Source organism: Danio rerio, chromosome 1 (assembly GCF_049306965.1).
Source record: "Danio rerio strain Tuebingen ecotype United States chromosome 1, GRCz12tu, whole genome shotgun sequence".
NCBI classification, from domain to species: domain Eukaryota; kingdom Metazoa; phylum Chordata; class Actinopteri; order Cypriniformes; family Danionidae; genus Danio; species Danio rerio.
The window spans coordinates 48,313,224-48,385,312 of NC_133176.1; the positions used below are offsets into that span (position 1 = coordinate 48,313,224).

General features: G+C 35.1%; 2 protein-coding genes and 1 long non-coding RNA gene across 3 annotated transcripts; 2 read left to right on the top strand and 1 right to left on the bottom strand.

The window, feature by feature from the left end:
* Positions 1 to 14,753: 14,753 nt before the first annotated feature.
* btr01 (bloodthirsty-related gene family, member 1) lies at positions 14,754 to 36,026 on the top strand. Its single transcript, XM_686415.10, has 8 exons — positions 14,754 to 14,874; positions 22,313 to 22,958; positions 24,193 to 24,288; positions 28,899 to 29,132; positions 31,110 to 31,257; positions 32,185 to 32,229; positions 32,547 to 32,573; positions 34,218 to 36,026. Exons 2-8 carry the CDS (start codon positions 22,320 to 22,322, stop codon positions 34,775 to 34,777), a joined length of 1,749 nt encoding a protein of 582 aa, XP_691507.2. The 5' UTR covers positions 14,754 to 14,874; positions 22,313 to 22,319; the 3' UTR covers positions 34,778 to 36,026.
* Positions 19,888 to 22,317, bottom strand: LOC141386210 (uncharacterized). The gene is made up of 2 exons (XR_012407722.1): positions 21,423 to 22,317; positions 19,888 to 20,888 (listed from the first exon to the last, which is right to left on the bottom strand). It is a non-coding gene; the product is annotated as an uncharacterized lncRNA (long non-coding RNA).
* Positions 36,027 to 39,226: 3,200 nt separating the features above from the next.
* Positions 39,227 to 53,591, top strand: adisspa (adipose secreted signaling protein a). The gene is made up of 6 exons (NM_001386632.1): positions 39,227 to 39,432; positions 43,647 to 43,758; positions 44,728 to 44,861; positions 46,117 to 46,267; positions 49,996 to 50,121; positions 52,112 to 53,591. The coding sequence occupies exons 2-6, from the start codon at positions 43,740 to 43,742 to the stop codon at positions 52,180 to 52,182; spliced, it is 501 nt and encodes a 166-aa protein (NP_001373561.1). The 5' UTR covers positions 39,227 to 39,432; positions 43,647 to 43,739; the 3' UTR covers positions 52,183 to 53,591.
* The last annotated feature ends 18,498 nt before the right edge of the window (positions 53,592 to 72,089 follow it).

Below are 72,089 nucleotides of genomic sequence, written 5' to 3' on the forward strand. Positions count from 1 at the left end.
AGATGGTCCAGGATCAACGATAGTGAATTTTCACTTTAAATTGATGATGATGGTCCAGGATCAACATTAGTGAATTTACACTTTAATTGATGAAGATGGTCCGGGATCAACATTAGTGAATTTACACTTTAATTGATGGTGATGGTCCAGGATCAACATTAGTGAATTTTCACTTTAAATTGATGATGATGGTCTAGGATCAACATTAGTGAATTTTCACTTTAAATGATGATGATGGTCCAGGATCAACATTAGTGAATTTTCACTTTAAATGATGATGATGGTCCAGGATCAACATTAGTGAATTTTCACTTATGATGAAGATGGTCCAGGATCAACATTAGTGAATTTACACTGTATTAAATTGATGATGATGGTCCAGGATCAACATTAGTGAATTTACACTGTATTAAATTGATGATGATGGTCCAGGATCAACATTAGTGAATTTACACTTTAAATGATGAAGATGGTCCAGGATCAACATTAGTGAATTTACACTTTAATTGATGATGATGGTCCAGGATCAACATTAGTGAATTTACACTGTATTAAATTGATAATGATGGTCCAGGATCAACATTAGTGAATTTTCACTTTAAATGATGAAGATGGTCCAGGATCAACATTAGTGAATTTACACTTTAATTGATGATGATTGTCCAGGATCAACATTAGTGAATTTACACTGTATTAAATTGATGATGATGGTCCAGGATCAACATTAGTGAATTTACACTTTAAATGATGAAGATGGTCCAGGATCAACATTAGTGAATTTTCACTTTAAATGATGAAGATGGTCCAGGATCAACGATAGTGAATTTTCACTTTAAATTGATGATGATGGTCCAGGATCAACATTAGTGAATTTACACTTTAATTGATGGTGATGGTCCAGGATCAACATTAGTGAATTTTCACTTTAAATTGATGATGATGGTCCGGGATCAACATTAGTGAATTTACACTTTAATTGATGGTGATGGTCCAGGATCAACATTAGTGAATTTTCACTTTAAATTGATGATGATGGTCTAGGATCAACATTAGTGAATTTTCACTTTAAATGATGATGATGGTCCAGGATCAACATTAGTGAATTTTCACTTTAAATGATGAAGATGGTCCAGGATCAACATTAGTGAATTTTCACTTATGATGAAGATGGTCCAGGATCAACATTAGTGGATTTACACTTTAATTGATGATGATGGTCCAGGATCAACATCAGTGAATTTACACTTTAAATTGATGATGATGGTCCAGGATCAACATTAGTGAATTTTCACTTTAATTGATGATGATGGTCCAGGATCAACATTAGTGAATTTACACTGTATTAAATTGATGATGATGGTCCAGGATCAACATTAGTGAATTTACACTGTATTAAATTGATGATGATGGTCCAGGATCAACATTAGTGAATTTTCACTTTAAATTGATGATGATGGTCCAGGATCAAAATTAGTGAATTTACACTGTATTAAATTGATGATGATGCTCAAGGATCAACATTATTGAATTTACACTTTAAATTGATGATGATGGTCCAGGATCAACATTAGTGAATGTACACTTTAAATTGATGATGATGATCCAGGATCAACATTAGTGAATTTACACTTTAATTGATGTTGATGGTCCAGGATCAACATTAGTGAATTTACACTGTATTAAATTGATGATGATGGTCCAGGATCAACATCAGTGAATTTACACTTTAAATGATGATGATGGTCCAGGATCAACATTAGTGAATTTACACTGTATTAAATTGATGATGATGGTCCAGGATCAACATCAGTGAATTTACACTTTAAATGATGATGATGGTCCAGGATCAACATTAGTGAATTTACACTGTATTAAATTGATGATGATGGTCCAGGATCAACATTAGTGAATTTTCACTTTAAATGATGATGATGGTCCAGGATCAACATTAGTGAATTTACACTGTATTAAATTGATGATGATGGTCCAGGATCAACAATAGTGAATTTACACTGTATTAAATTGATGATGATGGTCCAGGATCAACATTAGTGAATTTACACTGTATTAAATTGATGATGATGGTCCAGGATCAACATTAGTGAATTTTCACTTTAAATGATGATGATGGTCCAGGATCAACATCAGTGAATTTACACTGTATCAATTTGATGATGATGGTCCAGGATCAACAATAGTGAATTTACACTGTATTAAATTGATGATGATGGTCCAGGATCAACATTAGTGAATTTTCACTTTAAATGATGATGATGGTCCAGGATCAACATTAGTGAATTTTCACTTTAAATTGATGATGATGGTCCAGGATCAACATTAGTGAATTTTCACTTTAAATGATGATGATGGTCCAGGATCAACATTAGTGAATTTACACTGTATTAAATTGATGATGATGGTCCAGGATCAACATTAGTGAATTTTCACTTTAAATGATGATGATGGTCTAGGATCAACATTAGTGAATTTTCACTTTAAATTGATGATGATGGTCCAGGATCAACATTAAAGAATTTTCACTTTAAATGATGATGATGGTCCAGGATCAACATTAAAGAATTTTCACTTTAAATTATGAAGATGGTCCAGGATCAACATTAGTGAATTTACACTGTATTAAATTGATGATGATGGTCCAGGATCAACATTAGTGAATTTACACTGTATTAAATTGATGATGATGGTCCAGGATCAACATTAGTGAATTTTCACTTTAAATGATGATGATGGTCCAGGATCAACATTAGTGAATTTTCACTTTAAATGATGAAGATGGTCCAGGATCAACATTAGTGAATTTTCACTTATGATGAAAATGGTCCAGGATCAACATTAGTGAATTTTCACTTATGATGAAAATGGTCCAGGATCAACATTAGTGGCTTTACACTTTAATTGATGATGATGGTCCAGGATCAACATCAGTGAATTTACACTTTAAATGATGAAGATGGTCCAGGATCAACATTAGTGAATTTACACTGTATTAAATTGATGATGATGGTCCAGGATCAACATCAGTGAATTTACACTTTAAATGATGAAGATGGTCCAGGATCAACATTAGTGAATTTTCACTTTAAATTGATGATGATGGTCCAGGATCAAAATTAGTGAATTTACACTGTATTAAATTGATGATGATGCTCAAGGATCAACATTATTGAATTTACACTTTAAATTGATGAAGATGGTCCAGGATCAACATTAGTGAATTTTCTTTTATGATGAAGATGGTCCAGGATCAACATTAGTGAATTTTCACTTATGATGATGATGGTTCAGGATCAACATCAGTGAATTTACACTTTAATTAATGATGATGGTCCAGGATCAACATTAGTGAATTTACACTTTAATTGATGATGATGGTCCAGGATCAACATCAGTAAATTTACACTGTATTAAATTGATGATAATGGTCCAGGATCAACATTAGTGAATTTTCACTTTAAATGATGAAGATGGTCCAGGATCAACATTAGTGAATTTTCACTTATGATAAAGATGGTCCAGGATTACCATTAGTGAATTTTCATTGTTAAATTGATGATGATGGTTCAGGATCAACATCAGTGAATTTTCATTGTTAAATTGATGATGATGGTCCAGGATCAACATTAGTGAATTTTCATTGTTAAATTGATGATGATGGTTCAGGATCAACATTAGTGAATTTTCACTTTAAATTGATGATGATGGTCCAGGATCAACATTAGTGAATTTACACTGTATTAAATTGATGATGATGGTCCAGGATCAACATTAGTGAATTTACACTGTATTAAATTGATGATGATGGTCCAGGATCAACATTAGTGAATTTACACTGTATTAAATTGATGATGATGGTCCAGGATCAACATTAGTGAATTTTCACTTTAAATTGATGATGATGGTCCAGGATCAACATTAGTGAATTTACACTGTATTAAATTGATGAAGATGGTCCAGGATCAACATTAGTGAATTTTCACTTTAATTGATGATGATGGTCCAGGATCAACATCAGTGAATTTACACTTTAAATTGATGAAGATGGTCCAGGATCAACATTAGTGAATTTACACTGTATTAAATTGATGAAGATGGTCCAGGATCAACATTAGTGAATTTTCACTTTAAATTGATGATGATGGTCCAGGATCAACATCAGTGAATTTACACTTTAAATTGATGATGATGGTCCAGGATCAACATTAGTGAATTTTCACTTTAAATTGATGATGATGGTCCAGGATCAACATTAGTGAATTTACACTGTATTAAATTGATGAAGATGGTCCAGGATCAACATTAGTGAATTTTCACTTTAGATTGATGATGATGGTCCAGGATCAACATTAGTGAATTTACACTGTATTAAATTGATGATGATGGTCCAGGATCAACATTAGTGAATTTACACTGTATTAAATTGATGATGATGGTCCAGGATCAACATTAGTGAATTTACACTTTAAATGATGAAGATGGTCCAGGATCAACATTAGTGAATTTACACTTTAATTGATGATGATGGTCCAGGATCAACATTAGTGAATTTACACTGTATTAAATTGATGATGATGGTCCAGGATCAACATTAGTGAATTTACACTTTAAATGATGAAGATGGTCCAGGATCAACATTAGTGAATTTACACTTTAATTGATGATGATGGTCCAGGATCAACATTAGTGAATTTACACTGTATTAAATTGATAATGATGGTCCAGGATCAACATTAGTGAATTTTCACTTTAAATGATGAAGATGGTCCAGGATCAACATTAGTGAATTTTCACTTTAAATTGATGATGATGGTCCAGGATCAACATTAGTGAATTTACACTTTAATTGATGATGATTGTCCAGGATCAACATTAGTGAATTTACACTTTAATTGATGATGATTGTCCAGGATCAACATTAGTGAATTTACACTGTATTAAATTGATGATGATGGTCCAGGATCAACATTAGTGAATTTACACTTTAAATGATGAAGATGGTCCAGGATCAACATTAGTGAATTTTCACTTTAAATGATGAAGATGGTCCAGGATCAACGATAGTGAATTTTCACTTTAAATTGATGATGATGGTCCAGGATCAACATTAGTGAATTTACACTTTAATTGATGAAGATGGTCCGGGATCAACATTAGTGAATTTACACTTTAATTGATGGTGATGGTCCAGGATCAACATTAGTGAATTTTCACTTTAAATTGATGATGATGGTCCGGGATCAACATTAGTGAATTTACACTTTAATTGATGGTGATGGTCCAGGATCAACATTAGTGAATTTTCACTTTAAATTGATGATGATGGTCTAGGATCAACATTAGTGAATTTTCACTTTAAATGATGATGATGGTCCAGGATCAACATTAGTGAATTTTCACTTTAAATGATGAAGATGGTCCAGGATCAACATTAGTGAATTTTCACTTATGATGAAGATGGTCCAGGATCAACATTAGTGAATTTACACTGTATTAAATTGATGATGATGGTCCAGGATCAACATTAGTGAATTTACACTGTATTAAATTGATGATGATGGTCCAGGATCAACATTAGTGAATTTACACTTTAAATGATGAAGATGGTCCAGGATCAACATTAGTGAATTTACACTTTAATTGATGATGATGGTCCAGGATCAACATTAGTGAATTTACACTGTATTAAATTGATAATGATGGTCCAGGATCAACATTAGTGAATTTTCACTTTAAATGATGAAGATGGTCCAGGATCAACATTAGTGAATTTACACTTTAATTGATGATGATTGTCCAGGATCAACATTAGTGAATTTACACTGTATTAAATTGATGATGATGGTCCAGGATCAACATTAGTGAATTTACACTTTAAATGATGAAGATGGTCCAGGATCAACATTAGTGAATTTTCACTTTAAATGATGAAGATGGTCCAGGATCAACGATAGTGAATTTTCACTTTAAATTGATGATGATGGTCCAGGATCAACATTAGTGAATTTACACTTTAATTGATGGTGATGGTCCAGGATCAACATTAGTGAATTTTCACTTTAAATTGATGATGATGGTCCGGGATCAACATTAGTGAATTTACACTTTAATTGATGGTGATGGTCCAGGATCAACATTAGTGAATTTTCACTTTAAATTGATGATGATGGTCTAGGATCAACATTAGTGAATTTTCACTTTAAATGATGATGATGGTCCAGGATCAACATTAGTGAATTTTCACTTTAAATGATGAAGATGGTCCAGGATCAACATTAGTGAATTTTCACTTATGATGAAGATGGTCCAGGATCAACATTAGTGGATTTACACTTTAATTGATGATGATGGTCCAGGATCAACATCAGTGAATTTACACTTTAAATTGATGATGATGGTCCAGGATCAACATTAGTGAATTTTCACTTTAATTGATGATGATGGTCCAGGATCAACATTAGTGAATTTACACTGTATTAAATTGATGATGATGGTCCAGGATCAACATTAGTGAATTTACACTGTATTAAATTGATGATGATGGTCCAGGATCAACATTAGTGAATTTTCACTTTAAATTGATGATGATGGTCCAGGATCAAAATTAGTGAATTTACACTGTATTAAATTGATGATGATGCTCAAGGATCAACATTATTGAATTTACACTTTAAATTGATGATGATGGTCCAGGATCAACATTAGTGAATTTACACTGTATTAAATTGATGATGATGGTCCAGGATCAACATTAGTGAATGTACACTTTAAATTGATGATGATGATCCAGGATCAACATTAGTGAATTTACACTTTAATTGATGTTGATGGTCCAGGATCAACATTAGTGAATTTACACTGTATTAAATTGATGATGATGGTCCAGGATCAACATTAGTGAATTTTCACTTTAAATGATGATGATGGTCCAGGATCAACATTAGTGAATTTACACTGTATTAAATTGATGATGATGGTCCAGGATCAACATCAGTGAATTTACACTTTAAATGATGATGATGGTCCAGGATCAACATTAGTGAATTTACACTGTATTAAATTGATGATGATGGTCCAGGATCAACATTAGTGAATTTTCACTTTAAATGATGATGATGGTCCAGGATCAACATTAGTGAATTTACACTGTATTAAATTGATGATGATGGTCCAGGATCAACAATAGTGAATTTACACTGTATTAAATTGATGATGATGGTCCAGGATCAACATTAGTGAATTTACACTGTATTAAATTGATGATGATGGTCCAGGATCAACATTAGTGAATTTTCACTTTAAATGATGATGATGGTCCAGGATCAACATCAGTGAATTTACACTGTATCAATTTGATGATGATGGTCCAGGATCAACAATAGTGAATTTACACTGTATTAAATTGATGATGATGGTCCAGGATCAACATTAGTGAATTTTCACTTTAAATGATGATGATGGTCCAGGATCAACATTAGTGAATTTTCACTTTAAATTGATGATGATGGTCCAGGATCAACATTAGTGAATTTTCACTTTAAATGATGATGATGGTCCAGGATCAACATTAGTGAATTTACACTGTATTAAATTGATGATGATGGTCCAGGATCAACATTAGTGAATTTTCACTTTAAATGATGATGATGGTCTAGGATCAACATTAGTGAATTTTCACTTTAAATTGATGATGATGGTCCAGGATCAACATTAAAGAATTTTCACTTTAAATGATGATGATGGTCCAGGATCAACATTAAAGAATTTTCACTTTAAATTATGAAGATGGTCCAGGATCAACATTAGTGAATTTACACTGTATTAAATTGATGATGATGGTCCAGGATCAACATTAGTGAATTTACACTGTATTAAATTGATGATGATGGTCCAGGATCAACATTAGTGAATTTTCACTTTAAATGATGATGATGGTCCAGGATCAACATTAGTGAATTTACACTGTATTAAATTGATGATGATGGTCCAGGATCAACATTAGTGAATTTTCACTTTAAATGATGATGATGGTCCAGGATCAACATTAGTGAATTTTCACTTTAAATGATGAAGATGGTCCAGGATCAACATTAGTGAATTTTCACTTATGATGAAAATGGTCCAGGATCAACATTAGTGAATTTTCACTTATGATGAAAATGGTCCAGGATCAACATTAGTGGCTTTACACTTTAATTGATGATGATGGTCCAGGATCAACATCAGTGAATTTACACTTTAAATGATGAAGATGGTCCAGGATCAACATTAGTGAATTTACACTGTATTAAATTGATGATGATGGTCCAGGATCAACATCAGTGAATTTACACTTTAAATGATGAAGATGGTCCAGGATCAACATTAGTGAATTTTCACTTTAAATTGATGATGATGGTCCAGGATCAAAATTAGTGAATTTACACTGTATTAAATTGATGATGATGCTCAAGGATCAACATTATTGAATTTACACTTTAAATTGATGAAGATGGTCCAGGATCAACATTAGTGAATTTTCTTTTATGATGAAGATGGTCCAGGATCCACATTAGTAAATTTTCACTTTAACTGATGAAGATGGTCCAGGGTCAACATTAGTGAATTTACACCGTATTAAATTGATGATGATGGTCCAGGATCAACATTAGTGAATTTTCACTTTAAATGATGAAGATGGTCCAGGATCAACATTAGTGAATTTACACTTTAAATTGATGATGATGGTCCAGGATCAACATTAGTGAATTTACACTTTAAATTGATGATGATGGTCCAGGATCAACATTAATGAATTTACACTGTATTAAATTGATGATGATGGTCCAGGATCAACATTAGTGAATTTTCACTTTAAATGATGAAGATGGTCCAGGATCAACATTAGTGAATTTTCACTTTAAATGATGATGATGGTTTAGGATCAACATTAGTGAATTTTCATTGTTAAATTGATGATGATGGTCCAGGATCAACATTAGTGAATTTTCACTTTAAATGATGATGATGGTCCAGGAATTAACATTAGTGAATTTACACTGTATTAAACTGATGATGATGGTCCAGGATCAACATTAGTGAATTTACACTGTATTAAATTGATGATGATGGTCCTGGATCAACATTAGTGAATTTACACTGTATTAAATTGATGATGATGGTCCAGGATCAACATCAGTGAATTTACACTGTATTAAATTGATGATGATGGTCCAGGATCAACATTAGTGAATTTTCACTTTAATTGATGTTGATGGTCCAGGATCAACATTAGTGAATTTACACTGTATTAAATTGATGATGATGGTCCAGGATCAACATTAATGAATTTACACTTTAAATTGATGATGATGGTCCAGGATCAACATTAGTGAATTTACACTGTATTAAATTGATGATGATGGTCCAGGATCAACATTAGTGAATTTACACTGTATGAAATTGATGATGATGGTCCAGGATCAACATTAGTGAATTTTCACTTTAAATTGATGATGATGGTCCAGGATCAACATTAGTGAATTTACACTGTATTAAATTGATGATGATGGTCCAGGATCAACATTAGTGAATTTACACTATATTAAATTGATGATGATGGTCCAGGATCAACATTAGTGAATTTTCACTTTAAATTGATGATGATGGTCCAGAATCAACATTAGTGAATTTTCACTTTAAATGATGAAGATGGTCCAGGATCAACATTAGTGAATTTACACTTTAAATTGATGATGATGGTCCAGGATCAACATTAGTGAATTTACACTTTAAATTGATGATGATGGTCCAGGATCAACATTAATGAATTTACACCGTATTAAATTGATGATGATGGTCCAGGATCAACATTAGTGAATTTTCACTTTAAATGATGAAGATGGTCCAGGATCAACATTAGTGAATTTTCACTTATGATGAAGATGGTCCAGGATCAACATTAGTGAATTTTCACTTTAAATGATGATGATGGTTCAGGATCAACATCAGTGAATTTTCATTGTTAAATTGATGATGATGGTCCAGGATCAACATTAGTGAATTTACACTGTATTCAATTGATGATGATTGTCCAGGATCAACATTAGTGAATTTTCACTTTAAATGATGAAGATGGTCCAGGAATTAACATTAGTGAATTTACACTGTATTAAACTGATGATGATGGTCCAGGATCAACATTAGTGAATTTACACTGTATTAAATTGATGATGATGGTCCTGGATCAACACTAGTGAATTTACACTGTATTAAATTGATGATGATGGTCCAGGATCAACATTAGTGAATTTACACTGTATTAAATTGATGATGATGGTCCAGGATCAACATTAGTGAATTTACACTTTAAATGATGATGATGGTCCAGGATCAACATTAGCGGACAAATTTTAATTGGATGAACATTTTTGTCTTATACCTTACCCAGAATATAACAATACATATAAACACATTTAGATCGTTTACTTTAATCATCACTATTGAGCTGTGAAGAGACTTTCAACCAGCACAAAAAAAAAATGTTTCTGAAGACAATCACCTACTGCACATTTAAATACTGAGGAATATTTTAAAGTCAATTTAAATTAATTGTGTGAAATCTGACTTGAGATGCATGTGCTACAAATAACCTTGTCAGTTACAACTTGCCCCGCAGCTGGGGTAAATAATAACTTTTTACGTATCAGTTCATAATCATAAGTTATTTTGTTCTCACATAAATGTATCTTGGATGTTTCGATATTTGTATGGTGTGAAAAAGAGAAAAAGTCTGCTCGTAAATATTGCAGCTTTTTTGTGAAGTAAAAAAAAGTTTCAGGACATATTTAGATGATAGTTTGACAACAACATGTAATTAAAATAATACAATTCTTTGCATCTATAATTTCTATTTTATTCACTGAAAAAAGGTGTATAACCAATTTTCACACAGAAATTACTTGCAAATTTCATAAATCTATAAGACAGTTAATTAAATTAATATTTTATTTTGGTCGTTTTACTTTAGTTGTCTTTGTTTTACTTTTACATTCATTCATTTTACTTTGGCTTAGTCTCTGTTTCAGAGTGCGCCACAGGAGAATGAACTGCCAACTATTCTGGCATATGTTTTACACAGCGGATGATCTTCCAGCCACAACCTAGTACTGGGAAACACCTATACACTCTCACATTCACACACACACACACACACACACACACACACACACACACACACACACACACACACACACACACACACACACACACACACACACACACACACACACACACACACACACACACACACACACACACACACACACACACACACACACAGCCAGTTGCAAGCTTATTCAATTCACCTATAACGCATGTCTTTGGACTGGGGGGGAAACTGGAGCATCTGTAGGAAATCCAAGCCAACTGGGGAGAACATGCTTCTCTACACAGAAATTCCAACTGGCCCAACCAGGACTAGAAACAGAGACCTTCTTGCTGTGAGGTGGATGACAGTGCTACTGAGCCACTGTGCCTTTTACAGTATATAATTGATTTTTTGGCACTCATATGTGTTTAATATTCTGAAACCCAGAATCACCTTCTCATTTTTTAATGTCCTGCATTTTCACTAGAGGTTCAGTTTGTTCCTCACATTTCCTTCAGAACTGCTGATTTGTGTCAGGATTCGCAAATGTAAAAGTTGTCTTGAGGCTGCGCCAGACCCATACATGCTCAAGAGTCTGTCAAAGAATCTGAACTAAAGCCTGCGACACACCAACATCCCCATAATTGTGCGTCTTTCAGATAAGATTGACAGTCGCAAAGAAGAAACCAAAAGATGGTTTTCAATAACAGAACAATAACAGGATCACTAGTCCACATCGATGCATCTCAAAGGGTAGACAGCTGACTAAAAGATGAGCAGCACCTTTAATTAAAAAGGTCAGTTTCTCATTGATTTTTCTAATTGAAACGACATGCTCTGTTCAAGGTACAACGTTGGTCTTTATCAGTGATGAAAAAAAGTGACTTGAAGTCATCAGGGCCTGTAAATATCACTGTACGGCCTCAGAGCAGATTTCATAGTAATGCAGCTGACAGTGCTGACAACAGAAATGTGATTTGATGTACATCGTTCACTCGGGCAGATTTAAACAATTAGTGAGGTTAAGCGGCAGATAATTTATCTGGGGGCCCCCAGTAAATATCTAGAAGTATAAATCATACTTATAAACTATATATAACATAATTTATACCATATTTTGTATGGTAAGCGTTTAACAAATACAAATTTAATGTAATTAAATATTATTTAATATACAATCAGATATAATTTTATTATAATAATGTAATGGTATGCAATAATAATATTACAAAATAAAATATCCATTATGAAGCAACCCAGCAGTAAAAAAAAAAGTATACATACATACATATATATATATTATTTTCAGTTAAAAATTCATTTTAAGAAAACTAATAATTTAAAATGTAGAGATTACATTAATTTAAAATGTTGAAAAGACGTTTGAGTGATTTAAAAAACGGCAATATGAATACTTTTTAAATAAAAGTTGAAAGGATGCATTTCAGGACTTGGGCCCTATGGCTGGAATTGCTTAGGGCCCCAAAATAACTAAACTTGCCCCTGCTTTTACTGTAAAAAAAACCCTGGGTTCCACACAATTTCTTCATGTTGTCCCAACACATATAGATTAAATTAACTTAAATGTTTTAACAGGTTTTGGTGGATTGAACATAAAACAATTAAGTTGTTCAAAAGATTATTGATTCAGCTCATTTTAAATAATAGTTTGCAGGAATTTTGTGTTCACTGTTCCACACAATTCCTTCATGTTGTCCCGACACAAATCAATTAGGTTAGCTTAACAAATGTAAGTAGGATTGAACATAAAACAATTAAGTTGGCCCAAAAAATCTTAAGAATTATGTTGTTTTAGCTCATTTTAAATTAAAACAAGCTAAAAAACTGTAAAACAAGCAGCAGAAATAAGTTTTTGACTGTTGTTTTCTTGCATCAAACTGTGTCTTGCATCAAAATGCCTGATTTATGTGTTCTGTTTAAAATCAATCAAGCAAAGCAAAGCAAACAAACAAACAAACAAACAAACAGCCACTTTGTGACATCTTCTGACGATTCTGTCTAATGGATGCACTTCGAGTTGCATAAGTTGCTGCAAAAAAGTATTTATTTGCTAATTACTAACTTCATCATTAAAATTGTGTTTAAATGCAGCTTTTCTCTTCACTTTATTCTGTAAGTAATTTAATGACTATAAATCTCATAAATCGCACAGCTACACAATATATATGAAAAGAAATAAGTTTTATACATACCATAATTGTCATTATTTTTTTTACTTAATTCATTGCTTCCTATAAGCACATTGTAAAAATATTCTTAATTTAGCAGTTTTCTATATTTTGTGATTCGTGTTTTTTATGTTTATTTATGCTTTTGAATTGCATTATGGGACTTTGATCTTCGTTCCAACAACTATTAACCTTGAAAGGTTGAAAAAAGGGACTTTAATTAACCTTTGAATATTTTAAAGTGATATATTGTCAGGGTTGGTGATTTATTGTCTTGTATTAAGCTGCCAGTACATTTTCTGTTATTTTACAGACTTAGTTCTCTATATATTATTTCTTATACATTATATTACAACGTATTTCAAACTACTAAAATATTAATAAAGTCACCCTGTTAAACTGTAGAGTTGAATTTACAACATCAAAAGTAGAGATCAAGGTCCCATAACGTAGTTTACAACCATGAATAAATGGCACTTGTTAATCACAAAATAAACTGTTAATTAACAAATATTTTTACAGTGCATATTGATAAAGTATAAAACTGAATTTATATAACAAACAACAACAACAACAACAACAAAAAGTATATACAAATATTCTGATTTCTGATTTGGTTTGAAGGGTTAGGCTTTTTACAGTGTTTGAGACATACAACAAACTGTAATTAACCGTATCTAAAATGAACAGAAATCCCTTACTTTACTATGTTACAGTGCATAAGTTAGAGTAACTAGCTATTTTGTGATTCATTACCCCATTGACATGCAATGTGACAACACACACATCCTGACATGCTAAAATTCTAAGACTTTAAGCACTTCCTCGAGTGTACTGTAGATATGCAGAAGAAATGGCATCAGGTGTTTTTATGGTGCACACTCAAGAGTACATGAATGGTTACACTAATGTTATTCAAAAGGTTTTCAGAAATGTTCAGTCCCATGTTATTAGTTCTCTCAAAATGTTACATAACACATTTTTAAAACATTCCATTGCACGTGACGTTAATGTTAATGTCTATCAACATTACAGGAATGTTATGAAATATAGTTTTCAGAACGTTACATGCTAACATTTACACAACTTTTAAGAAACATTATGGAAAGTTCTGAGAACATTCCTTGTTGGCTTTTAATTTCTGAAATGCACTTAAAGAAAGATTTATGACCACTTGAATGATTTTGAGTGAATTTATAACTAGTGTTAGCATAGAAACAAACTTTCTTTTTATGTTTTTTTTTTATCTTTATTGAAACACACATTGTGTTTCAACTTTTTCAGACAGTTTGTGGCTTATGTACATGACAGACAATGTCGTAAAATCTTCTGAAATATAAATGTGCACTTGTCTGACTGGTTGGATTGGCAGTGAGGTGTGTAGTTTGAGTGGCTTAACCGTGCGTTGTCTACTGGTATGCAGACACACCTGTTTCCAGAAGGTCGTCACTTCATAGTGAAGCTGTCCTACACGACATACATTGAGAGGAGCTGAACGCAGCCCAAAAACAACATCAGGGAAAAGCAAAGCACAGACAAGAGGTTAGTTTCTAAAGCTGTGTGTGTGTGAGTAAATGTAATCAAAAGTCTTTTAGATTTTATTAAGATCTATTCATCTACTGTGTGTGTGTGTGTGTGTGTGTGTGTGTGTGTGTGTGTGTGTGTGTGTGTGTGTGTGTGTGTGTTTGTGTGTGCATGTAAGTTGTATGAGCTGGAGTTTGAGTGCTATTTTAATTACTTATCTTTATATAATGTGTGAAATACTGACTGATATCACACATTTCCATTTGCTTTGAAACCCTACATTTTTATTATTATATGTGTTTACATGCTCTCCATATAGGGAAGCTGTCAAACATCTGAGTAATTACTCCAAGTTTTGTGGAGTGTGCGACTGTATTTTGCTGTTGATTTGCTGTTAATCTTAGATTAGGCAATTTGACATGATCATAGAGTATGACTCCCTTTTTAGATAGTTTAAACTTTCTGTAAGATAAAGATGGCTGTTCCAAGATCAGTTTTTTGTATCTGTGCAGCTGGTCTGACTTCATTCCAGTGCTTCTTTTTTGGGGGGGTGGAGGGGCGTCCGTTTTTTTATCCCTTAAATTGTTTTTTCTTTAATGGGAAAGTAAACATTCACTTGAAATCCATTCAAGTTTAAAAACTCTGCAGCATGTACACTATACACAAGTTAATAATTGTGAAAAATGTTAATGTTTCACTGCGATTAAAAATAAAAAATATTGTGAAATATTGTTGCAATCTAAAATAACTATTTCTATTTGAATATACACTACCGGTCAGAAGTTTGGGGTCAGTAGGATTTTTAAATGTTTTAAAATAAGCTTCTCCTGCTTACTAAATATTTATTACATCAAAATACAGTACATCTATATACACTTAATATATAATTTATTGCAGTGATTTTAAAAGATGAATTTTCAGTTTTATTAAGCCAGTCTTCAGAGTCACATGATCATTCAGATATCACTCTAATAATAATTCATTAACTCATTCATTTTCTTTTCGGCTTAGTCCCTTTATTAATCAGGGGCCGCCACAGCGGAATTAACCGGCAACTTATCTAGCATATGTTTTATGCAGTGGATGCCCTTCCAGTGGCAACCCATCACTGGGAAATACCCATACACTATCGTTCACACACATACACTATGGACATTTCAGCTTACCCAATTCACCTATAGTGCATGTCTTTGGACTGTGGGTGAAACTGAAGCACCCGGAGGAAACCCACGGGGAGAACATGAAAACTCCTCGCAGATATCCCAACTGACCCAGCCAGGACTCGAACCAACCTTGCTGTGATGTGGCATCACTGCCCACTAATATTAATTATTGTTATTCTTAATGTTATTATTATTCAAGGTAATAGTATTAAAAGCAATAATGACTGGAGTAATAAGTTCATTTGAAGCTACATACAATAAGAAAGCAGTTATTTACATTTTCAATGAATAATTAACAATTTAACAGTTTATTACAAATGCAAATAAATAAATAAATAAATAAAATAAAATCTGATCCCAAACTTTTAAACCGGTAGTGTATATTTATAAAATGTAATTTATTCCTGTGAGTCAGAGCTGCATTTCAGCATAATAATGTCAATTTTCACTCTCACATGGCCCTTCAGAACTCTCTTAATATGCTGATTTTCTGCACAGTAAATATTTATTATTACTTAATATTCTTTGACCAAAATTAGGACTTATCTATTCTGGAACGACATAAAAAGACATTAAAGGCATTCATAATGTTACACAATATTTTAATTTCAATTAAAAGCTGAAAAGACTTACCAAATCCACTTCTGAAAAAATATTTTCTATTAAGTTATAAAATGGTTCTGGTATAAATGGTATGAAATGGTATTTCACAATATCATTCTCTGTAAAAATAAATGCTGGCTTTCACCCAATTCCTTAATTTTGTCCCAATATAAATCGCAGAAGTTGTTTTTGCGAATTTAATTGGATTGAACAAGTTGTTCCCTCCAAAAAACTCAAGAATTGTGTTGATTCAGCTTATTTTAAACTAAGTAGTTTGAACAAGCAGCAAAAATATTTTTTGGAGTATTGCTTTTCATTTATTATTTTCTTTTCGGCTTAGTCCCTTTTTTAATCAGGGGTTGCCACAGCAGAATGAACCGCCAACTTATGTAGCATATGTTTTACACAACGGATGCCCTTCCAGCTGCAACCCAACGCTGGGAAACACCCATACACTCTTGCATTAACACACATACTCTACAGCCAATTTAGTTTATTCAGTTCACCTAAAGCGCATGTCTTGCTGTATGGGAAAACGGAGCACCCAGAGAACATGCAAACTCCACATAGAAATGTCAATTGTCCCAGCCTAGGCTAAAATTAGCAACCTTCTTGCTGTGAGGCGATCATGCTTCCCACTTTGCCACCAGTATTGCTTTTACTATGTTTTTTAAAAAGATATAATAAACATGAAATATAAAATAAATACAGAGATGGTGGTGAACATTAAACAACTTTAAAAACATGAAAAAAGAATCTATATCCAAACTACACAATCTTTAAGACACTTTTAAAGCTATATAATAAGCAAACAAAACCCAGCGTCATTATTTACTCACTGTTATGTTCTTCCAGACCCGTATACAGTTATTTTTGTACAGTGAAACACAAGGGAATTTTTTTGAAGAACTGTGATAACACTTTATCATGAGATTTTATGTGGTACCATTATTAAATGTTATTAATGTAAAATAAAAAAGAAACATGCATCTAAAGTTATGTAAAAAGCATTTACTCAATAGAGTGAGTAAGCTTAGTGCCTTTAAATGACAAGTTGATTTTACTTAAAAAATGTAAGTAATTATGTTGTAACGAAGAAGTGTTAAGATCACTTAACTTAATTTTTATAATTATGCACATAACTCATTTACCTAATAATTTGAGGACAATGGGTTTACTCACTATTTCAGCTAATCGCTTTTTACAGTATAAAACTGCATTAAAATATTAGGTAAAGGATCTATGTTGCTAAATAAAATAAAAAAAGTTGAGTGAACTTAACAGTTCTAAGTTACAACAGAATAACTTAAATGTTTGATGTAAAATCAACTAGATTTTTTAAGCAGATGGATTTACTCACTTTTTTCAAGTAATCACATTTTACAGTGTAGTTAGGTTGTTGCTAGATCACATGTTAAGTTAACAAAGTTAACGAAAATTATTTATATTATTTATTAAATTTCTCATTTATTGCATTTTATTAACGTATACCCCAACGCAACCTAAACCCAACCATCATAGTAATGTAAAAACAGTAGCTGTATCGATTATTATTTATTAAACTACCCAATAAATTATATTTTTAACGCCTACCCCCACCCCAATCCTAAACCCAACCATCACATTACTCTAAAATAATAATTATTGTCATACAGTGTCATAAAAAATGCTGCTATATTGATGTGCATATCGCACTACTGTGCGGCCGCGTATCTGATCTAGTTAACTTAATTGTGTTGATCCTAATTATGTAGATTCAACTTACTTTAAATAAGTACCCTGAACAACCAGCAAAAATAATGTTTTGAGTGTTGCTTTTACTATGTTTTTCAGAAAGATATAAATAAACACATTAAAAAACATGGAAAAATAATCCATATCCAAACAACACAATCTTTAAGAGACTTTTAAAAGAAGATAATAACCAAATAAAACAAAATAAAACCCTGCAATATTAATTACGCACCTTCATGTTGTTCCAAACACATGTGTGGTTATTTTTGTCACGTGGAACACACAAGAGATTTTATATAAAAAAAAAAATACATCTAAAGCATTTACTAAGCAAAAATGAAGTTAATTGTTTTTGCAATGTTAAGTGGATTGAACATAAAACAGTTAAGTTATCCCCCCAAAAAGTTGTGTTGATTCAACTCACTTTAAATAAGTACTTCAAACAACCACCAAAACAATGTTTTGAGTGTTGCGTTTATGTTTTTCAGAAAGATATATATGAAGGTAAATCCGTTGCGAAACTCGAGAGCTTGCAAATGTAAATGTGAGCACTTGTGATAATAATATTTGTATGTGTAGGTTGAAATGTACACTTACAGCTCTGATGTGAACAGCTGAAATCCTCGATTTGCACACACACACAACAACCCACACACTTGTGTTTTAAATTGGAAGTTGCAGATTAATAGTTGTGTATTTGTAAAATGTCATTCACAAATACAAAGTGACAGACACACGTGTGCAAGGCAAATTTGATTGCATCTTTGCTCTACAACCACAGGTCGGCACTCACAACCTCTCAGATTGGTCAGTACAACTACAAATCTCCCGCGCTCTGACTTTTGCAACACATCTCCCGCGATCTCTGTAGCAGAACTCATCTGTGCACTCGCAGATGCAGAGGCGTGAGCAGCGCGGGGCGGGGGAGGGGCGGGGCAGGTGTAAAGCTGTTTGATTGGCTGAAGCCTGACCAATGAACAATGCCAGCAGCCAACAGGACTGAGGTGCAAAATAATAATTTCCCACGATTATGTCATTAGTTAGGGTTTATTTAAACTCTTTTCTGAAGAGATTCTTGTTAAAAATCATAAATTCTACTGTAATGTACATACCAGTAAAAGAGCAGCAAAGCCAGTTTATTGGCTACAGCCAGCCAATGAGATGGGGTGTTTCTGTTTGTCAGCACACAGGGCAGCTCACGTTGTTGGAGGCCTCGAGCAATCAGAGGGTAAGTTATGATTTTTTAATAATTATCTATATGTTCAATACTGTTAGCTAAGCTAAGGACTGTGCTGGGTGCTTCTCTTGTTTGTTTCTTATATAAGAAAACAGTTATGAGTTATGTAGGAGTTGCTTTCTATCATGTTATATGGTTCTAAAGATACGATTCAACCCACATGAAATAAGAAGTTGTAATAGCATTTATAGTAAACAATATTACGTTTTTGAACCATACTAACTATAATAAACTGTATTATACTGTATATTTTGCAGTATCTACAACTTTGTTAATGAATGCAACAGCACACTGTAGTATTAACTAGCATGAACTTTAATGAATTGAAGTATACTTTATATGTAAAACCTAATACATTTTAAAGCAGTTTCATTTCTTTCTAATTTATACATCTACATGCATTACATCTGATTTAGGTCCACAACTTGCATCCTTCAACATGATATGTGTGTTCAAAGGAAGAGCAACTAGGTGAGGGAGACAGTGTCCATCGCTCAGCAGAGGGTCCACTTTGAGCATCTCATCTGCAGGGTTAAGCAACATAAGCTGAACAGTCATCATCTCTCTCTATTACAGCGAGCATCAACCAGCTTTACACAATGGCTTGCTTTCTGACCATTAGTATAGGCTTGAGCAAAGGATTAAAGAGGAGATAACATTTGATGGGTAATGATGAAGTTGGATTTACCACCTCCATCTCATTACGAACAAGGAAAAACCCTGAAATATTTCAATACAAGTAACTAGACATTTGCACTGCACTTATTTGGACTGTAAATTTTATTTGACAAATTACATTTCACTTACAGAACAGGTGTCAAACTCAGTTCCTGGAGGGCTGCAGCTTTGCAAAGTTTAGTTCTAACCCTAATTAAACACACCTGATCAAACTAATTGAGTCCTTCAGGTTTGTTTGAAACTTTCACTTAAGTGTTTTGAAGCAGGGTTGCAACTAAAAACGTGCAGGGTTACGGCCCTTCAGGAACTGAGTTTGACACCCCTGCCTTACAGTAAAGTGTAAAAATACTACATTAAACAATTATCAAAATAAAAGTTGTGTGTGGGTGAGTGTGTGTTTTGTTCAAATCTGTAGTCATCTTGGCAGGTAAAAAGAGAAAATAAATGGTCGGCTTCCTCTTGAATGATCTGAATTATTTTGAAGTGTTTGTAGATGAGCTGGATCATCATGTCATCTTTAGCATAAATAACATCCTTTTCAAGCTATGCAGCTTCTCTGAGTTCCTCATCGACTTGAAACATCCTGATCTCTCCTGTCACTCCATCCTTACAGGAAACTGAGAAATAAAGGTAGTAACTTTCATAATTAAAAAAGTGACATAAAGGACACACTGTACACAAACATGTAAACAGATAGATGGATAGATAGATATGATGCAGGTTATAATAACAAAAACCGGTATGATCTGTAAGAAACTGAAACGCCTAGTGTTATTTTTAATTGCTATTAATGTGTGCGTGTGTGTAAATATACTTCAATTCATTAAAGTTCATGCTAGTTAATACTACAGTGTGCTGTTGCATTCATTAACAAAGTTGTAGATACTGCAAAATATACAGTATAATACAGTTTATTATAGTTAGTATGGTTCAAAAACGTAATATTGTTTACTATAAATGCTATTACAACTTCTTATTTCATGTGGGTTGAATCGTATCTTTAGAACCATATAACATGATTGAAAGCAGCTCCTAGATAACTCATAACTGTTTTCTTATATAAGAAACAAACAAGAGAAGCACCCAGCACAGTCCTTAGCTTAGCTAACAGTATTGAACATATAGATAATTATTAAAAAATCTTAACTTACCCTCTGATTGCTCGAGGCCTCCAACAACGTGAGCTGCCCTGTGTCCTGACAAACAGAAACACCCCATCTCATTGGCTGGCTGTAGCCAATAAACTGGCTTTGCTGCTCTTTTACTGGTATGTACATTACAGTAGAATTTATGATTTTTAACAAGAATCTCTTCAGAAAAGAGTTTAAATAAACCCTAACTAATGAAATAATCGTGGGAAATTATTATTTTGCACCTCAGTCATGTTGGCTGCTGGCATTGTTCATTGGTCAGGCTTCAGCCAATCAAACAGCTTTACACCTGCCCCGCCCCTCCCCCGCCCCGCGCTGCTCACGCCTCTGCATCTGCGAGTGCACAGATGAGTTCTGCTACAGAGATCGCGGGAGATGTGTTGCAAAAGTCAGAGCGCGGGAGATTTGTAGTTGTACTGACCAATCTGAGAGGTTGTGAGTGCCGACCTGTGGTTGTAGAGCAAAGATGCAATCAAATTTGCCTTGCACACGTGTGTCTGTCACTTTGTATTTGTGAATGACATTTTACAAATACACAACTATTAATCTGCAACTTCCAATTTAAAACACAAGTGTGTGGGTTGTTGTGTGTGTGTGCAAATCGAGGATTTCAGCTGTTCACATCAGAGCTGTAAGTGTACATTTCAACCTACACATACAAATATTATTATCACAAGTGCTCACATTTACATTTGCAAGCTCTCGAGTTTCGCAACGGATTTACCTTCATAGATATAGCCTAAATAAACACATTAAAAAACATGAAAAAATGATCAATATTCAAATTTCACAATCTTAAAGAGACATTCTAAAAACAAACATCTCTGGTCTGACATGCTGGAGACGATGTGTCTGAATTTCTGTGTGTTTTTCCGTCTTCACGCACTCAGGTGTACGATGTCATTTCCTGGTGAATTCCTGTCAGAGGAGCAGTTCACCTGTTCCATATGTCTCGACATCTTCACCAATCCCGTCTCCACGCCCTGCGGCCACAGCTTCTGCTCCTCGTGCATTTCCTCCTACTGGGAGGGCCAAGGAAAGACTTGCTTCTGCCCTCTGTGCAAAGAAAGCTTCCGTAAGCGCCCCGAGCTCCACGTCAATCACACGCTCAAGGAGATCACGGAGCAGTTCAAGCGGATGGCCGAGACCACAGTGAGCGTGCCTAAAACTGCAACAACAGATTCACCTCCAAACCCATTCTCTGCCCAGAAGCCTGGAGTGCAGCAAAGACCGGTTGAGCTGCCTAAAGGCCTGTTCCAGGAGATGAAGACCCGCATGCAGAGATCTTCATCAACATCCTCATCCAATGAGCCTTTAGCATCCGGCGATCCTCAGTCCCTCCCCAATGTCAAAATGCCGAGACGAAACTTTAGCGTGACCGCAGCGGGATCCAACGGGCCGCAGTGTCCCAATCACGGCTACAGTTTGGAGCTGCTCTGCAAGACTGACCTGATGTGTATTTGCGCAGTGTGTGCAGAGAGCGAACATTACGGCCATACTGTGACGGAGGCCAAGAGAGAGATGAATATTCGGAAGGTAAGCACATTTATACGGTTGAAGTCAAAATTATTATTTTCATTTTTTTCAGATATTGCCCAAATTATGTTAAACAGAGCATTTTTTTACAGTATTTCATGTAGTATTTTTTCTTCTGAAGAAATTCTTATTTGTTTTATTTTGGCTAGAATAAAAGCAGCTTTAAATAATAATAATAATAAAAAAAAACAATTATGGTCAATATTATTAGTTCTCTTAAGCAATGTTTTTTATTTCGATAGTATGTAAACCATCATTATACAATGACTTGTCTAATTACACAAACTTACCTAAATAACAATGTTAAGCCTTTAAATGTCCCTTTAGGCTGAATACTAGTACAGGGTTTCTGCAGGGTCTTAAATGTCTTAAATCTCAAAATCCAAATTTTAGGCCTCAAATTGTATTAAATTTACTAAACTATTGTGTTGTAGGTCTTTACTCTTTTTTTAAACAGGTCTTAATTTTCTTTTGTTCATGTATTGCTACCAAATCTGGCCAAAACCCATACAATCATCAACAGTCATCTCAATAAAACCTTAAACTTTTATTTTAAAAGGTAATTTTTAACTTTATTTATCATAATGGTTTAATTATTTTCTTCACAATTACAATTGTTTAAAAGTTCTCCATGTATTTACTGCTGAGGACATCGACCTGGACCAATTGTTGTGCATAAATTTAGTTTATTATAGTTTTTAAAACTTTTAAAATACTTGTTCTTTTTTCTTTTATTTTAAAGAAAGTTTATGTTGTAAAAAATGTGTATGGATACAACTAGAGCTTGCTTGTTTTTACAATATTTTCTGAAAAATAAAAATTCAAATATTTACATTTTTATATTAATTTATTATTGTATTATTAAATTCTAAAAAAATTTTGCTAGGGCAAATAAAAATCTTTTACATCTGGGCCATTTAAAAAATTTGTTGGCCCTTTTTGTGTCTAAAGTTTCCTTTATAATGGTCTTAAAAATGTCTTAAAGTCTTCAGTTTAATTCATTGAAACCTGCAGAAACCCTGTAGTGTCTTGAAAAATATCTAGTAAAACATTATGTACTGTCATTATGGCAAAGATAAAAGAATCAGTTATAAGAGATGAGTTATTAAACCAATTATGTTTAAATATGTTTAAACATGTAAAAATATTCTAAAATAAATCTGACTTTATGTTGGATTTGCTCAGTATTGTCAGTATTTATTTATGTACAGCTTCATTTTGTATCTCTGCTTAGTCTCAGTTGCGGATCCTGGAGGTGGAGCTTCAAGGATTGATAACAGTCAGAGAGAGAAAAATAGAGGAGATCCAGACATCACTTGCTGAAATTCAAGTATGTGTGTTTATGCCATCATAAAGATTTAAAGTCCGTGTGGAATCAAAACTTACAATATTTATTTTGGTAGCACACATTGAGTATGTTTACATCGCCAGCAATAATCCGATTTTAATACGATTAAGACAATAATCTGATTAAGAGTCTACTATGTAAACAGCTATTTTTTAAAATTAATTTAATTCGATTAAGGTCAAAATCGAACTAAACAGAAATGGAATTAAGACGTGGAGTATGCCGATTTTAGTTACATTATAGAAGCGCTGTACAGATATGTAAACATATTCTATACACACACTGCTGTTTGACACTATTTACTGCACCTACCGAGTCAGTGAAGGACCACAGACACCAGCATTGTGAAATGCGGAGAGTTTTTTTCCCATACGGCGTGCAGTATCAAGTTTATTTAAAACTACACTCTTCCAGAAAGTCATACTCGCATCCAATATCTGGTTTGTCATGGGGGCATGCATGAAATGTTCCTGAATGAAAGTGAAAGCGCCAAACTGCAGTTAATATCAAACAAATTAAAAACGAAACGGCCGAAATTACATGAAATGGATAACGTGGTGATGCAACGAAGTTAATCAATTTATGTGCTAATGTAACATGTAAAACTGGATCATGAAAGGAACATTCAAAAAGGAATTCATCTAAACCCCTTAATCATATTATTTTCTTATTCAGATTAAGGCAAATAATACCGATGTCCATGTAAACGTGGTCATTGTTATTCTGTAGGTAAACAATTAATTGTGCAAGTTGATCCACAAAAAAAACTATTTTTTTTGATGATCTTTAATCAAATTTTGACCTTTTGCCTCTATGTTTAAAGTGTCGGTCCTCTCTGATGATGTCAGTTTGACAACAATAGTCATAACCACGCCCCTCTTACCATAAGTTTGCTATGAGGGAATGATGCACAAAAAAAACCCTGCCCCTACTCAATATCCTGTTATATACTAAGTATATTAACAACATGCTGAAATAAAAGTCTTAGGAGCCTCTGGTTCACACAGACTTTAAAGCATAGGTCTCAAACTTAATTCCTGGAGGCAGGGCCGGAGTGGGACTCCTTTTCAGCCCTGGAGTTTCAAGCCTCAGACCGGCCCACCTCAGTTCACGACTGACTATATTAAAATAAGGTCATTTACAATTCAGTTTCTAATTACACTATCACGTCTTTTTTTGAGAAAACAGCTGCTTTAGAACTTCAAATGTTCAACAACCCTAACAGTATTGTATGTCTTAACATTAAATATGAAAAAATAAGTTACTCATAAGAGGATCAAACCCGGGTTGGTGGCGTCGTAACCTAACGTGCTAACCACTAGACCACAACAGCTGTACATTGAATGGTAACTCATCTGAGTTAGATCATCATTAACCTGCAGGCTGCATCTTGCTCACGAGGCTGCGAGAAAATAGATGAAAAGAGCAGAGCTGCGGTAAAATAAAATAAATGAATTAAATAAGGTAAAATAATGAATAAGAAGACTGTGGTCAAGTAAATAAATAAATAAATTTAAAAAGTGTGACTGCTGAGAGCAACAGATTCTCGAGCTAGGGACACGGTATTCTCCCGGTCCTCCCGATTAGCTAATCCGGGCCTGCCTGGAGGGCTGCAGCACTGCACAGTTTTGCTCCTACCCTAATTAAGCACAGCTGATGCAACTAGCAAAGATGTTTGTGACTCTTTGGAACACCTCAATTAGTTGTTTTGAGGTTTTGAGTTTGAGGTCTATGCTTTAAAGGAATAACCAAAACAAAAAAGAAACATGTCATTATTTGCTCATTTTCATGTTGTTCCAAACCCATATGCTGTTATTTTTGTCCCATGAAACACAAAAGAGGATGTTTTGAAGAACTGTGATAACACTTTATAATGAGATTTCATTTGTTACCATTAACCATGAAATGTTATTAATGTTGACTAACAATGAAAAATGCATCTTAATCTTAATTTGTACTAAATATTTGTGTTGTGTTAAATAAATGCTAAAAGATTAAGTAATAGTGTAATATACATACTGTTCATTGTTAATGTTAATGTTGCATTGTATTGTGTTATTGCTGTTTTGCATTGTAAAGTGTTATTGCTAAGTCTTTTAAGACTTCTACAAATACAAAAATGGCATAAACGTTGTGCAGTACAGTCTAAAGAGGAGGTTATGGTAGTGAAATTTCACAGACAAAAAAGCCAATTGTCTGTTGTCAATAGTGTATTGTAGAATGAAGCGCAGCTCACACGGAGGTCACTTTCAAACCAAGCAGATTTCTGACCGTCTACATAATGAATAATAAACCTGTTACTTGGTTAAAACTCTTCATCCTCATGTGCAAATTATATGTTGTCTGGATACCAATTAAAAAAACAAAAACTCTACGAACAACAGTGAAATTCATCTGCAGTCTTCTGAAGCCACACAAGTTTTGTGACCCAAACAGAAAGCCATAGGTCATATAAACGTGTGTAGTGGCACACCTTTCGTGCAAATCCTTATGTACCACCTTTTGCAGCTTCAATTCCAACAACCAGTATTTGCAAAAACACGAGTAAAACCAAATCTTCTTTTAAAAAAGGTTTACTGAAGAAATGCAAACAAAAATACAAAGTTACAATAGACTCGATCAGCTCGGTCAAAAAACTGTGTTGCTTCCAACATCCATAACTGCAATCTGACTTAAACGTATGAACTAATGACCTCATGAAGTATTGCTGTCGGACGCCACAATACCAAAGTAAAGGTTTTTAAATTATATCATTTATTAAATTATGCATTTTAAATAATACAATCACAATGAATTCTTATTCTAATTAAATATCAATTTTTATAATGTTTTAAGCTTTTTAACTAAATTATTATCACAAATTAATTATGCATAATTGGCTCTTACAATGTGTACAGTATATTTATTAGAATATTTATTATATTTGATTGTGCATAATACTAATTCACATACTGGGAATTTAACCATTGAACATTTCTATATGTAAATGGTAGTTTTTGCAATATTTTGAAATATACACTCGCCGGCCAATTTATTAGGTACACCTGTCCAACTTCTTTTTAACGCAAACTTCTAATCAGCCAATCACATGGCAGCAACTCAAATTATTTAGGCATGTAAACATGGTTAAGGCGATCTGCTGCAGTTCAAACTGAGCATCAGAAAGGGAAAGAAATGTGATTTAAGTGACTTTAAACGTGGCATGGTTGTTGGTGCCAGACAGGCTGGTCTGAGTGTTTCTGACACTTCTGATCTACTGGGATTTTCACATACAACCATCTCTAGGGTTTACAGAGAATGGTCTGAAAAAGAGAAAATATCCAGTGAGCGTGCAAATGCCTTGTTGATGCCAGAGGTCAGTGGAGAATGGCCAGACTGATTTGAGCTGATAGAAAGGCAACAGTAACTCAAATAACCACTCATTACAACTGAGGTGTGCAGAAGAGCATCTCTGAAAGCACAACACGACCAACCTTAAGGTGGATAGGCTACAGGAGCAGAAGACCACACCGGGTGCCACTCCTGCTACAATTCACACAGGCTCACCAAGATTGCACAATAGAAGATTGGAACAACGTTGCCTGGTCTGATGAGTCTTGATTTCTACTGCGACATTCGAATAGTAGGATCAGAATTTGCCATCAATAACATGAAAGCACGGATCCATCGTGCCTTGTATCAACGGTTTAGGCTGGTGAGGGTGGTGTAATGGTGTGGAGGATATTTTCTTGGCACACTTTGGGCCCATTAGCACCAATTTAGCATAGTGTCAACGTCACAGCCTACCTGAGTATTGTTGCTGAGCATGTCCATCCCTTTATGACCACAGTGTACCCATCTTCTGATGACTACTTCCAGCAGGATAACGTGCCATGTCATAAAGCGTGAATCATCTCAGACTGGTTTCTTGAACATGGTAATGAGTTCAATGTACTCTAATGGCCACCACAGTCACCAGAACTCAATCCAATAGAGCACCTTTGAGATGTGGTGGAATGAGAGATTCGCATCATGGATGTGCAGCCGACAAATCTGCAGCAACTGTGTGATGCTGTCATGTCAATAAGGACCAAAGTCTCTGAGGAACATTTCCAGCACCTTTTTGAATCTATGCCACAAATGAGTAGGGCAGTTCTGAAGGTAAAAGGGGGTCCAAAACAATAGTAATAAGGTGTACCTAATAAAGTGGCTGGTGAGGGTATGTTGTATAAATGTACATATATGACACATATTATGTCGGTGAAATCCAAACATAAACTTTTATTTGCATATATTGTCAAATATATCAGATTTCTATATCCTGACAGACACTGACAAAATGTTATTGTTGATTCACACACGTTTTTCAGCAGTTCACTTTTACACAAAGTCTGACAAAGGTTTTAGGTTAAACAAGATGTGTGTGAATTTCTTTTCAGATTTTGGTTCTACAAAAAAAAGCCATATGGGTTTAAAAAACATGATGGTGACTTAATGATGCTATTTTTCTGTTTTTGATGATGGGTGATTCATAAAGAGAAATAAAACACATTTTACAGTTTCCTCATTCTCTTAATTCTTATAGCTGTTTTATGTCTTTCGCTTGCTGTAAGGTGAATGCGGAACGAGAGAAAGCAGGCACCATCAGTATGTTTGCTGAATTAATGAAATCGGTTGAGAAGTCGCAGGCTGAACTGCTGGAGGTGGTGGAGATGGGACAGCGGGCCGCCGAACTGCGGTCTCAGGCCTTCATTCGTGAGGTGCAGACAGAGATCTCAGACCTGAAAAACAGATGCAGCACCATAAATCAGCTGACCCAATCCCAAGACCATCTTACTTTCTTCAAGGTAAACTGCTTTACACTTTTAAAAGGGATAAGTTGACTTTACATAGAAAAAGAGAGTGAACTCGCTGCTTTATAATTATTAAGTAAACAAACTATTTGCATAAAGTTAGATCAGTGAGTTTACTGCCTTTTTTTAAGAGTAAAATCAACATGTGGCTTTCATGGCAAGGTGTTTACTCACTTTTTGGAATGTACTGTAACTAATTGCCTTTTACAGTGTAGTTACTGATATAATCAGAGCCAGACAGAATCTGCAAACAGTTTTTAGCTATTTCTGCAAAGAAATGTGTAAAAAAATAAAATAAATCAAACTAACTTTATTAGAAACTTTATAAACTAGAGCTACTAGTTGGTAAACAAAGCTACAGCAGGTATCTCACTGTGTAATACATTCACTAAAAGACAGAAAATATTGATTTAGTAATTGTATAGCACATATATCATCTAAACAATTGCGTATTATTCAGTAATTTTACTGAAATTAATATAAACACTGAGTAAACATATGTTTACACACATTTTTATAAGTAAATAAATAGACTGAATGAAAATCTGCAGGCGACGCATGTATTTTCTGCTCCGTTTATGTTATTTAACAGGATTACAAACATGATATTTTTAAACAAACGACTGTTGCAACCTTCACAGCGTCCTCTCACATAAAGAGACATAATCTGAGGATTATCCTTGCAAAATTGTCCTGCTTTAAATGTGGCTTGACAGTAAACAGTGAACATGTGGCAAACACTTGAATTTAGCTTACCTGTCAGAAAGAAATGTGTCCTGTTTAACCCTGGTGTCTGTCTCTATATACTTTGAAAGCTTGACTTGCATTGTTTAAGCAGATTTGATTTAGTTTCCCCCAATGTAACACCTCAATCATTATCTTATACTGTTGAAGAAAACATTGCTAGCTCTTTACTGAATATTTATTCTTTTTCAAATATTTTGATGTTTGACAGAAAAAGGCCATTTTCACAGTATTGCCTATTAGATTTTCTTCTGGAGAAACTTTAATTTCCTTTAATTTGGCTAAAATCATAAATAAAATAATGAAATAAAGAGAAAGAAATGCTGCTAAGGTCAATCACTTTTCCTCCATCAGGTGATATTTTTAGTTGGCTAACTTAAAGTTGCATCGTGAAAAAGACTGTACATTTTACAGTAAAAATATACAATCCTGTAAATACATAAGCAGCAAGACAGTATTTTTGCTGTATTGATTTACAGTAAATTACTGGTGAGCCACTGCCAGTAAATTACTGTGGATTCGAGAATTGTTAACAGTGTGTAAAATTAGTAAATAAACCTGTTAAAAATAATCTACTCAGAATGAACCACCTACTATTCCAGCATAGGTTTTATGCAGCAGATGCCCTTCCAGCCACAACCCAGTTCTGGGAAACACCCATACACTCTCACATTTACACACGCATTAGGGCCAAATTTGCTTATCCAGTTCACCTATAGCACATGTTTTTGGACTGTGGGGGAAACCGGAGCACCTAATGGAAATCAACACAAACACGGAGAGAACATGCAAACTCCACATAGAATGCCAACTGGCCCAGCCGTGACTCGACCCAGCGAGCTTTTTGATGTGAGGTGACAGTGCTAACCACTGAGCCACCAAGCCGCCCCTGTAAATGCATATGAAAAAAAAAATTCACACAGAAGGGCTAATCCCTGTCTTTAACTGTACATGCCTAAACACAATCTGCCTGCTATAGCAGCCACGTCCCAATCTTATGGTATTGGTCGAGCTGGAAAGTGATTGACATATTTGAGGAAATCACTGTGTTATAATGGTTCCCTTACAAGTAGAGATAACACCACGAATAAAACACTTTTAGCGGTTAAAAAAAGATAGACTTGCCTAAGAGAATTTATCCTTACATAAATAAGCTTGCCTACTTTGTTTTCACCATTGTTACTCCAATAAGTAGCCAATATTTCGCGTTTTGCTGTTTGTTTTCAGACATTTTCCGCCCACACTAGTTTACCAGTGATGAAGAGCTGGGCAGAGGTGGCTCTGACTCCTGACCCCACGGCAGGCGTGGTGCTAAGAAACGTCTCTCAGATGGTGGAGGAGGTTCGACAAGGCCTGAGGAGACTCTCGGAGATCTGTAAGAGAAACTGCTCTTCAACTCATTGTAAAACATGATGTGATCAATAGGTCGTGGCAACCTACACTGTAAAAAGTGCTGGGTTTCACACAATTCCTTCATGTTGTGTCAACACAAATCGATTAAGTTAACTGAATAGTTTTTACAAATTGAATGTAAATTGGATTGAACTTAAAACAATGAAGTTGTCCCAACAAAATCTCAAGAATTTTACCTCATTTTGAATAAGTAGTTTAGACAAGCAACAAAAATATTTTTTGAGTGTACGTTTTCACGGTCACTCCATCAACAAATTATATGACTTTAGCCTCAATAAACTCCTAATTTGCTGCTTAATTTTTATTATTAAGGTAGTTAGGTTTAGGTAGGATTAGAGATAAGTATAAAATAAGAATAACTATGCTGAATTTATACTTTATTAGCACTAAACTGCCAATATCAATAATAGGCAGGAAATAAGCCACTAGTTAAAAGTGAAAATTGCTTCTTGAATTGGTCCTTGAATTTTTTACAACTTTGTTTTTATTTGACATGTGCACCATTTGTCTGTTTTGATTACACTTACAACCTTAAGAATTCAATAAAATGTTAAGACATAAATGTTATTAATCTAATATTTTAGTTTAAACAAAACATATTAGTTTGACAATTAGCTAAAAGTGTTACTTGTGTTCTGTGTTCGCTTCCTGGTGTATGACAGATGTTTTCCGCAATTTTTCTCCTTAATATTCTGCATAATGTACAGTATAATATTAAATCAGTAATATCATAGAACGAATCAGATAAGTAAACAATGACAATATTTTTATTTTCGTAAAAGGATTTTTTGGGTTAAATTGGTAGCACTTATACACACAAATATTATATTAAATGCATAAGTTAAATGTTTTTTATTTTTTATTTTAATTGTGTCTGTTGTGGTTTTAGGTTTGCACCCTTCCACAGAAAGATCGCTGGGAGTGTATCAACAAAGTAAGTTTTTTTTTCAAGATAAAAGTTAATGTCGCTACATGTAACTGCATTTTCTATAATACTGTTCAATATATTTAACAATGTCATTTTTTCTTGTTGTTGACTGTGAGTAAATGATAGCAGAATAAATTTTTGGGTTGAACTATTTGTTATAATAATGCTTATTATTATTATTATTATTATTATTATTATTATTACTGTTGAAAATTGCTGCTTGATATCCCAAATCTTTGACCGGTAGTGTATATGTTTGCATTACTAAGTGTTCTGCAAAAGCATTTAATCCTGCAATATTTGTAACTTTTCTTTAACTCTAGGTGTGTGGAGAGCACCAGGATTTGCAAGTATGTGTTTATTTATGTTTCTAAATAACATAGACCAAACATATTTCCAAATGTTTATGTTGGGTTCCCTCGTATCATGGAATTTATGACATAACATGGAATTTTAGAAATATCTGTTCTAGATTTTGAAAGTCAGGAAGTTTTAATATATTAATATATTAATATAATAATATATTTTTTTTGTCTAAGACATGGAATATCATATGAAATATGTTTGTCACTTAAAAGAGTTCATTTTCATTGATCAAATTTTTTTCTACATCATATTTTTTATTTACAAAATGCTTATGGTTAGGCTACTTTTCAGCTTTATGTTATTAATTTTATGCTCATCAATGGCAGTCACTGAAGTCAAATGTAGTTATAAGACTGTGTGTCAAAATAGATATTCGGATAATATAGGCTTTAGAAGCTTTGGCTTCAAAATGACCACTCCAAAAACTGGGTGTTAAAAAGTAAATGACATAAAAGTTAAATATAATGTTTGTAAAACTGCTATTGAGCTTTCAAATATGATAGAGGGAGTACTTTGAAGCCGTGCACGTAAACAGAAGTTACCTTCTATTTTTACCAAAATCTGAAGTGAATTATTCAGTGTTGTTCTCCTATAAATGATATTCAAGCTAAAACCACTGAGAACTACAGCTGTTTTTCCTTTTATTGTAGATCATGGAAATGCAGATTTTATTCGGATGAAATCAGGGGGGAAACAGGGAATTTATTATTTGGCTTAGAGTGGGAATCCTGTTTATACAGTGTTATACAGTCTTTCTACAGTGGGGGAAATAAGTATTCAACACGTCACCATTTTTCTCAGAAAACATTTTTCTAAAGGTGCTGTTGACTTGACATTTGTAACAATCAAATAACACAAAGAAAACAGAACAAATCAGTTTACAAATGAAGTTTTGTGTAATAAAATTAAATGACACAGCAAAAAAACATTGAACACATGAAGAAAGGGAGGTGAAGAAAGGCAGTGAATGCCCAGACAGCATCTGAAATCTCTATTTTCAGCAAGCATTGCATCTTCATCATTGTAAATTAATATTAGCTGCTTCAGTCCAACATCTACATTATCATGATCATAAGGATGGAACCAGTGATAAGGATCTAAAACACAGCCAAGGACACTCTCAAATGCTTTTAGAGAAAGAAAATCAAGCTGTAGAATGGCCCAGCCAATTAACTCACTTGGATCCAATAGAAAATACAAAATAAAGCTCAGCTTTGATAGACGAGACCCGCATAACCATCAAGATTTTTACACTCTGTTGAAGTCTGTGAAAAACTCACACCTGAGCAATGCATGTGGATTCATTCTCCATATAAGAGGCATCTTTAAGCTGTCATCACCAAAAAAGCCTTTTATGTAAAGTGTTAAATACATTTCAGTAGTTCAGCACTTTCTCCTTGTGTCATCCATTGTTACTACACACTCATTTTTCAAATTTTTTACTCTGTGTAATTTTAATGTTCGTATTCTTTGGGTTTTTACCGAAATCTGGTCCAATTCTACATCAACATCTCCTTTAAAAATATTATTCCCAGGAAAAAACATGACATGTTCAATACTTATTTCCCCCACTCTATGAGCGCTTTCATTTGTATGCCAGCCAACAGCTCCTTCTGTTTGTCTCCCAGTGGACGTGACCCTAGACAAAGACTCGGCTCACCCCCGTCTGGTCATCTCGGAGGATGGGAAGCAGGTGCTGTGCAGTGACCGATACCAGAATGTGCCAGACACACTCGAGCGATTCGACCGTGTGGTGTGTGTTCTGGGCCGCCAAGGTATCAACTCCGGCTGCCATTACTGGGAGGTCCTGGTGAGTGACAAGACGGACTGGGATTTGGGCATTGCTGCTCGCACCATCAACAGGAAAGGCAAAATAGCCGCCAACCCTGCTAATGGATTCTGGTTCTTAAGTCTACGTGACAAGCAAGATTATGTCTTCCGCACAGAGCCATCGACACCTATAATCGTAAATCCAAAACCGCAGCGGATCACTGTCAGTGTGGACTATGAGAGAGGCCAGTTGTCTTTTTATAATGCAGATACAAAGACGTTGATATTTACTTACACAGACTCCTTTTCAGAGACTCTATATCCTTTCTTTAGCCCGTGCACCAACAAATCTGGCAAAAACGAAGCACCACTTATTATTTGTCCTCCTTTTGTGGCTGACCCAAGCTGGTTAGAATAGTGGGACGGAAACTGTTTTGCTCAGGGTTTATTAGTTCTTGACTTTTTTATATCAAATTACGAACAATGATGTAGTTTAAGTTACACTTCATGTGATCATTTCATCATCTCAATGGTTTTATATATATATATATATATATATATATATATATATATATATATATATATATATATATATATATATATATATATATATATATATAAATAGCAAAGCATTCCTCACCTTTAAAGGGATAGTTCACCCAAAATGTCAATTTTTTCATTATTTACTAATTTTTTTAAAGAATTAAATTTCAAAAGAAGATATTTTGTAGACTGCTGGAAACCTGTAACCATTGCGTTTCATAGTATTTGTTTTTCTTACTATTGGTCAATGGTTACTGGTTTCCAACATTGATTCATTCCTTCATTCATTTTCTTTTCGGCTTAGTCCCTTTATTAATCAGGGGTCACCACAGCGGAATGAACCGTCAACATATCCAACACTTTTCACTTTGTGACCCTGATTTGACAAAGGGGTTGAGTCAAGGGCACTTGGCCGTTTACGGCAGGCCCAGACCTACTGGGCTGTAGAGCACCTCTATGATACTGTGTTTCCAGGAGATGATGCTCAAATGGAGGCAGATGAAGTTCCCTTGACTCAGCCCTTTTTGTCAAATCAGGGCCACAAAGTAAAACACGCAGAAAGGTGAAGTGCAAAGTGAAAACAGCATCGCTGATCACAGTTGACTATATGCAAATATTTTAGATTTTTTTTCTTTTTTTGTTTGCAAATTTAATTTTTATTGCTCAACACATAATTTTCCCTCTGCAGTTCTTTATTTTTATTAGCAAAATGTCTTTTAATTTCTCAAAAATAAGTTTTTGCTTAGCGATTTTTTGAGATTTGCATTTATTTATTTATTTTTTGCTCCATACTTTATTCTTTGTTTGCAAAACTTTCATTTATTTTGCAAGTATATATGACCCTAGATTGACTCCATAGCCTTCCTCATCTTCGGAAAGGAAAAAGGAAAAAACGAGTATATGATGACAGAATTTTTCTTTTTTGGCTGAACTTTCCCACTTATTTATCATAAACTTCTTAATGTTGCATAAGATTGAAATGTTTATTGTAAATTATTAATGTCTCATTTTTTTACATGCCAGCATACCCTTTATTTAATGTATCTTCCCTTTGTGTTGTAACAATATCTGTTCTCTGATGACTGTTAGCCTTTATTGATTAAATAATTACATAATGATTTTAAATAACATCTTTATTTTATCTAGCTTAACCAAAGCATATATATATATATATATATATATATATATATATATATATATATATATATATATATATATATATATATATATATATATATATATATATATATATATATATATATATATATATATATATAATATTTAAATGTCTTTTTTACATTCAGCAAAAACAAACACAGTTGACAGCATCTATTATATTTCTGTATATCTTCTGCTGCTGTTAACACCTGTAATTTAGTATTGCCAGTTCAGTCTTATGGATGCCTGCTCTGGAGGGTTTGAATAGCTTTTGCTGTCTGATTTCGACATGTTCCATGGTCAACATAATTTGCTGATGCTGGAACATGCTGTCTGTCCGAACATTTAATCCAAACCTAATCCCTACCCTTAACCTAACCCTTTGTCTAAATCATTCCTGAAATCAGATGGAAATGGTTGAATATCAGTAAAGCACCGGACTCTAAACTGTGAACTTGCCCTTTCAGAGCTAATTAGTTAATTTGTATGTTGTTGCAATTAGTAAAATCAGCATTGTGTCATTCCAAAACCCTGAAACCTTTATTCATCTTCGGATTGCAAATTTAAGACGTTTTAGCAATCTGAGAGCTCTCTCATCCTCTATAAGTTTTCTGGGGGTATACATCAGTGCACAGTGAATGTGTGCAATATACTGACACTGAAAAGAAGAAATGTTGTTATTTTAAAAGTTTTTTGTTAAAGTATTCTTGCAGCTTGATAACATTACGGTTGAACCAATAGACCCTTTACATATTTCTGGGTGTCTCAGCAGCACAAGGCATCATAGTAGGGTAAACTTGGAGCGCAGAGAGTACAACAAATATTTTTTTACAATCTTATTTGCTGAAATAATACAAGAAAAATTACACGATGGTGTTATCAAATTTCATAAAATGGAAAAAAAATTGTGAGATTGATAACAGCCGCCAGAATAGAGAAAAACATCAAGTTTGCTGTCCTGTCCATAAACGCTGCATTAGAAACCCCTCTCACAAGTGCTAATTCGTTTTTTTGTAATTCCATACGAAGATGATATAATACGTAAATACTTATAAATATACATACATTTTTAAAAAAATCCAAGTATTCAAAACCTTCAAGGAGTTAAGTTGCTGATGAGCGTTAAGTGCTTCATAACAGTCTTTTGAAAAGTGTCCATGAAGGCATATGGTCTGTATTGAATATGTTTTTTGAATGAGTTGGGAACCTTGCTATCTAAGATGAATGAAGGAGCTCTCAGATTTAATCCAGAACATCTTAATTAGTATTTAAAAAAGAAAAACAAAACATCTCAGGAGTTTGCAACAATAAAAGGCTGAGGAATTGATAAAGGTATTTTCATTTTTGCGTGATATAACCCTTTAACATTCCATTGTGGTGCCAGACATGTGTAAAACAATGTGGTGTTACAATGATTAGATTGTAAGAACCGATAATGTACCTTATTTTGTACAGTCTTGGATACACAGGGCTTAGTGTAAACAATGGTTTTAGCTATCCAGGGTAAAACGAGACCATTTCATTCTCACCTTTATAGTCAGTGAAAGTGTCATTCAGGAAAAAACACACCATGGTTTGAAATAATATACACTGTAAAAGGTGATTAGCTGACTTTGCTTTAAAATGTATGTAAACATGTTGCTTTATAATTATTAAATAAATAAATTATGTGCATGAATTAAAAAAATAATCAGGTCAACGTAACAGTTACAACGGGTTTATTCACTTTTTATAGTAAAGGATTTAATTCCTTTTTACAGTGTATGATGTGCAGCACTAGAACTGTTATGTGAACAAGCCATGTGTTGACATTGCAAATATGTAAATAAGGATGTTAATTTAGGTTTTGCATGTATACAGTCACAGACTTTTTTTCTGAACAAAATGTATACAATATAAATGTTTGAATCCCCTTTGACTTCCACAGTATATTTCATATTAATAGGAACTATTACATTTTTGCTTACTATCATTCCTCAAAATATCAGTTTTATATGATAAAATTCCTTTTGTAAACTGGCTTAGAGCTGTATATATGATTACACTGTAAAAACAATTTATTTCCATTTTTAAAAATACCTTGTTGAAATGAACTTTTTTCAGTCCAGCTATAAGGCGGAACGATGGCTCAGTGGTTAGCACTGTCGCTTTACAGCAGGAAGGTCACTGATTCAAATTCCGGCTGGACTAATTGGCGTTTCTGTGTGGAGTTGGCATGTTCTCCGCGTGTTCTGGTGGGTTTTCTTCAGGTGCTCCGGTTTCCCCCACAGCCCAAAGACATGTGGTATAAGTGAAATTGATGAACTAAAATGACATAGTGTATAGAGACTAAGCCGAAAGAAAATAAATGAATATATATACAGTACAGAGAGAATTATTTTCTAGAAGTCTTTAAATGACACTTAATTCTTTGTTTACATGCCTGGACAGTTATGAACACAGGGCACGTTTTGGATTTTTGAATCTCAATTCAGAAATGTTATTGTAAACTTGTTTATTGTTGATGTGTTGATCTGCTGCATAAAAGCGTATGCTGAAATAGTTGGCGGTTCATTCCACTGTGGTGATCCCTGATAAATAAGGGACGAAGTGGAAGGAAAATAACTTGTATATTATTTCCTAGTTTAGTCAACCTAAATCAATTTGTCTACTGGGAAAAAGATTTTATCTTAAATCAATGTGCCATTTTAACAAAAGCAAATTTGTTACTGGACTGTCTTGAAATCTTAAGAAAATAAAACAAAAAAAACCCATCAATTTTTAAACAATTTAACAAGCAATTTGCTGTCAACACAAACTGACAAGTAAAAAAAAAAAGCAAAATACAATCACATTCATATATAAAAACATACTTTAAAAAAAAGTGCTGTATACATTTGGATGACCTTGACAAGGGCTAAGAATTGATTAGATTTTCTCACATTGATGTTAGCCTAAATGTAATTGCAGTATCATGCATCCTCATCCTATCAAGTCAACTCAAAACCAAATTTATTCTTTACTGCAAACTAAATGTATCAATTTATTATCTTGATCATTTCTTAAATAACTGGTTGTGTTTCTATGCAGTTTTATTGTCAGACAGACGTTTTAAGGACCTATAGGCTCATTCAGGTTTGCTATATGCGCACTGGCCAGGACCTTAATCCATCCTTGCATTGCTTCTCCTGTCAACACATTCGGTGTGTAGCCTATATGATGAGGGAGAGGGAGAAAACGAGAGATGGACGTTAAGTAACCAACAGTAACCAATGACTGCAGCTTGTTTCTTGTGACCGCGCGCGGCGTCAGACCTGCTGCGCTCGCGACCGAGAAGTGAACGCTTCAGGCGACGCCACAGACCCGCTCCCCCGTGCACTACACCCAACATAGGTAAGTTTGATTTCCAGTTCATTTCAGTTTATTGAAATTTCGATACTCACACGTGAATTTGGCTAATATAGTCAGTGTGTGCAAGCAACCCTCGTTGCATTGCAGTATTTGTTTTTCATTTATGCATTTATTATTTATTTAAAAGCGTGAACTATTAATAGAAGCATCACAATTCCACCCTGAACCCTAACAGTTCTTCATTACCGCATCACAAGATAACATTCCTCCCAGGTGTATTCTGTCTGTGCCAAATGTAACACAAGGAATAGCCTGTAGTTATGATAGAAATTCACATTTTGTGCAAATCAGTCTTCTTTTGATATTGTGTTTTTCCTGACAGCTGCGCCGTACGGGACACTGGCACGCGATGCTCAGTGATGCCCCATTTTTACACGGAGCATAAAGCGCTGTACTTTAATAATTGATGAAGGGGAGATGCCTTGTCGTGAGGCTGTGGCTTTGAAGGGTTTGTTTATCCGGCGAAAGGCAGGTTTCTCGGGGACGCCCTATTTTATCGACAGCCCCGGTAACTTCAGAGTGATTATAGCTGCTTAAGCCGCTTTTTCTTATCGTCATATTTGACGCGATTTCGGAAGAATAGCTGGGAACAAGTCAGTCAGGATGAGAGAGCGAGCGGCATCATAAGCCTCTTAGTTTGAATGTGAGTGTCATTCTCTGAAATAACCTTGACTGGACTGCCGTAATGACCTCGATTAAGCCAAAGATTTTCATGTGAAATCGCTTGTTTTGGTCATTATTAATCAGAAGGGCTCTGAAATCCCATCTGCGTTGGTCTACAGGGGGAGCAATCAGGGGCAGGTGTAGCTCTGCAGGTTGGTACACGGAGTTCTACAGTCAGCCAACATCATTTATGGCGCTAAATCAAAGATAACAGGGTATAAAATTTTGATTATTTGATTAAATTGGCAGTTATTACTGAATATATGCATGCCAAGACATTTTTGTTCATTGTTTTATAAATGTTATATATTAAAATGTTTAAAGGAATGAACTATTGTGATTTATTCATTTTCCTTCGGCTTAGTCACTTTATTCATCAGGAATGAATCGCCAACTTATCCAATTTTTTTTTACAGTGGATGACCTTCCAGTAACCCAACTGTAACCCAGTTCTGGGAAGCATCCATACACACTCTCATTCAGACACATAAACCATGCACAGCCAATTTAGTTTACCCAATTCATCTATAGCGCATGTCTTTGGACTGTGGGGGAAACCGGAGCACGTGTAACGGAGGCCAGCTAGTGTGTGCTGTGCAGGTAAACCTCACTCCTCTGATCTCTAAAGGTGCTCTAGCGACAGACGCTAGAGGCCATGGTCTTTAGCCTCCTTGTTAGAGCAACCAACTCCCATGCGGACGGTCGCCGGTTCGATACCAGCTCGGAGCAGGATGGGTGGCGTAGAACCGGTGGGGTTACATTGGTGCCGTGACCCGGATGGGAGTGAGGTTTAGGGGGGTGAGTGTAACGGAGGCCAGCTAGTGTGTGCTGTGCAGCTAAACCTCACTCCTCTGACCTCTAAAGGTGCTCTTGCTAGAGGTCATGGTCTTTAGCCTCCTTGGTAGAACAACCAACTCCCATACAGGAGGTCGTAGGTTCGATACCAGCTCGGAGCGAGTTGGGTGGCGTAGGACCGGCGGGGTTACACACACAGAGAAAACCCACACCAACACAGGGAGAACATGCAAACTCCACACAGAAATGTCAACTGACCCAGCCGGGACTCGAACCAGAGACCTTCTTGCTGTGCTAACCACTGAGCCACCATGTCGTCAACTATTGTGATGTCATATTTAAATGTTCTAGATTTTTACAAATTTTTTAATTGTTATTTATTTTATTTGAAAAATATATAGAATTTTTTTTCTGTGAAATGGATTGAATACAGTTTATTCTAGTAAAGTATTAATTTAATTTTGTTTTGTTTTTATGGGATTTTACGGTGCAAAATTATGCACTACCTGACAAATATCTTGTCATTGATCTCAGTTGTAAGAGAAACAAATAATAACTTGTAGTTGATCATAGAAAAGTGGCAGAAGGTAGTTTTTTCAGATGAATCATCTGTTGAACTGCGTCCCAATCATCACAAATACTGCAGAAGACCTATTGGAACCCACATGGACCCAACATTCTCACCAAGTCAGTCAAGTTTGGCAAAGTAAAAATCATGGTTTGGGGTTACATTCAGTATGAGGCTGTGCGAAGGATCTGAAGAGTGGACGGCAACATCAACAGCCTGAGGTATCAAGACATTTGTGCTGCCCATTTCATTACAAACCACAGGAGAGGGCAAATTTTTCAGCAGGATAGCGCTCCTTCTCATACTTCAGCCTCCACATCAAAGTTCCTGAAAGCAAAGAAGGTCAAGGTGCTCTAGGATTTTCCAGCCCAGTCACCAGACATAAACATTATTGAGCATCTCTGGGGTAAGATGAGGCATTGAAGTTGAATCCAAAGAATCTTGATGAATTCTGGGAGTCCTGCAAGAATGCTTTCTTTGCCATTCCAGATGACTTTATTAATAAGTTAGAGTATTGCAGAGATGTAGATGCAGTCCTCCAAGCTTATATTTTATACTGTACATTATTTCTGCTAAGTGACAAGAGTTTTGTCTAGGCAAAGTCAGACCTTACTGTTCTAATTAAATAAATAAAAATCGAGCCATGATCATATTTTATTTGGGTTGAACAAGTATGATCTAGAGACCTTTGCCTTTCATATAAGCCACTTCGAATACCAAATGATCAACTAGAAGTCAAGCCATTATTTGTTGTTCCTAAAACTTGGTTGGACAACAAGACTTTTGTCAGGTTGTGTAGTTATGCAGTGGCAGTCACTAGATTTTGAGAATGAAAGAGACAGTAAAGTTTTCAACGTACACTTTTGTAAATCTTGAATGCTTTAGGCTGTTTTTCCAAAATATGTTTTTAAAACTGGCAAAAACGACAACGATAACAACTACTGGGGTTAAAACATTAATATGATACACAATTAAAATATAGGACGTCACAGTGGCACAGAGGGAAGCCTGATTGATTCACAGCAAAAAGGTCGCTGGTTCAAGCCTTGGCAGAGTAGTTTGGCATTTCTCTGTAAAGTTTGTATGTTCTCCTTTTGTTGCCATGAGTTTCCTCTAGGTGCTCCGGTTTTCCCCACAGTCCAAAAACATGCAGTGTAGGTGAACTGGGGAAGCTAAATTGTCCATAGTGTATGTGTGTGAATGCAAGAGTGTATGTTTCCCTGTGTTGGGTTGCGGCTGGAAGGGCATCCGCTGCGTAAAACATATGCTGGATATGTTGGCGGTTCATTCCGCTGTAGTGACCCCTGATTAATAAAGGAACTAAGCCGAAAAGAAAGTGAATGAATGAAAAAAATAGATATTTTTATATAATTGTATATACAAAAAAAAATCAGCTATAGTAGTATAGCAATAGCTTCAGTAGTTAATATACCTAGTATATATACATTTATGGGTATATAAGTAACTGTGCATTATCATTGGCAAAAAAGATTTTAGTATGAAGTATACAGTAAATCAGCAATCAACATAATCAATGTATTTTTGTTACTGGTGGCATTTTAAATCTGAAATTAAGCAATTGAGAACTGATCTTAAACTCCAGTTCAGTATTCGATGTAGGATACTGGAGCATAATAATTGGCAGGGCAAATAACAGGCATCATGAATGATTACTCTGAGGATTTGCCATATTAACTCCAGTTACTACTGGGAATTAATGATGGTGATAAAGCGTTACAGTTGTGGGGAAGCTCCGTCCTGTGGTGTTTAACCCAGCAGGATTATACTGCAAAGTCAATGAAATGCAAATCAACCGTGCTTATGGGCTGCGCAATTAATAATTTAGATCTTGGGGAAATAACATGCATGAATTTAAAGTCTTCAATAAAATTAGTGTTGCACCTGATTGCAATGGAATGTTAGAACGAGCTACAAAAATGACCAAGAAACATGTTTTAGTAGGCATTTGCAGCATTTCATTTGGTTTTTATTAATATCTAAATGCCATTTACATACTATTTTACACATATCTTTACATCCTTAGAAGAACTGTTATCAAAAGGAAACCAAACACTCAGTAGTTTATTTTGTCTTTGTTTTCATATCTAAAACATCACGATTAAATAAATAAGAGTGTTATATTTCACAGGCATCTTCTCTGTCTCTGCAGGGGTCGTTCTCTGTGACTCGGTGTCTGTTCTTTAGAGATGAAAACACTTCGGTGCCAATAATCATCCCTGGATTTCCCTGGCCTTATGTCGACATGGCAACAGGAAGGAAAAGTCAGTGTGTTTTCTGTTCATAATGTGTGAATATATCAGTACATGCACTCTCAGAAATAAAGGTACGCAAGCTGTCACTGGGGTAGTAGCTTTTTAAAGGGTACAAATTTTGACTTAAAAGGTCCATATTAATACTTCAAGGGGACATATTAGCACCTTAAAAGTACAAAAGTGTTCCTCTTAAAGTTTTTAGGTACCAATATATATATATTTGAAGTACCAATATGTACTCTTTAAGAAACATGTACCTTCTGAACAGGTATCACCTCAGTGACAGCTCATGTACCGTTATTTCTGAGAGTGCGCAAGTCAAAATTATTAGCCTTCCTGTAAAATTTTAATTCCTAGACATTTTTTTGGACACATTTTTAAACATAATAGCTTTAATAACTAATTTCTAATAACTTATTTATTTTGTCTTTGTCATGACGAGAGGTAATAATATTTTACCAGATATTTTACAAAATACTATTTAGCTTAAAGTGCAATTTAAAGGCTTAACCAGGTCTAATAGGCAAACCTTTGGACAGCAGTTGTTAGTTCTGTAGCCAGTTGAATAAAATGATTTCTAATAATAATATTGACCTTACTATCAAGTTTAACTGCTTAAATTATTAAACAAGTTAAACTGCTTTTATTTCTGTTAAACTGAAACAAGACTTTCTCCAGATGAAAAAAATTAAAGGAAATACAGTGACAATTTCCTTGTTGTGCTAAACACTAAAATGAATAAAAAATTAACAAGAGGGCTATTAATTTCACCTTCAACTCTGCATTATAAAGAAAGCTTGTGGATTATGATTGTATTTAAATGTGCCGTGTGTATTTATATGTTCTGCGGTTAACACATGCAGAGTGTGTTTGTTCTGACAGCTCTCCCACACTGGATTAATCATCTCAGCACACATCGTCTGGTCCAGTTTCCATCTCTGTAATGATCTTAACTCAGCTCCTGTTTCTCTTCTCCAGGCTCCACTTCAAAAGGTGGAGTACGTTTCCCTGATGAAGAGGAAGATGCTCCCATGAACAACAGCTGTGATGAGAATCTCCAGGATCAAGTCATTGCTGCTCTTCCAGAGTCTGATGGCGCATATCTTGTGAAGGTGAAAGAAAAACGCACGTCTTTTTCTATATTTACCAAACATTAAAGGTGCCATGGAGTGCATTGACTCAATATGTTACAGTGTTCTTTGATATCTACTGTAGCTGGCACACTAGCCTAATTGATAATAAGTATCATAAGCTACAAAATAAATCACAATACATTTCTAAAATCAGTAAAAACATTTAAAAATGAACTGTATATGTGAGTGTGTAGCAGTTATTGACCACCAGAGTGGGTTTATCAACGTAAACTGAAAAATATTTAGCAAGTCTGCTTCAAAGAATGTTTTTTGTGTTTTTTCACCTTTTTAAAAATATACAGTATATATTTGATGCTGTATTTGCTTAGGTAAGTTATAAAACTATATGGAAATGGTTTTATATGCTCATTTATAACTGTTGGAATTACCATTGGAATAAAAAGTTCCAGAGCAGCTCCAGAGCTCAAGTCAGTGCCTGAGACACAGACACACAGAACTAAAACTCATTCAGTACATTCCTTGTCAACTGACTATCATTCACTGAAGTGGTAGAGTGGTTTATTTTAGCTAGAAGGAGTGAGTAAATAAATGTGAAATAAAAGTTTGCCTCTTATTTGTGTTGTGGTTAAAATAAATACTAAATTATTACCGGTTCAAAAAAGGGATAGACAGAGATGTATTTATAGCTTTATTTTGAAGTTATAACATACATGAAAACAGAGTCAGGAATTAATATCAACCTCAGCATAAACACATGAGATTTTAGAGGTATTTTGGCATCCTTTCAATGCAGGTCAACTACAGTCAGAGCTCAGTGATATGACACGATGCATGAACATGAGTGAAACATTATACTCAGCAGTGTACATGTGTTTGGAGCCTCAAAACAAACATTTGGGGCATATTTTACAATATACACGTTAAACTAACAAAAGATAGAGTTTAACAGACCCACAGAAATGCTAAATACATTAAGAATCTTGATTAATGATATGTGTGGATCATCAGAGTCTTTGTTCTAATTGTTTTCCACCATGATTTTACACTCAAAAATAAGTGTTTGAGGCTCACGGTATGCCATTTCCATGTACTGAACTCTTATTATTGAGCTATTTCTGGGTATATCCATGATTTTATTCTATGGGAGCTTTAAACAAGCACAGCAAATAATGAATTTCCTTTTAAATAGTTTATTTTAATTTGACAAAAATTGCATTGCCAGTGCAAGATGTGTTGTAAGCTGAAATCACTGACTGCTGCATTCTCTGTTTAGGCCGGATTTTTAAGGAGTCATCACAAATATGAAATCGTCTTCTCTTTGCCGCAAGTCCCAACGTTGGGCAAAGATGTCACCCTTTCCCCTGCACTCCGTGCCACGGCCAAACCACGGCTACGTGCAACACGCATCACACCACGGGCAGAGGGTATGCTTTTTGTGGTGGTATTATGATGCATCAAATTAAGCCAGAAAGATTGAGTTTACAAACTGGGTCCTGAGTTTCTGAGTTGGGGAATGTCAGCAAAAAAAAATAAATAAATAAATAAAAATTTTAGGCAACATCTACACTAATCCAGATGCATTTGTAAATAGTGTATTTATGTAAAAGTGCCCTCTGTTCACAATATCAAGTTAAAGCTTTATACAAACTTTTCTCATTCACACTAAAACATTGGAAAACACTAAACACCTCTATGCTACGTACAAGTAAATCTATCCTTGCGTGGCACTGCCTTACAACAACTGCAAGAAAGCATTTTGAAGTATTCAAGAATATTCAAATGCCCTTGAAAAAAGGCAAGCTGAATTATGTGCAAACTGATATTAGCAACTCTATCCAACTGGTGAGCAGCCAACATAATGACTGCGCAATGTCATCCAACATCTTGCTTTTAACTGAATAGGCCACAAGACTCCATTTCAAATAAGGAACTTGAACTTGCAAAAGACACAATATGTAAATGGCCCCTTTATTATATTTGACGTAGCCAAAAACAAGTTATTTCGAGTCATTTACTTCAAGTCTGAGTCAAGTCTCGAATCATGATAAAAAAGTCCCTTTAAAGCAAGTCATTTTACTCGGCGGCCATCTTTGAAATGCCTCTTGAAGTACGCTCAGGCATTCTGATTGAATGGGGAATCATCAAATTCTTCAAAATTGCTTGCCAAGCTTACAATTAAATTTATATTAGGAATCACCAATAAAATTAAACAACAACTGTCTCTCTTGAGTTTAATTTCTAAATGTTCAAATCACACAATATCTGTATAAACTCACGTCTATTCTGAACCCCTTCCAGTGTTGCCAACTATTTTCAATGAAAAGGCGCTAAACTCTGCCCTTAAAGTTGCTAAATATCGCTAGATTACATCATACATCAATTTACATATTACTGACGTCATCACGTCTAACCGTTTCTGTTTGTTTTATCCAAAATATTTGGGTCCATTTATTTACATTTATTGCTGTTTGAACACAGTATATTAGTATAGATTTGTAGGGAATTTGTAGTAATCTCTTATACGTAATATACTCAGAAAAGTTCTGAAAGGGGGTCTGAAAAGTTGCTAAATATGGCGACAGAGTTGCTAAGTTGACAACATCGACCCTTCCTTTAGAGAATCTTCAGTCTATAGCGATCGCTGATTGTGTCCTATGCTAGTAGGCTAGTAGGCGGGACTTCATTTGCTATATTTACAGTTACATTTTTCCCCATTCAAAAGTATGTGAGTGACACGTCTTGTGTATTCTTTATTCTTTGGTGATAGTCAAGTTATGAATATTTGTCAAGCAAATCAATATTATGCAAGTTAAAAGGGAGGTCCACTATAATATCCTATTTTAAAATTAGTTGATGTGTAATGTAGGTATGTGAACATAAACAACATATCTGAATGTAATATGCTCAAAGTTCAATGCAAAGAGAGACATTGGCTTAGCCATTGAGTTAGCTTAGCAAAGCCTACAGCGAACAAAGTTTGGGGACTATAAAAAATACATCTGGGCTAGTGTGATCACAAATGCTTCAGGTTGTGCCCATTAACCACACCCATACAACCCACGCAGCAAAGGGGCGTGACCAGAGGAGCTGTAATGTTATAGCAGAAAAAGCTAAAATGCCATCCAAATGCTGCTTTTCCACAGAGCTTGTTCTATTTCTGTATTTGGGCTCGTTTTCATGTTAACTGAGTAGCAATATATAATTAAAGTGAGATGTATGAAAAAATAACATGACTTTTTACAAATGAAGCATAAGCACACATTGCTTTGCATGTTATAAACACAACCAAGCCCTAAAAATACACTCTGGACCACCACTTTAAGTCTGACTCATGTGACTTGAGTCCCCTACCTCTGCCAGGAACATTTATCAAACTCGAGACCATTTTCAAAAAGCTTTATTTTCATAAAAATTTCCATATCAGTTTGGATGGAAGGTCAAAATTTAGGAAATAAAAATACTTTAAAAAAAAATGTATTAGTATGGACAAAGCCTCAGATGCAATATATTCAGCATCTTTATTAATGGTAAATATCTTCAAATGAATAATTTTCTTATCATTCACAGTTGGGTTTATTAACAAAATGCCACAGTGTTGTAAAATTGTGAAAATGTATAATCATTTAAATGACAGCATCTTCATAAATTGAATAATTGTTAGTAATTGTAAATGTATTCATAGATCCTGACATCATATATAAAAACTAGAATTTTCCGGAAAAAAAAAAGTACATTGCCATCAGATTTTACAATACTTTTCTGAGAATACTTTTTGAATGCATCTTACATAAAATTTATGATTTCCCAGCTTATGAATGCAAATTTCCCATGAGCACTTGAACCTTTAGACCATCTCTTACCATTACAGATTATACAATGTCTTATGTGTCATTCATCCTCCCATGTGTGTTCATATATTCACACGACCCCTATTAAGAGGGGTTGAGCAGTTAATGAGACACTTTACAGCTGAAGTTATTTACAGCAGTCAGACTGGAGCAGCCTGTGTTAAGTGCACATCTCAGGGGTGCAATGCTTAAGAGATAGTTCAGGCAAAATGAGAAACCTTTATGATATAAGTTTGCTTTTCCTCTTGAGCATTCATTTTCATTTAACTAAGTTTATCAGAGGTCACCACAGCGGAATGAACCATTAATTATTCCGGTATAAGTGTCATGCAGCGGATGCCCTTCCAGCTGCAACCCAGTACAGAGAAACACCCATACACTCTCACATTCACTCATGCACTTAGGCCAGTTTTGTTTACCTAATTTATTTATAGCACATTTTGCTATGGGGGAAACCGGAACACCCAGAGGAAACCCACACCAACACAGGGAGAGCATGCAAACTCCACACAGAAACACCAGCCGGGACTCGAACCAGTGACGTTCTTGCTGTGAGGTGACAGTGCTTACCACTGAGCCACCATGGCGCCCTCTGTTGAACATGAAAGTAGTTATTTTTAAAAAATATAAGAAACCTGTAACCATTGACGTTCATTGTAGAACAAAAAAATACTATGGAACTCAATGGTTACTGGTTTCCAACCTTATTTTGAAAAAAAATGGAAACTCAAACAGGTTGTGACAATTATTATTAGTTGATGAATGAACTATCCCTTTAATAAATAAGCAACCTTTCCATAAATAAGGCATCCTGTCTTGATTTGTCATTTGATGCATCACTTAAATGAAGCAGTAATATGCCATATAAATAATGTGAAAAGGTATTTTAAACCTGCTGCCAGAGCAGTCAATGTGGATATAAAACTGTTTGTAGCCCTAACTGGTAATACATCAAGCCAAATGTGAGATGTCATGTCGCGATCAATAATCTCACTCCTATTTCAAGCTATCATCGATCTCTCCATTAGCTCAAACTCACTCTGCACATTTATAGTAGTGTCACTTTTCCCGCAGTTGAATCTTCGGGGAAATCTTAGTAGGTTTGCCGTATCAGTGCATACAATTTATAATCTAGAAGAAGATGCGAGCACTCTGTACATCTAGGTGACTGTTTGTTTGTTTATGATGGTTTCAGTTTTATAATGTTATTCTGGTCACTGGTGTGTTTTCTGTCAGGCACTTTATTTTTTTGTCTTTTTATGCATCCTGAATGTTTGCGTGTGTGTTTGTGTGTGTGGTTTTAGGTGGCGTGAGGGTGGTTTGTGAGTACATCGCTCAGCAGGAGGGAGTGGTGCAGGAGGAGCTCACCCTGGTCAACAGAAGCAGACGCGACAGCAGCGTCCGGGTCAGACTACAGGCCAGAGTCATGGGTGAGATACAAACTGACACATACACACACTGAAAAACATGGTTCATTGCAAAATGTTGCAAACAATTTATATAAGCTGAATTTAAACAAACAAATAAGCTTGAACATTACTAAATTTAATTTGATTGTTTAAATTCAGCCTAAATAAATTGTTTACAACCTTTACAACCTTTATAAATCCAATGAATAATTTTTTTCAGTGTACACACACACACACACACACACACACACAAATCTGCCAATTTATAAAATGTGCATGGAAGCACGCTATGATGTGAAGTGCCACACAAATTAGAATGTTAGGTTTGGGTTAGCTTTAAGGAAACATACACTCACCAGCCACTTTATTAGGTACAGCTGTCCAAATGCTCGTTAATGCAAATTTCTAATCAGCCAATCACATGGGAGCAACTCATGCATGTAGACATGGTCAAGGCGATCTGCTGCAGTTAAAACCGAACATCAGAATGAGGAAGAAAGGTGATTTAAGTGACTGAACATGGCATGGTTGTTGGTGCCAGACGGGCTGGTCTGAGTATTTTAGAAACTGCTGATCCACTGGGATTTTTATGCACAACCATCTCTAGGGTTTACAGAGAATGGTCCAAAAAAGAGAAAATATCCAGTGAGCGGCAGTTTTGTGGGCGCAAATGCCTTGTTGATGCCAGAGGTCAGAAGAGAATGGCCTGACTGGTTTGAGCTAATAGAAATGCAACAGTAACTCAAATAACCACTCGTTACAACCGAGGTCTGCAGAAGAGCATCTCTGAACGCACAACATGTCCAACCTTGAAGCGGATGGGCTACAGCAGAAGAAGACCACACAGAGTGCCACTTCTGTCAGCCAAGAACAGGAATCTAAGGCTACAGTTGGCACAGGCTCACCAAAATGGGACATTAGAAGATTGGAAAAACGTTGCCTGGTCTGATGAGTCTCAATTTCTGCTGCAACATTCGGATGCTAGGGTCAGAATTTGGCGACAATAACATGAAAGCATGTATCCATCGTGCTATGTATCAGCAGTTCAGGCTGGTGGTGGTGTAATGGTGTGGGGATTTTTTTTGTTTTTTGACACACTTTGGGCCTATTAATACCAATTGAGCATAGTGTCAATACCACAACTTCCCTGAGTACTGTTGCTGACCATGTTCATCCCTTCATAACCACAGTGTACCCATCTTCTGACGGCTACTTCCAGCAGTATAACGCGCCATGTCATAAAGCACTAAACATCTCAGACTGGTTTCTTGAACATGACAATGACTTCACTGTACTCAAATGGCCTCCACAGTCACCAGATCTCAATCCAATAGAGCACCTTTGGGATGTGGTGGAACAGGAGATTCGCATCATGGATGTGTAGCCCACAAATCTGCAGTAACTGCGTGATGCTATCAGGTCAATATCGGTTCAATATCTGAGGAATATTTCCAGTACCTTGTTGAATCTATACCATGAAGGATTAATGCAGATCTGAAGGCGAAAGCGGTCCAACCCGGTACTAGTAAGGTGTACCTAATAAAGTGGCCAGTGAGTTACGTTTAAAAAGTTAAGTAATTAGCATTGTTCTAATCTCAACCTCAGTTTTATTTCACAAGACATTGTTGTATGAATGACCATGTTTGCTGTGTGTGTGTTACGATGGATTAATCTATAGTTTAAAACAAAGGATGAAATTCAAATAAATAAGATGGCATGAAGGTCAACAAATGAGGAGAGAATTTAAGTCTGTGTTGAGTACCTCTATGAATGTAATATTATACACCACCTTTTAGTCTGTTTTGATAACCATAGTACAATATCCTGTTAAATACTGTGAAATAAGAGCATCTAATCATTGATGTAGTATCTAAATTCCTCTCATTAATGAATGAGATACTGAAATAAATTACATACTGCAAAAACGAAGGCAATTTGGGCTCAATTTATAAAATGTCTATTAAAAACTGATCACTAAAATAATAAGAAAATGTGTTACTGTCTTCCACAGAGCGCCACCATGGGACGCCGATGTTACTTGATGGAGTGAGATGTGTTGGTGAAGAAAAACACACAAAATAATCAGACAAAGAAGAAGTATAGATGTAAATGATACGAATAATGAATGCCCGTGTGAATGTACCTCAGACTGTGAACACCCTGGACAATCACAGCTTCAACACTGACCACCAATAATATCACTAACTCAACTTTAGTTTTGAACAGATTATACAGATGATGGAATTTTATTATAGTAGAATTATATTGAAAAGCAATGAAAAGCGTAAAGCAATATACCAATGCTTTTGGCTTCCGATAAAGGATATGTCACATGTTAGTTCAGCTGTGTGATGTTTGTTAGCCTGAATGTGATTAATAACTAACTGACTAACATTCCTTGTTAGAGTAATTATACAAGAACGAAAACAAATATAGCTTAGATGGTTACTGTGTTAAACTGAGATGCGTTTCAAGAACACTCCGCCTGCTTTATTTATGAACTGCATCTCATTATATTAATGCCTGTGGAATATATAATCGTGTGCATAATATACACTGTATACTATGCATGATTATATCTAGCTATGTGTCATCCTATAGCCGACATACTTTGCTCCCATCAACATCAATCATCAGTCAATCCACGAGATTTGTTGATAACATTAAATACTGCACTAAATACAGCATTTGTTGACTGGTTAAATATGGGTGTTGTATTTAATGCAAACACAACTGTATTCTCAAAGGAACAGTTCACCCCAAATAAATATATAGATATATTAATAAATTGCTGTTTATTTACATTCAGTGTTGGCCATCCAAGATGTAGATGGCTTTTTTTTCTTCACCAGAACATTAAAGATGATTTTCAGCTGAAACTGTGGTCATTCTGATTCGTAAAATAAGGTCGAAAGCACAGGTAATCATTTAGTTTTGGCAGTTTCTATATAGTCAATATATTATACAGTGGTTTGTTGACCCCTCATTAATTAAGCGACTAAGCTGAAAAGAAAATGAATGAATAAATAAATGTAAATCACATGTAATATCATGATGACGCATGCAACACTAAGCTGTCAAGGTTTTTAAATCTGCTAGAGGGAGCTTCACTTTAAATGTAAACATCTTACTCAAACGATATTTATTGTTGTTATATATATATATATATATATATATATATATTTTTTTTTTTTTTCTCTTTTTACTTGGAAAAAGTTTCCCCTTTCCCTTTAAAAGCAAACTCCCTCTCAACTCCACGAGATTTGTTGATAACATTAAATACTGCCCTAAATACAGCATTTGTTGACTGGTTAAATATGGGTGTTGTATTTAATGCAAGCACAACTGTATTCTCAAAGGAATAGTTCACCTCAAATAAATATATAGATATATTAATAAATTGCTGTTTACTTACATTAAGTGTTGACCATCCAAGATGTAGATGGCTTTTTTTTCTTCACCAGAACATTAAAGATGATTTTCAGCCGAAACTGTGGTCATTCTGATTCGTAAAATAAGGTCGAAAGCACAGGTAATCATTTAGTTTTGGCAGTTTCTATATGGTCAATATATTATACAGTGGCTCAGTGGTTAGCATTGTCACCTCACAGCAAGATGGTCGCTGGTTTGAGTCCTGGCTGGGCCAGTTGGCATTTCTGTGTGTAGTTTGCAAGTTCTCCCCATGTTGGCATGGGTTCCAGGTTCTCCGGTTTCCTCCACAGTCCAAAGACATACGGTATAGTTAAATTGGGTAAACTGGCCATGTATGAGTGTGTGTGTGAGACTGCAAGAGCGTACGGTGTTTCCCAGTATTAAGTTGCAGCTAAAAGGGCATCCGATGCATAAAATATATGCCAGAATAGTTGGCAGTTCATTCCGCGGTGACCTCTGAGAAATAAGAGACTAACACTTCAAATGACTTCTTCAAATAACATTTCTGTGGGGAGTTTGCATGTTCTCCCCATGTTGTAGTTGAAGAACATCCGCTGTGTAAAACTTATGTTGGATAAAAAGTTTGTTCATTCCATTGTGGCGACCCCTGATGAATAATGGACTAAGCTGAAGAAAAATGAACGAATGAATGATTTTTTTTAATGTTTATAGTCTTTGATTGTCATTTCACAAAAATGGAAATTTTAGACTCTAAGATGTTTTTTTCTTTTCTTATGGTTGAATATGTTCATAGTATTTATTGTTTGATTGACTATTTTTTGTTTAATTATTTGGTATACTACCTTTAGATTCCTTGTGAAATCATTACATTGTTTATTTTGCTAGTGCTTGTTATTTTTAGGTGAACAATTAATCCGTGCAAGTTAATTAAGTGATTTTTTTCTAATCTTTTTGTTTTAATTAACAATGCTTAAACAATAAAAGAAAGGCATTAATATTATTTAAAAGTACACAAAAGACTGAAACTTTATTTTATAGTCTTTGACTTAGATGACAATCAATTTACATTCACAATCTTCCCATCCTCATTAATAATAATAAAACATATAAATAAATAAAATAACAAAAATAAACAAATTACAAAAAAAGAAAAAAAAAGAAAGAAAAATGCGTAGCAGGGGAGTTGGAGTTCTCAAAATATGAAACCAAAATCCTCTAATGGTAAATATAAATATCTTGCTTTTTGGCTTTTTATTTCTCTTAATGTCTTCAAATATATCACAATTTCTTTTTTAAACATCACTTGTCTTGGTATTCATGAATATGAAATTTTTATAATATCAACAAATGTTTTATTATATAAGATATTTTTTTATCCTTAAGTGTTAATCCAAACTTAATAACTTCCCATAAGAAGATAAGTCTTACAGATATTTTCTGTTGTATCCAAACTAATAATCCATCCCAAAATGTTTGTAGCAAATTACATTGGAAAAACAAGTGTTCAGTTGTTTCCGTATCTAAATTACAAACTGTCATACATTTGAGTGAAAAATATTGAGTTTTAACCTTAGAAATTCTTTTGCTGGATGAATGAATTTTTGTGTAATCTGTGTTTCCTTCTTGACGTCAGTTTGACGCACAATAACCACAATATTTTAACCACGCCCCCGCGTATGTAAGAATAGAAAGCCCCGCCCCCTTTAGTACATTAACACACTGAAATAAAAGTCTCAGATACTTTAATTTCACACTGACTTTAAATATGATTTAAAGCTGAAACTGCGGTCCTTGTGACTCAAAAAATAAAGCCAGAAGCACAGATAACAATTTTGTTGTGGGTTTTTTTTTTTTTTTGTCAAAGTAGCCTACTTGTAACATTTTCATCTCACAAGTCACCGTGGAAAATTAAGTATAGAGGTAATTTTCTCAAAGTATTGGAAGTACTTCTATTCTAGCTGAAATAAAACAAATAAGACTTTCTTCAAAAGGAAAATATTATCAGACATAGGGTACTGTAAAAATGTCCTTGCTCTGTTAAACATCATTTGGGAAATATTTAAAAAGAAAATAAAATTCAAAGGAGGGCTAATTCTGACTTCAACTGTATAAAACATTTATTGTCTCAGTCGTGTAAATGATCAGTTAAAGCCTTTTTATGTTTATTCAGATCTTATTTTCATTCTACTGCAGCAATAGCTGGATGCCTTCATCCATGTTAAGGATTTCCTGGAATGTTCTACTACTTTTGTGAGGCATATATGGAATTTCTGCTCAAGTATAAATAAAACAGGCATTACATGCATTTAAAGTGCTACAATGCCCACATCACCCTATTTTGAGGAAAACTGAAAAGAAATTCCCTCTAAAGAAATTTAAAGTAAACATATTTCTAGCATATGGATCTTTATTTGTATTTTTGTACTATTTTTGATAGAGTTGTTATTATATAAAAAAATAGTAGCCTATTGAATATCAATATTTTGCAAGTTTAGAAATTCCAGTATATTAACAACACTTCACCTCAGTTAATCACTCTGTCCAAATGAACATGTTTGTAGCTTTGTATCACATTGGATAACAACTCACATTATAAAATAAATTATATTTTCAGATTTGAAGATATGCAGAAAATTACATTTTCAAAAAACAACTTCTTTGGGGCTAAGCCCCTTATCCCTTTCGATCCTAGCAACGCCCCTGGTAAGTACATTAAAAGGGAATTTACTTTTTAATCAACCAATTTTAATTAAATTATTGGATAAACTAAACCTTTAATAATTTGTTTTCAGAAAGTGCCACCAAAATATTTGGTAAATCCTGGTATTTTTCTTGAAATATGTCAAAGCAAACCACGTGATGAGTGACACTCTGAAGTACAGCTGCAAATTTCAGTAAGATGTATTCAAAATATAGCCTAGCTCTCATTCATCTCAGATTTGAATGTATTTTTCCAGAGGTTTTCCATTGTTTGTGGTGTATATAAAGCATCACACATAATGCTTTGATTAAAGGATAATGTGTTGCCTTAAAAAAGAAAAAAAGAAAGAAGCAAGATATAGACTAGCACCTTAACTACACTAGAGGGCGCTGCTGGCTGCGTTGTTACAAAGAAAGAAAGAAAGAAAGAAACAAACAAACAAACAAACAAACAAACAAACAGAGAACTGTAAAAATAATATTGAGTGTTTGTATGATTTTATTCTGTATATATTGATGTGAAATGCGCTTATAGTTTTAATTGACCAAAAGATGTTGAAAACCAATCTGTCACTCTTGCCCAATCCCAATATTCATAAACATTGTGTTCTAACACTGACACTGGCTCTGCGGTTCTGAATGTTTTGACAATATAAGGAAGTGCATACTTGAATAGAGTAAAACAAACAAACAAAAAGATTAGAAAGGCAGCTGAATCATTTCAGCACAGTTTTTTCCCCCACAAAGCTTTTTACAAAACAGCTTTTATCTTCTTTATTTACAATCATTTGAGGTTACAGCACTGCATTTTTACAAAAACAAATAAATAAATAATAATGAACGATTTAAACTCTGTGACATAATACACTATAACGTTTTTTAAGAATAACCAGTGTAACATTTCCCGACCAAAAATTTTGTTATGAAAAATAAGTTGTTTTTCATACCTTTTCATAACATTCATCCCTTTTTAAGACACTAAAAAACATAATTTTAACACAGTTTATACTGTAGATGACATTTAAGAGTTATAAAAAAATATATATATTTTTGTATGACAATTCTCTTCAAAAAAGGCATTCTTTAATGAAATGCATACACATGTCTAGCACAAAAATCAGATTATTTAATAAAGGTCACATTTTGTATTGTACAACCTTCCTGTCGTATTCGGGTCAAATCTGACCAATTTGCAACTTGAAATACTCATAATTATTGTGTTTTCCATCTGATTGCCTCAGGCCTCATGATGTCCTCCACACTGTGCACTTGAACATATAAAAGTGATGATCACCTCTGTCGGTATACTCTGAGTGTTTTAGTCAACCATGGTACACCTGTGGTGTTCCCGGTCAAAAGTGACAGCCAAAGAAAATGAATGGATATCCAGACTTTATTCAACCTGCAAACAGAAAGCACCCCCATACTTCACTCACACGCACACATTTCAGACTGAATGATATCTTTGGTGTGCGCACACGCTTATGTGTTGATCTCCTGTGATCACCTCATCACATTACATGCTCATTTTGTATACATTTTTAGTGCCTATTTTCACTGTAGTTATTGTAAGTTTAATTCTATAAATTCATGTTAAACAGTAGTTTGAGACATTGTTCACAGCTAAAGAATGTTGAATTAGAAACTCAATAGTGAAAAATGCTTTTTGAGCAATTTTGAAAGAGGCCGGTCAATTTTAACCAGGAACACTAACATGTAAGAGGTGAGAGGTGAACATGACAGGAGGGCTAACATTTAATGACATATTAGAGTTTTTATAAAAGGGATGTGATGTGAGGAATCTTTTTAATCCCTCCGTAATTCCGAAAATACTTTATTATTATTATTATTATAACCTTTATTTTACCAGGAAAGACACATTGAGATTAAAAATCTCTTTTACAAAAACGTCCTGGCCAAGATTTGGCAGTACACAAGTCACATGAGTCCAACAGGCAACAAACATAAAACAATTTACAGTTAACATGAATCACACTGACAAACTATTCAAAACATCTACAAACCTGTTTCAGCTTCTAAATCTTTTATAGTCTTTTTAAAAGCATGTATTGAAATCAATTCTTTGAACTGCAACTGTGTTTGCAGATTATTCCAAGCAAAAGGTGCTGCATGTTAATGTTACCTTGAAAAAGAATACTAACAGCCAGAAAAAGCTGACAATTTCAAAACATATGTGGATAATGAACGAATCCCTCTTGAAGATGGAGATATGAAGATATCTTCTGCTTAAATAAAGGTTTTTGGCTCAATGCCAGGAAAAAAAAAAACATCAAATCAAACCAAAAGACAAAAAACCACACTTAAAAACACATTTGAGGTGTTTTCTTTACATTAAATGGATAAAAAAAAACACATAAAAAGAGCTGTTAAACTCAGAATTAACATGAAAAACCCTTTGCCTGAAGTATTTATGGTCATAAATATGACTATAAATAAGGTGGTGACCATATACAAACATAAAAGAAAGCCTTCAACGTCATAACAAGTACTTTTGTAATGAGGAAATACTATTTCTTTCTATTGAAATGTTCCTCGATGAACCTGTTTTGCGCTTTTGTTAGACAGACGGTAAGACACTCTTTACTGGCAAGAATGCACGACCTTCAGTTTAAGTTCAGTCACCTGTGTTTGTCTGGGAATCAGCAAAGAGGACTGTGTTTTCATTGGCTGAGCCGCTGCTGCTCATACTTGTGCTTCATGCTCATTTCTGATATGATGTAAAATGTAAGTGATCAGGGGTGTTTCCCAGAAGTGGTCAGAGCAGACATTTTCACACGCATATTAAATTTAAGTGGCATGCTGAAATGGAATATTAAGATTTTAATATTATAAGACTTTATATTATATTTAATAATTTTGCACTTGCTATTTTGCAAAAAATATAATTTTTTTTTAGATGGGTGATTTATGTGTGTGAATGTTTATTAATATCAAGATTTGCTCTTACCAATTTTGAATCTCCCAAGCAGCAACTGTATTGTAAAAAAAAAATTAAAAAGCAATTTCAAAAAAACTTTGCATGGGCGTCACGGTGCACGATGGGGCAGTGAGTAGCATGATCACCTCACAGCAAGAAGGTCACTGGTTTGAGCCTGGGTCAGTTGACATTTCTGTGTGGATTTTGCATGTTCTCCCCGTGTTCACGTGGGTTTCCTCTGGGTGCTGTGGATGTTTCCCATTGATGGGTTGCAGCTGGAAGGGCATCCGCTGTGTAGAACATGTGCTGGAAAAAGTTGCCAGTTCATTTAATAAAGGAACTAAGCCGAAAAGAAAATGAATGAATAAATGGAGCTTAAATAAACTTTAAACAAATAGATAAAATATTTTCTACTTGGTGTCCTTTGCCACTTTTCGGAATTTGCAGGTTGTTAAATAAAATAATGCTTAGATTACAGGAAACCTGCATTAGTGAAATGTATGCCTTGAATGAACTGCAAACTCTTTCTAATGTGTATATAGTAAATATATCATTTATATTATTATATTACTATTATATTATGATTAATTATAATATAATATTTATAATAAATAGCCAATTTATAATACATATGTATTATAATAAATATATAATTTTAATAATAAATATATCATATGTGCATTAAAAACAGTATATATTAGATGTCCCCTAAAAGCAAGCTCCATCGAGCCCGGTCTTGGTCAGTTGCCATTTCTGTGTGGAGTTTGGTGCTCCGGGTGCTCCAGCTTCCCCTACAGTCCAAAGACATGCACTATAGGTGAATTGAATAAGCTAAATTGGCCGTAGTGTCTGTGTTGGTATAAATGCAAGGGGTGTTTCCCAGTGCTGGGTTGTGCCTGGAAAGGCACCTGCTGCGTAAAACACATGCTGGATAAGTTGGCGGTTCATTCCGCTGTGTTGACCCCTCATTAATAAAGCGACTAAGCTGAAAAGAAAATGAATGAATAAATAAATGTAAATCACATGTAATATCATGATGACGCATGCAACACGAAGCTGTCAAGGTTTTTAAATCTGCTAGAGGGAGCTTCACTTTAAAATGTAAACACCTTACTCAAACAATATTTATTTGTTGTTATATATATGAGCAATGTCACACTCGTAGCAGTGCGATACAGCTGTATATCGGCACTGGTGGGAGGCGTGCATTGGCACGAGGCCGCAGGCTGAGTGCCTCAGTGCCCCCAACCAGTGCCGATATACAGCCATATCGCACTGCTACGAGTGTGATATTGCATTTATACAACAGTTTTACGGCATGATTGTGTATATAAAAATAAAATCAAACATGGAGAGTCTCAAAAACCCTTTTGTATGAGGAACTACTTTCTTCCAGATTCAAATCATAAGCTGACAGTTAAAAAGTTGAGCGTGCATCTTTTAAACTTTAGATCTGTAGTGTCTGCTTTTTGCTGGCTGTATGTGGGCGGAGTAATACACAACGGGTAAAGAGGCTGTAGGAGTTCTGATATTGCAGAATATCGCAAGGCTATCAGCCAATCAGATTTGAGAACCAGACAGAACTGTTGTATAAATATATATATATATATATATATATATATATATATATATATATATATATATATATATATATATATATATATATATATATATATATATATATATATATTACTTGAAAAAGTTTTCCCTTTCCCCTTAAAAGCAAACACCCTCTCAACTCACTTCTAGGCTGATTTGTATATACATGTACACACAGTTGCTCACGCTATAAAAAGGTCACTTACTGGAATTCAATTTATTAGTCAGACAAGGATTAGTAGGCTTCTATATGTGGCATTTAATAAGTATGTTTTTATTTATGTTATAGTTAGGCAATGCATCTGTCTGTAAAATAAATAAAATTAATAATTAAATAAAAAATAAAACAGTAAATGATGAAAAAAAATACATAAATGTATAATGACCATTTATATTTATGTTTTGGTATCCTTGATAAGATCTTCTAAAGTATTCCAGGCTTGTTTCAGCACTTCCCAAGTCCAGCTTTAGATCTGGGCAATTTTTATTTATGTGTTTTTATTTAGTTTTATTTCTGTATGCGCTCTCTGGTCTGGCTCAAAAGAGGTCATTTAATAAGACTAGTGTTTTATCAGCTATTTGTCTTTCCAAGCCTGAGTTCAGATGGAGACAGAGAAAATTATAAAGAGAATTATTCGATGGCATGCCAAGGCAATTATATGTATATCTTTACTTTCAGTTTGTCTCTCTATATAAACCAATCTGACCAGTTTCATTTGAGCCTGATTTGTCAGTGTCATTTTTGACCTTCTCCACATTGTCTCTGCAAAACTGTTGTGTGTTTAACATCTTTTTCAGTACAGTAAATTCTCAATTTCACTGTGTATGTACTAATTTTCTGCGTGCAGCTCTTCCCACCCATTTAAGTACAGGGAGTTTCCAATTTCACCTTGTATTTAGTAAAATCTGTGAAATGTCACTGACCTTTGCATTTATCCTTGAGCGACTAGCACTCTTACAGAATTGATTGTCACATCAAAGCAAACAACAAACAAAAAACATATATTTATGCAGCATTCCACAGCATCTGCCCAGGTCAGAAAAGTCACCGCTATGGCTTTGACGTTCATTTTTAGACATACCAGTCAGTCTAAAGCCCTTTCTGATGAGACAGAAACGTCAAGACTGCAGTTTGTTTAGAGCAAAAAAAACAACAATATAAAACACGACAACCTAAAATATGTATAGCACATTTATTATTATCGCACTAATTGTTACATTAATTATTTGAATAGATCATTTGAATAGATCACCTATATAAATATGAAAAATATAAAATTAGGAACAACAAAAATACGGCTGTTGGAGTGAACAGTTGAGTGGACATCTATTGCATATAAACCAAATTTACCTGCAAATATTACCATCGAACAGATTCCTTCTAAGATTTATTTGAATCAGCCGAGGGTGCAGTTGTGCAGTAGGCAGTGAATGAATGAATGATAAATGAATGGATGAATGAATGAATCAACTGATTAATTTGCTCAGGTTTGGCAAGGCTGTAAGTATATTTAAAATGAGCTGAATCTTCACAATTCATAAGTTTTTTGCAGACAACTTAATAGTTTTATGTTTAGTCCACTTCAATTTGTAAAAACAAGTTAACTTAATCGATTTGGCACAGCTATTTTTGTAGAAATAGCCAACACTATTGACTAAAAATCATTCAAGAGTTCACACTTAGCTGATGATTGATTATAAGCAAGTTTGGCATGCTGTCCCGGGAGAAAGCCCTGAGCTCAAAACGTCCTTGAGCTCTGGGCTCCCTCCCGTTTGCAGAGTGAGAGGGAAGTTTTGAGCTCAGGTAGATCTCGAGAACTCCCCCTTTTTGATAAGAGCTGATGACTAAAATGATATGAAGTGATATGCTGCTGGATGAGAGTTTAACAGTGATGCTAAATCTAGATTGATCAATTCTCTTGTTGTGCATGTTTTTGGAATGTGCATAGGAGGAAACCGCAGAACCCCGGGAAAAACCCACGCGAGCACGAGAAGAACATGCTAACTTCGCACAGAAACAACAGCCAGCCTGTTAAAGGACTAGAACCAGCGACGTTCTTGCTTTGAGGCAACAGTGCTAACCACTGGGCCACCATGCCGCCCTATGAAGGGAAAGGTAGAGGAGTGGGGGTGGAAAGGGGAATTCTTCAAATCGAAGTTGACTGTAGTGAGAAACCCTGGCTCTTTATAGTGGGTTAGGAATCGTCTGATTGGTGGATCATACATAGTTAATGCAGAACCAGCCATGTTCAATTATAATCACATTATCCTCTCGAAATTAGTTTATAAATAAGCTTCACTTAGAATATCCTTGAATCATGTTCCATGAAGACATTTAAATTTCCAAACAAATAAAAACAAATAAATTTTCTTCCGAAAATATATACCAACTTTACTTTAAATTACACTGTTAAACATATATATGAATAATTAGTCATGACAGCATGTTTTTAGTTCATTAAACTAAGTTAGTCATGTTCTAACTTAATTTTATAAGTTATGCAAGCTGTTTTAAGTCACTTAAAAAAATCCTGGTTGTCTTAAATTTTTAAGCTTAATCAAATTGACCTTACGAGTCCATTGAACATATATAATGTTAATATTTATGTTACTGTAGCTATGACAAGGAGCACAAATTTTCAGTCTATGGCACATTTAAAGGGATATCATGATCATTTTGCCCAATCTCATATTAATATGGGTACCTATATAAAACAGTACTACATCCATCTTTTCTGAAAAATATTTAGTTTTGTAAATAATCACCTTAGAATTAAAAGGTTCTATCTGACATTTTTGTCAAAATTGAGTTCACATATTCTTATTAAATGACAACATTTACATTATGGGATGTTTTTTTCTAAGTTGTTTACATTTTAAGACTGATTATTTAAAAAATTTACACACATACTGTTTGCTATGGAAAGCGAAAACTTTAAAGCTCATTATCTCAAAATCATTCAGAACGCAGATAGAACCTTATAATTCCAAGGTGATGAAATGTAATACTTATACGAGAAAGATATAGCTTTGCTATTGTCTCTGGAACAAGTGAGGTGAGACTTCTGCTTAGCAACTGAATACAGCCTGTGATATTGCTTTAAATAAAACAGGGTGGAAACTTTGCATTCTTAAATGAACTATGGCTGAACAACAACCAAAAACACACTTCTTTCACTTTCTTATGCTGATTGATGTGTGTTGATGGGCATGTTGTTGCCATTGTGTTCGTACATGCTGTACCATAAAATATGGCCATATAAAGAGTTCCACCCTTAATAATGTCAGCTAGAGCCATGCTCAAAAAAACCTTTTCCAATCTAGTTCAACCTGGATGTAACTTTTGACAAGCAAGGCTCTGTCATAATCATTTTAGCACTTGGTTTTTGAGTTGCACAAGAATCCTAACTCTTTAACACTGTCATATTTAACATTCCATGATACCCCCCTTTTAAATATTTATCCCATTTTGTGCCACACTGTTAAAAGGTCAAGCTAGTCACCTTTACTTAAAGCGTTATGCAATTTAGATTTTGCCAAAGTAGGCAAAATCACAAGGATGAACTCCAAATTACAAGGATGAACAAGTAAATAAAATCAGTCATTTTGATGTCACCTGCATCATTTCTTCCTTAAGGTCTATGATATTTGAAACATGAGTGTTTCTAAATGGCAGCCAATAAAATAATCTGATAAAGATATAATTTAGACTACTTTAATATACGCTTGAAACATCATCCGTTTGAAAAAATAAATAAACAAAATGAACAAAAGCAGGAGAGCAAAAACCTGCTGTGGTTCAGTTTTGAGATTGCAGAAAAATAATGTCGCTTTTTGCATCTTTCTCAAGGTTCTTTATTCTTTTTTGAATCTTTCCCTCACAAATGAAGACAACACAGGCTCATTCTGAAAATGTAGCCCTATATACATTTCTAGAGATTGCGAATTATGCAGCCAGAAGTATGTATGGCTGTATTTCGTCTTTAAAACAAACACTACAGGGCGGTATGATGCCGTTCTTGCTGGTACCAGTTTATCTAGTAGATTGCCACATACATTGGTGGACTTAAGATACAGAAAAGAGTTGACCACAACGACAAGGTTGGTGCAATTGAAAACACTATTGGTTGGGTTTAGGAAAAGAGGATTCACGGATATACCTGTGATGGATTTACGCGAGAACAGCAGGCATAAATGGCACTAGCGAGAGAAATTTGAGATCTGAAAAAGTGTACACAGCGGCCTCTGATAGATTTGTGAAAACAAAAGCTGCAAAAAAAAAAAAAAACGTATCTCCTGGGACATATTTGGCTTTTTCCAGAAATGTATCTAGTGACACGTTTTCAGAATGAGCCTGGGTTGAATAAAGAATAAAGTCAGGTCTTGCATTGTAACACTTTCTAAAAGACATTATAATTTGAACCCATCTACGCTTACGTTAGTTTGTTTTTCCTTATCCGAGCTCTCCATAATCCTGGACCAGGTTGTATCCTGAGCAGATGCTGTGATGGTCATGTAAGTGTGGAGAGCATGAGACTGATTCCTACAAGATCCCATTGTCAGACGAATCTCTGCATTGGTCCCGTGGGGCAGACTGAACACCCGCCAGTGACCTGCTCACACCTGCAGTTTCTCCACAATAGACATCCAGCATTCTCCAGCCTCCAGCACCTAGACTGCAGCTCTGCACAAGAAGCTTGGCCAGAGGAGAAATGGTCGTGCCCAACTGAGCCTGGTTTCTCTGAATGTTTTTTCCTTCACTTTCATCGATTGGTGAAGTTTTTTCTTCACAGATGTCGCCTCTGGCTTGCTTGGTTTGCGATTTGTGGAGCTGCGCATCGATGGATTTGTTCTCTTGTTTGAACTTTCAGCAGTGAAAATTAAACCACACTAAACTGAACTAAACTGAGAACTGGACTGACACAGTATCAATTTACTAGAACTCCTATGTTAAGCTGCTTTGACACGATCTAAATTGTAAAAGCACTATAGAAATGAACATGAATTGAATTGAATCATAAACTGATGATAATCTTGCCACATGCTCATATTTTAAAACAAGGTGCCCCCAAATGAAGTGAAACCACAATCCACATTGTTGGCAAGAAAACTTCTTGAAGAGAAACATCTTGAAGAGATGCTATTGTATTGGCCCGTGCCTTTTCTAAACAAAGCTAACAATCACAAGCTTCAAATACTTTCAGTTTAAACTTATATATAGAACTATTGCAGTTCATTTTAGATATATTTATATATTTGAATTAATTGGGTAAACAAAACTGGCTGTAGTATATGCGTGTGACAACATAGACTTATTTTGAAAACGTAGCCATTAATACATTTCTGGAGATTGTGAATTGTGTAGTCAGAAGTATTTCATCTGTTAAACAAATGCCGGCAGCTAGATCTCTGCAACTCTCACATGGTCGCCCACTGAAGCTAAGCAGGGCTGCGCCCGGTCAGTACCTGGATGGGAGACCACATGGGAAAGCTGGGTTGCTGCCGGAAGTGGTGTTAGTGAGGCCAGCAGGGGATGCCCAACCTGCGGTCTGTGTGGGTCCTAATGCCCCAGTATAGTGATGGGGACGATATACTGCTCAGTGAGCGCCGTCTTTCGGATGAGACGTTAAACCGAGGTCCCGACTCTCTGTGGTCGTTAAAAATCCCAGGATGTCCTTCGAAAAGAGTAGGGGTTTCACCCCGGCATCATGGCCAAATCTGCCCACTGGCCTCTGTCCATCATGGCCTCCTAACCATCCCCATATTCCAATTGGCTTCATCACTGTCTCCTCTCCACCAATCAGCTGGTGTGTGGTGTGCGGTCTAGCGCAAAATGGCTGCTGTTGCGTCATCCAGGTGGATGCTGCACACTGGTGGTGGATGAGGAGATCCCCCCATTGTGTGTAAAGCGCTTTGAGTGCCCAGAAAAGCGCTATATAAATGTAAGGAATTATTATTATTATTATTGGAGCGATATGACATCGTTGGTTTTACATTTACCAGATGACCACTTACCTCCATATGGACGGCTTTCCCGTTGTTACCAGTTTGTCCAGTGGCTCGCATTTTATGTCGGCAGACTTGAGATGCAGAGAGGAGTTGTCCACAATGATGGGGTTTGAGTCCAGAGAAAAATGGTTCCCAAAAAGCAGGTAAGACAAAAACAGAAGCCTAAGTAGTAAGTAAATAACAGGGTGAGAATGTGGTAAAATCTAAAAATTAGGTAAAAATCAGGCAAGGGCTTTGCTTCTTTTGGATTGCTTTTTAAAACTGTTGGTTGGGTTAAGGGAAGTGGGTGGGTGAGTCAATCGGTGCTTTTGAAAACACTATTAGTTAGGTTTAGGGAAGGAGAAGGGTGGGTCAGTCGATCGGCCAGTAAGTCAGTAAGTCGGCAGTGGCCTCTGGTGGATTTACAATAGAACAGCAGGCACAAATGGCACTCGCAAGAGATGAGATCTTAACAAGTGTAAACAGCAGCCTCTGGCCAATTCGCAAAAACAAAAATTGCAAAAAACGTAGCTGCTGGGAAGTATTTCGCGATCTCAAGAAATGTATACAGAGGTACATTTTCAAAATGAGTCTGGGTTGGTGTTTGAACGTAGGAGCGCATGGGTGTTACACAGTACTGGGTTGCGGCTGAAAGGGCATCCGCTGCATAAAACATATGCTGGAATAGTTGGTGGTTCATTCCGCTGTGGTGACCCCTGATAAGTAAGGGACTAAGCTGAAGGAAAATGAAGGAATAAATATACTCCTATAAATATTTCACAACCCCAGACCTAACAGAAGCAATATAATAAGGCCATTGAATCATAATTTTTCTTTCTAAATATGACTTCAGATGGAGACTGAGAGAGTTATAAATGCTTTGCTATACAAGCAATGGCACTTCAAGACTTTTGTATTTACATCTTAAATTTCAATTTCATCTCTGTAGACAAACCGATCAGACCAGTTTTATTTAAGCTTGATTTCTTAGTGTCATTTTTGACCTTCTCAACATTCTCTCCAAAATACTGTTGCATGCATCTCTTTGAACACAGCAAATTGCCAATTTCACCTTGTATTTAGTAAATTTCTGTAAAATAGCACTGACCTTTACACAGCACAGAAAGTATTGTCACATCAAAGAAACAAGAGAAAAGAAGGATTTCTATGCAGCATTCCACAGCATCTGCCCAGGTCAGGAAGGTCACCGCTATGGCTTTGACATTCATTTTAGACATATCGATCAGTCAAAAGTTTTTTCTGATGTGACAGAAGTGTCAAGACTGCTGTTTGTTTAGAGCAAAACAACAACTAAAAACAAGACAGCCTTAATATGTTTAGCACAAGCATTATTAACTACACAGTAATTCTTACAGAATTACTCATTTGAATCATTTGTCATGATGTCTTAATTGACAAACCCCCCTTTTAAGTCAAAATGTGTTCATTTATGTTGTCTTTCAGAGATAAATAGTGATGTATTAATTTTAAATACCTGATTTGGCAACGCTGTATCCATGTCTTGAACGTTATGAACAACAGAATTTTAACCCTGAAAACTCGACTCAAGAAGTTTCAGTTCACCAGAAATTCAATGTTAAGCTGCTTTGAATAATCTACATCGTAAAAGTACTACAGAAATAAAGATGAACTGAATTATGTTTTATTTTAGTGTTAAATTAGTAATTGTAGGGACATTTTTTTGGGAAATAATTCAACTCATTTAGGCAAAACGACAAAATAATTTTTCGTAATATGCGTTTTTGAATTATGGGCTACATGAATTCATTCATTCATTTTGGCTTCGTCCCTTCATTAATCAGGGGTCACAGCGGAATGAACCGCCAACTTATCCAGGATATTTACGCAGCGGATGCCTTTCCAGTCGTAACCCAACACTGTAAAACAAACACCCACACACTCTTGCATTCACACTCATACACTACGGACAATTTTAGCTTATTCAATTCACCTAGCACATGTCTTTGGACTGTAGGGGAAACCGGAGCACCCGGAGGAAACCCACGCTAACATGGGGAGAAGATGCAAACTTCACACAGAAATGCCAACTGACCCAGCCATGACTTAAACCAGCGACCTTTTTGATGTGAGGCGTTAGTGCTACCAACTTGCATCAGTCAGTTAGTCAGTCAGTTAGTCAGTCAGTCAATTCACAGAGGCCTCTGGTGGATTTACATGAGAACAACAGGTGCAAATGGTATTCGCAAAAGAAATTTGAGATCTGAGAAGGCGTACACAGTGGCCTCTGGTGGATCTATAAAAAACAAAAACTGCAAAAATAAAAACGTACATTGCTCTCTTCAGAAAAATATATAGGGGTATGTAATCAGAATAAGCCTGGGCTGCCAAAGACATGTGGTGTAGGTGAATTGAATAAACTAAATTGGCTGTAGTGTAGTATGTGTGTGAATGAGAGTGAATGGGTATTTCCCAGTACTGGGTTGCAGCTGGAAGGGCATCCGCTCCGTAAAACATATGCTGGATAAGTTGGTGGTTCATTCTGCTGTGGCGACCCCTGATAAATAAAGGGGCTAAACTGAAGGAATTGAATGGATGAATTTAATTTTTCTTTTGACACTGACAACAAGACCTGCATCATTTATGCTCCTCAATGTTTACGGCAGTTAAAGCATTGTGTTAAATGTGAGTTTTTGTAAACCACAGCTAATAAAATAAGTAAATGAGGTAACATCATCAAGCTGAAAAATAATGGCAAATGTGGCAATCTGCAATCTACATTGCTGGCATGAAGACTGCAGTACATCGACCGTGAAGAGCTGCTTTTGTATTTACACATGCCTTTTTAAGAGAAAGATTAAATCACAATCCCTAAATACTTTTGGTTTGAACCTTTGTATTACACTATTGCTCAAAGCCTTTTTGAAGTTTTCGGTTAGTAAAATATTTATAAAACATCAGATTTTTTATTTAAATCTGTAATATAATAATATATCACTCTCTCTATTGACCTTTTTCTAAAATGCGGAAGTGCGCCTGTTTTCGTGATTGTCTTAGAACTTCCGTTTCAGTCACCCATGGGAGAAATGACAAGGAATAATAAACGGCAAAAAACTGTCAAACTACTTGCTCTACAAAAAAATGTTTGCATGACTATACAGACCAAGTAGAATAATATAACAAGTAAATATCAGTTTGCAACATCAAACAGCGAAACAAGCAGTTTTTAATGTCTAAAAATTAATGGAAGTGAATGAGATCGGAAGTCTTGAGCCAAAAAGATTCAAATGGCAGCGCCCGCTCGTCGGCGAAGAATAAGGTCAATATATAATATATAACTATATCACTCTGCTCAAATGTTGTTTCTCATGTTAGAGCTTAAAATCTTTTTTTAGCAGAATTGTTGAGACTTTAATTTCAGCATCAGCACATTGGCTCAGTTGTTAGAACTGTCACCTTACAGCAAGAAGGTCGCTGGTTTAAGTCCTGGCTGGGCCAGTTGGCATTTCTGTGTGGAGTTTGCATGTTCTCCCCGTGTTGGCATGGGTTCCTCCAGGTGCTCCATTTTTCTCCACAGTCCAAAGACATGCGGTACAGGTGAATTGGGTAAACTAACCTGGCCATAGTGTATGAGTTTTCTCCCCACATCTGTCTGTTCACACCCCATAAATCATAAAGACAAAACAAAAACCAGATTCATATAGTTGTATATCTGTTACAATCAGCATAGGCTTATTCTGAAAACCTATCCCTATATACATTTCTAAAGAGTGCAAATTATTTAGCCAGAAGTACGTATGGCTGGATTTTGTTTAAAACAAAGGCTATGTGGCGGTATGACACCATTCCTTTTCGCTTACCAGCTGACCGTTAACCTCCGTATCGGCTTTCCCGCTGTTACCAGTTTGTTCAGTACATCGGTGGACTTAAGATGCACAGAGAAGATGATCATGACGACGGGTTTCAAGTTTGGTGAAGAACTGTTCCAGAAAGCAGGTACAACAAAAACAGAAAGCAAAAAATAAAACAAACAAGTAAATAACAAGATGAGAATGTGGTAAAATCTGAAAATGTGGTAAAAATCAGGCGAGGGTTTGTCTTTTTTTGAAGTGCTTTTTAAAACTGTTGGTTGGGTTTTGGCAAGTGGGTGGGCGGGTCAATTGGTGCTTTTGAAAACACTATTGGTTGGGATTAGGGAAAGAAGAGGGTGGGTCAGTCGATTTGTCAATCGGTCAGTCAGTCAACATCGGCCTTTGGTGGATTTACATGAAAACAGCAGCCGCAAATAGCACTCGAAAGAGAAATTTGGGGTCTGTAAAAGTGTGCACAACGGTCTCTGGTGGATTTGTGAAAACAAAAACTGCAAAAAAAAAAAAGCATAGCTCCTGGGATACTTGGCGCTCTCCAGAAATGTATACAGAGGTACATAATCAGAATGAGCCCGGGATGATTATAATGGACATTCTTAAATAATAATTTAGTTTTAACACTTAAAATTGTTTTTTCAAATATTTTGGTTTGTTTAAGTGAACAGTTAAAATACTTTTTTTAGGTTTAAAGGGCTCTTAATAATCTATAGAATCAGGTACAAAAAGCAGCTGAAACATTTTAACGGTGATAATGACAAAATAACAATGATATTCATCATTAATAATTGAACTTCAATAGTATTTAATAATAATCACCAAACACTAAATCAGACCGGAATGTTTCCAAAAATTCGGCTTTAAGTGTAATTTATATTTCATTTACTTACGTGTGTGCTTAAAAGTTCACAATAAGACAAATGCACAAGCGTGTGATTGAGCGTGCGAGCGTGTGTGTTTGCGTGACTTCTATGATAACCATCATTTTTTTAGATTTGTTCATTAAGACATGAACTTAAGGAAACAAGTCTGAACAATAGCCTTGAAGAAACGAAAGCACCCAAGCTAAGTAAATAAACAAACTTGGCTGTTTTTACCTCAAGAAAGTTCAAGTAAGGAGTTAAAACTGCATGGTACATTTAGAGAAAAAAGACATTCACCCAACTATTTTAATTCTTATATTATGATAAGATATACTTTATGATATAGTATATGAAGAAGAATGCGGTTTCTGAATAACAAGAACACTCTTGATCACTTCAAGAGTTCACACTTAGCTGATGATTGATTATAAGCAAGTTTGGCATGCTGTCCCGGGAGAAAGCCCTGAGCCCAAAAGGTCCTTGAGCCCTGGGCTTCCTCCCGTTTGCAGAGGGAGAGGGAAGTTTTGAGCTCAGGTAGATCACGAGAACTCCCCCTTTTTGATAAGAGCTGATGACTAAAATGATATGAAGAGATATGCTACTGGATGAGAGTTTGACAGTGATGCTAAATCTAGATTCATTAATTCACTTGTTGTGCATGTT

Coding starts and splice junctions, on each gene's coding strand:
- btr01 (XM_686415.10), top strand. CDS start 22,320: ATGTCATTTCCTGGTGAATTCCTGTCAGAGGAGCAGTTCACCTGTTCC. Junction 22,959..24,192: donor GAGAGATGAATATTCGGAAG/GTAAGCACATTT, acceptor ATCTCTGCTTAG/TCTCAGTTGCGGATCCTGGA. Junction 31,258..32,184: donor GAGGAGACTCTCGGAGATCT/GTAAGAGAAACT, acceptor TTGTGGTTTTAG/GTTTGCACCCTTCCACAGAA.
- adisspa (NM_001386632.1), top strand. Junction 44,862..46,116: donor ATGGCGCATATCTTGTGAAG/GTGAAAGAAAAA, acceptor TTCTCTGTTTAG/GCCGGATTTTTAAGGAGTCA. Junction 46,268..49,995: donor CATCACACCACGGGCAGAGG/GTATGCTTTTTG, acceptor GTGTGGTTTTAG/GTGGCGTGAGGGTGGTTTGT.